At 38.7% G+C, this 64704-nt stretch overlaps 2 protein-coding genes across 3 annotated transcripts; both read left to right on the forward strand.

Annotated features, from left to right (window-relative positions):
* Positions 1-14275: 14275 nt before the first annotated feature.
* Positions 14276-50272, forward strand: LOC306867764 (kinesin light chain 1-like). The gene is made up of 16 exons (XM_079413624.1): positions 14276-14396; positions 26910-27161; positions 27300-27530; positions 29581-29650; positions 29959-30184; positions 31246-31333; positions 31692-31793; positions 31917-32090; positions 32677-32776; positions 34871-34920; positions 35579-35646; positions 36850-36958; positions 37053-37169; positions 47801-47919; positions 48054-48117; positions 48222-50272. The coding sequence occupies exons 2-16, from the start codon at positions 26913-26915 to the stop codon at positions 48303-48305; spliced, it is 1851 nt and encodes a 616-aa protein (XP_079269750.1). The 5' UTR covers positions 14276-14396; positions 26910-26912; the 3' UTR covers positions 48306-50272.
* Positions 50273-54719: 4447 nt separating this feature from the next.
* On the forward strand, positions 54720-60645 carry LOC306867765 (heme-binding protein 1-like). Of its 2 annotated transcripts, none has more exons than XM_079413625.1 (6): positions 54720-54976; positions 56156-56368; positions 56487-56578; positions 57741-57882; positions 58323-58506; positions 58606-60645. In XM_079413625.1, exons 2-6 carry the CDS (start codon positions 56209-56211, stop codon positions 58778-58780), a joined length of 753 nt encoding a protein of 250 aa, XP_079269751.1. In that variant the 5' UTR covers positions 54720-54976; positions 56156-56208; the 3' UTR covers positions 58781-60645. The 2 variants fall into 2 exon arrangements, with proteins under 2 accessions (XP_079269751.1, XP_079269752.1); XM_079413626.1 differs by having other exon boundaries at positions 54761-54984; positions 58606-60090.
* Positions 60646-64704: the final 4059 nt, after the last annotated feature.

Below are 64704 nucleotides of genomic sequence, written 5' to 3' on the forward strand. Positions count from 1 at the left end.
GGACTCCGCCACTTTGAAAAGGCCTGAAGCGAGCTCCGCTGCCACGGAGGGAACGTCAGCGAACGCCGCTGTCTCGGGAGGAACGTGAGTGGTCACCATCGCTTCGGGAGCTTCGTGAGCGAACAGCACTCCTTCGGGAGGAACGCGAGCGGTCACCATCGCCTCGCTAGGATCGTGAGCGGGCACCGCAGCCTCGGGAGCTTCGTGAGCGGGCACCGCCGTCTCGGGAGGATCGTGAGCGGGCACCGCAGCCTCGAGAGCCTTGTGAGCGGGCACCGCCGCCTCGGAAGCCTTGTGAGCGGGCACCGCCGTCTCGGAAGCCTTGTGAGTGGGCACCGCCGCCCGCACCGACATCAGTGGGGGATCCTGCACGCTCTGCATCAGCCCAGGATGCTCCGGAAGCGGGCGCGACGCACTGGGCGCAGCCGCCGACGCCTCCGCCGCCCCCCGGATCGCCGCCTCGGGAGAACTGTGAACGGGCTCCGCAGCTAACTCCACCCTGAAGGCTGAGCCGCTCACCTGCAGAGCCAGGTCGATGTAGTCCTCCAGCGACTCCTCGGGGTCCCAGTATGGCACCAAGGACTTGAAGGGCTCGGCCAGGCCTCCGTAAAAGAAGAGCATGAGGCAGGTCTTATCCATAGTCGACCGCCGAGCCACTCCAATGAAGTCCCTGGCATACTCCTCCATGCTCCGGTCTCCCTGGCGGATGTTGAGCAACCTCCCTGCTGGACCCATGCTGGCTGGTTGCATTCTGTCACGGAACGCTAAGAGGAGCGCCGTGGAAAAGACGAAGTCAGGGTCCAAGTGCAGAGAAGGTGCTTTTAATTGAAACAAAAAGGCCAACACGGCACAAAAAAACAAAACCGAAAAGGACTGGGATACAAACGGCAACAAAGTGCATGTATCCCAGAAAATCAATCACTGCAAGACATTTACAAATACCAAATAATGCAACCAGGCAGAGTGGTAGGAGAGGGGAGACTATATAGTCTGTGGCAATGGGCAACAGCTGCGGGTGTAATGAGTGTAATTGAATGATGCGGCAGGTGTGTGATGTGGCAGGTGTATGTAATTACAGGAGATGAGTCCGGGAGGATGGGAGATGGCGGCCTCCTGTGGCGACAGGAGAAGCGCAGGACCCGGACTCGTGACAAATATATTACATTCTTTGAGTAACTAGCCCAACACTGGTCCTAATTAAGTTAACTGGTAGAGGTGTGTTTGATTAGGGTTAAAGCTAACCTGCAGGACAGTCCCTCCAGTACCAAGTTTGCCCTTCCCTGCTTCAACTCACAGAGGCTTCATAAAAGATAAACCCGTTAATTACATAGATAATTATGAGAGTCATTTACAAGATGATTAAATATATGTTAATATATTTTTAAAATGATAAACAAATGTACAGTATAACAGTGTATGATTTCAGAAAAAGAAAGAAAATGTACCTTTATTGGTATTTGCTGCTATTATTGTCACGGTTCACTCATTCATTGTTTCCTCCTTGTCCCGAGTATTGTCATGTGTGTGCGTGTAGTACGTGTGTGGGCGTGGCCGAGCCATCACCCTTCACTACATTCAGCTGAGCCTCGTTAGCAGCACCAGCTGCAGCTCCTTAACTCACCCATAAATACTCACCAGTTTCTCCTCTCCTTTGTCAGATCGTTGTGGATGTCTTCATGCGTTGTTTCAGTTCCTGTTCCTGTTTCTACTCGTCCGGTTTGCTGTTGGTGTCTAAGTCCGTCCTGTGTCGGTGTGCTGTGTACGTTTGTTCCTGTCTGGATTCCACGCTTCACCACGGATACTCTTCACCACCCTCCTGCCGTGTAGTCCATCCAGTTCCTGCGTCACCTGCCATCATTCCACTCCTGCACCTGTATTATCTGTTTTGGACAATAAATCTGACTTTCACCTGCAACTTGCTTCCTCTTCTCTGTTCGCCATGACAATTATTTTACAACCCCATAAAGAGCACAATAACTCATTAGCATTTGTCTTTATAATATTCTTTTTAATTGTTGAACATTGAAAAATACAAATTACAAATCTTCATCTCTAGCAAGATGAAAAAGGGCATCACCACAGTCCCCTGGGGACTGTCTCTGCAGCATGGCAAAACAGACTTCACAGAAATAAAATACAGTAAACATTTGTTTGTGTTGTTGTGTTAAATTTCAGTAATTATGGCAAGGTTGACAAGCTCTCTGATGAGAAACACCACGAGGGGATTCAGGTTGATGCTTTGTCTTTGTGCACTCTTTCCAGAAATCCATCTGATCTGTGACTCTGAATGGCATTTGGTGCCACCAGCGTTGATTCTCAAAATGAACCTGCAAGTACAAAAAAAATAAAAAATCAAAAGAAGTGCTTACAGAATTTGCTCTAACTGCCAGATTTTGTGCTGTATGCACTTTGAGATTAATTAAAAATACGATAGACTCTCTGAACGCACCTACAAGGAAGGTGCATAATTAGTTGATAATCCATCACAAATCATTAAATTTATAATCCATTCCTTATAATTCATTCCTGTAGATCAAACAGTAGATCAAAGTCAAGTCAAGTCAACATTATTTTATATAGTGCTCTTTACAATGCAGATTGTGTCAAAGCAGCTTTACTGTATTAAACAGGCTGATAGTGTGTCGTTCTCCTCTGGCCAGATGAACCAGCAGGTTGTTCCATGCTGCAGCAGAGTCAGATTGTGCAAAGGATTCATCCGGTTCCTGTGGTCTTGTCCCAATGACCGTCTTGGAGACAGGGTCTTCACTGGGGATCAGTCTCTGGGGCTCATCTAGGTGTCCTGGCTGTAGAGGTCATCTCTAGGTGCTGATCCACCATCTGATCTGGATACAGTCTGGATCTGGGTGGATACGGTGACCTCGGAATAAGAGAGAAACAGACTAATATTAGCGTAGATGCCATTCTTCTAACAATGTAACGAGTACATCAGGTGTTATGGGGAGTGTTCCTGGTTCTGGTTGACCTAATTAATGCAGCCTATCAATCCTTTAACGGATTTGAATTATAGAAATGCGATAGTGTATTATGTGTAAACCAGGTTAAAGAGATGGGTCTTTAATCTAGATTTAAACTGACAGAGTGTGTCTGCTTCCCGAACAGTGTTAGGTAGATTGTTCCAGAGTTTGGGTTCTAAATAGAAAAACGATCTCCCGCCCGCAGTTGATTTTGATATTCTAGGTGTTATCAAATGGCCAGAGTTTTGAGATCGCAGCGGACGTGAAGGACTATAATGTGATAAGAGCTCACTCAAATACTGAGGTGCCAAACCATTCAGGGCTTTATAGGTAATAAGCAAGATCTTAAAATGTATACGATGTTTAATAGGGAGCCAGTGCAGTGTTGACAGAACCGGGCTAATGTGGTCATACTTCCTGGTTCTAGTAAGAACTCTAGCTGCTGCATTTTGAACCAGCTGGAGTTTGTTTATTAAACGTGCAGAGCAACCACCCAATAAAGCATTACAATAATCTAGCCTCGAGGCCATGAACGCAGGTATTAATGTTTCTGCATTTGACATTGAGAGCATAGTGTTATATTACTGAAATAATGGGGTTGATTCCCAGGGAATGGATAACGATTTAAAAACAAACAAAACACCTTTAACTAGTTTAATTCGGCTAATTTACCAGTTGATGTTATCCCTGTTATGATGGCAATCACAAAAAAAAACCTCCAACTGGAATCTATTGCAGATGATATGATCCAGACCACAAACTAGAAAATAATAATAATAAAAAAGCAGTAATTGAAAATACTGTTTGTGTAACTTAACTCAATAAAATGTCTACATAATGCAGCTCAAATTGCTTTGGATTAAAGCATCTGGCAAATGCAGGAATGTAAATATAATGTAAAATCAAATGTATCTTGGGTCACCTAATTTAAATGAAATGGACAGCTGGGCATATGATGATTCTGCCCCTCATAGTCAGCATCACTGTTTGTGCTCGGAGCAGTCTCCTGTAACAGAGTCACAATCCTGTTAGTGTTATTGTAGTTTATGGTCAGAGAAAAAACTACCATACAATAACAGAACTTACAGGTTATAATAAAATAAACAACATTCATAATATATGTTAGCCAAACTTCCTATACATTGCTTGTCCGTTCCTATACACCCGTTCTGTGGGTTATTGAGCAGCAGCCAGTCTAATTGATACTTGGTCTAATTCTGCTAATATATGGCAGCTTACTCACCTGTTGTTACCACCTCTATGATTCAATCACAAGAAAAGACTCCAATACACCTATAAAATACAAAATATGTACATAACAGCGGTGTGTCTTAACTCATTTTTGTTTACTATTTTCACGTTAGCTCGCTGTTATGTAACATCTGTCATAACCTAAAGGCAGTGTAGAATTATTCTGCTTCCCTGATTGATTCCCTGATTGATTCGGTAAACTGCTGTTATAACTTAACTTACCAGCTGATGTAATCACCGTAAAGATGGTTTCAAAACACCCCCCGACGTTGCAGACGATAAGATCCACAAACTTGAACATAAAAAAATGAACAACTATAAAAAATAACAAAAACCGGATACAGTGTAGCTCTTTGCTGATTGTCTGAAATCCACTGATCTCTGAAGAGTGCTCGCTGTTGTCTCTACAGATGCACAAATCCCTTTTGCTCCATGTGTCATACAGATATGTGGTGCAGAAGGGAGAAACTAGTCATTTGCAGGTGAAAAACAGCATTAAGACTCGTAGCAGCAGATTCAAGCCGTTGTCCTTATGTACTTGTGTTTGTGCTAGAAAAAGCATCTGAGGAAAAAACATATATATGTAAGAAAACATTCTACAAGTGTGCAAATCTCATTGCAAGAATTCACATACTGATCTGTGGATGTACAAAGTTCACATTGTTGATGCAGGTGTGTGAATGTGTTTAGCACCATATTCACTGCAGCAATAATAGCACAACATGTGAGAGTACGAGTCTCTCTGCAATGAAGGATCCAAGAAGGTGTAACTATTGTGTTGTGTTTGTGGGAGAGAGAAAAAAATCTACAAGTTTGCGACTTTTGTCTGTGGCTTCAAATTTACTGATACACATGTGTGGCTATTCTCTACATCTACAAATTCTGCTGTCACAGACGCTCAGTTGTTTTGCACCAAATTTACCTTCATAGCCTTAAGTCTCACTTTTTATTTTTGTGCTTATTTGCGAATCGCGTTTGCTCTTCCACAGAAGAAAGGGGCGGGGTGAATGGAGCTCATTAGCATGTAAAGAGATATGCACCGAAATGAGATGCTGTGAACAGAGCAGGTAAAAAGGGTATTGTTTTATATGACCACTGAGACCATTTCAAGAATACCCTAAAGAATCATACCAACTTGTGGAAAATGGGCATCCGATGTCCACTTTGAAGCACAGCCACCACAAAATCAGACTTACTTTAAAATCATACTGAGGTTAAATACAGATTTAAAATCATAACAAGAAACAGCTATGCAAAGATTTGATTTCAAAAACAGTATCATAGCTATTAGACTACGACAGGAAAACTGGAATCAAACAATGCCTTTGAAAAAAACAGCTACTCTTAAAACAATAAAGCATATACATTGTTACGGGTTGAACAAGACGTGAGACGTGCGGATCCATATGCAAACTTTTATTTATAAACGTAGTCAATTCATAGGCAGGGTCAAACGATGGCAGACAGGTATGGCATGGGCAAGACACAGAGTAATCCTAGGGCAAGCGTGGGTTGACGATCGGTGAACAATATCCAATAGGGCAAGGCAGAGAGATAATCCAGGTTCACAAGCAAAGATCCAGACGAGGAGCAAACAGAGTCCGAAGGGCAAGGCAAAGGGTTAATCCAGGAGACACGGGCAGATATCAAAACACAAGGAAACAGGCAAGGCAAGACTAGACTAGACAAGAATAACTGAGTAGGCTCCGTAGAGTAGCTATCACTAGGATATGTGCTATACAATACTCGGCAGTGACAGAGAGGAAGTCCAAGGCTTATAAAGTTTGTGTGATTGGGTGATAATTCTCAGCTGTGAGTGTGATTAGTGTAATCAGATGTGTGTGTGTCATCAGTGCAATGGATGATGGGAAATGGAGTCCAATGTGCTGTGTAGTGTGAAATTCCATGTGGTGAGCGGGTGACCTCTGGTGGTGAACAAATGGAAGTTCATGGCCAGGATTCGTGACATAGCCCCCCCCAAGGAGCGGCTTCCAGACACTCCTATACAATCAAGGAGGGCGGTGGAGCAGAGGCGAACAGGGGGAGGGATGGAGGGCCAGGTCCCTGCGGAAGTGGAGTGGCCGGGGATCGAGGCAGAGCCGGCAGGGCAGGAAACCAGGGCGGAGCCAGAGGCCAGGACAGGGCCGACAGAGCCGAGGCCCACCAGGGCGGAGCAGATGGCACAGGAGCCCACCTGGGCGGAGCAGATGGCACAGGAGCCCACCAGGGCAAAGTAGACGGAACAGGAGCCCACCAGGGCGGAGCAGACAGCACAGGAGCCCACCAGGGTGGAGCAGACGGGACTGGAGCCCACCAGTGCAGAGGAGACAGGGCAGAAGACCTCCACGGCGGAGCTGAAGACCACCAGACCCGAGCAGACGCAGCAGAAGACCACCAGACCTGAGCAGAAGACCACCACGGCAGAGCAGAAGACCACCAGACCTGAGCAGAAGACCACCACGGCAGAGCAGAAGACCACCAGAGCCAGACAGCCGTCCTCCACGGCGGAGCGGACAGAGCAGGAGCCCACCAACGCGGAGCAGACAGGGCAAGAGAGCACCACGATGGATCAAGGGAGCACCACGGCAGAGATTGTAGCCTAGGGAAAACTGAGACACAAGAGACAGACATAGCATCTACGGTCTCAAAGACCGAGGCAGGGAATACAAAAAGTTCATCAATATTTTGCCTAGTGATAACGGAGCGAGTAGACAGTCCATGAGCAAACTCCCTGATAAAAACTGGACAGGCAGACCATTCAAAATGTAATTCCCTGACAGTGACTGAACAGGTAGATTTTTCAGTGAGAAAAGCAGTGGCAAACAATTCACAGTCAGGCTCATTCATTGAAACAGAACAGACAGATAATTCAAAACCAGGAGCAGTAGTGATAACTGAACGGGCAAACTCAGAGGCAGGTAGTGCACAAACGGATTTGTGGGTTGATATGGGGTAGACTGGCAGTTCAAAATGAGGCTCATTGATTGAAACTGGACCAACAGACAGTTCATAGACAAATGCATGGGCTGGAACAGGACTGACAGATAGTCCAAAATCTGGGGCATAGACAGAGACTGAATCAGACAGTTCATTGACAGAAACTGGCAAGACAGACAGTTCAAAAACAGACTTATAATCAGCCACCATGGCTGGTTCACAACAGCACAAATGTTCAAAAACGGCCTCCGTGGCCATGGCATGAGCAAAGGACGGTTCATTATTGGCCTCCGTGGGCAGTTTAAAGCAAGGCAAAGGTTCACAGACGGCCTCCATAGCCGTGACAGGGCAGGACAAGGATTCATAAACGGCCTCCATAGCCGTGACAGGGCAGGACGAAGATTCATAGACGGCTTCCATAGCCGTGACAGGGCAGGACAAGGATTCATAGACGGCCTCCATAGCCATGACAGGGCAGGACAGGAGTGCAGGGACAGCCCTTTTGGCAGGACAAGTACAGTGCTCATTTATGGTTCTTTTGACCATGACATGACGGACTGGAAGAGTATTGTTGGGCGCCACCACCACACACGGAGCTGAAGCGAGCACCACTGCTTCAAAAGGTTCTGCAGCATGCGCCACCACCTCTGGAGAAACTGCAGCAGGCACCATCGCTTCGGGGAACACAGCAACGAGCGCCACTACCTCCGGAGGTTCTGCAGCAACATCCGCCACCTCTGGAGACATCATAGCGGTCGCCGCTATCTCTGGGAGTTCTGTGGTGGTGTACACGGCCCAAACACACCAAAGTGCAATCCCCATCATGCGAAGCACTTCGGACAAGATAGTTAGTTCAGGAACAGGCGGGATAGAATGAGTGGATTTGGGTATACCAGCTGTGCGTGCAGACACCAGCGGTGTATCCCTCACGCTGGATACCAGACAGGGAACTCGAAGGACTGACCTTAAATATCTGGGTGTGACAGACAGGACGAGACTAGACTCTGGCTGCTTAGCTGCGACGTGGTGAGAATCTGGCAGATCAGCGGAGACGCGGTGTGACTCTGGATGACCAGCTGAGACGTGGTGTGACTCTGGATGACCAGCTGAGACGAGGTGTGACTCTGGATGACCAGCTGAGATGCGGTGTGACTCTGGATGACCAGCTGAGACGCGGTGTGACTCTGGATGACCAGCTGAGACGCGGTGTGACTCTGGATGACCAGCTGAGACGAGAAGAGATTCTGGATGACCAGCTGAGACGCGGTGTGACTCTGGATGACCAGCTGAGACGAGAAGAGATTCTGGATGACCAGCTGAGACGAGAAGGGATTCTGGAAGATCAGCGGAGATGTGGCTTGACTTGTGATGATCAAAGGTGACTTGGCTTGACTCACGAAGATCAACCGTGGCTTGGCTTGACTCACGACAATTAAATGTGACTTGACTTGGCTCTTCAACATCAGCAATGACTTGACTTGGCTCTTTAACATCAGCGGTGACTTGACTTGGCTCTTTAACATCAGCGGTGACTTGACTTGGCTCTTTAACATCAGCGGTGACTTGACTTGGCTCTTTAACATGAGCGGTGACTTGACTTGGCTCTTTAACATCAGCGGTGACTTGACTTGGCTCTTTAACATCAGCGGTGACTTGACTTGGCTCTTTAACATCAGCGGTGACTTGACTTGGCTCTTTAATATCAGCGGTGACTTGACTTGGCTCTTTAACATCAGCTGTGACTTGACTTGGCACTTTAACATCAGCTGTGACTTGACTTGGCTCTTTAACATCAGCTGTGACTTGACTTGGCTCTTTAACATCAGCTGTGACTTGACTTGGCTCTTTAACATCAGATGTGACTTGACTTGGCTCTTTAACATCAGCTGTGACTTGACTTGGCACTTTAACATCAGCTGTGACTTGACTTGGCTCTTTAACATCAGCTGTGACTTGACTTGGCTCTTTAACATCAGCTGTGACTTGATTTGGCTCTTTAACATCAGATGTGACTTGACTTGGCTCTTTAACATCAGCTGTGACTTGACTTGGCACTTTAACATCAGCTGTGACTTGACTTGGCTCTTTAACATCAGCTGTGACTTGACTTGGCTCGCTAATTTATTTGGCTTTTATTTATAAACATAGTCAATTCACAGGCAGGGTCAAACGACGGCAGACAGCTATGGCATGGGCAAGACACAGAGTAATCCTAGGGCAAGCGTGGGTCGATGATCGGTGAACAATATCCAATAGGGCAAGGCAGAGAGATAATCCAGGTACACAAGCAAAGATCCAAACGAGGAGCAAACAGAGTCCGAAGGGCAAGGCAAAGGGTTAATCCAGGAGACACGGGCAGATATCAAAACACAAGGAAACAGGCAAGACTAGACTAGATTAGACTAGACTAGACTAAACTAGACTAGACTAGAACAACTGAGTAGGCTCCGTAGAGTAGCTATCACTAGGATATGCGCTATACAATACTCGGCAGTGACAGAGAGGAAGTCCAAGTCTTAGAAAGCGTGTGTGATTGGGTGATAGTTCTCAGCTGTGAGTGTGATTAGTGTAATCAGCTGTGTGTGTGTGTCATCAGTGCAATGGATGATGGGAAATGGAGTCCAATGTGCTGTGTAGTGTGAAAGTCCATGTGGTGAGCGGGTGACCTCTGGTGGTGAACAAATGGAAGTTCATGGCCAGGATTCGTGACATACATAAACCCAATAGGAAATATAAAAGTTATCGGATAAGCATGTTATAAACTTCTGAAACATTGGTGTTTCATATTTTATAAACTGCAATTTATGAAAGAAATCAATTAAATCTGTATGTGGGAGTGTGTGTGAAAAAAAAACCAGATGTAACCCCCTTTGTAATCTTTAACATTTTCATAAGTAACTGTAATTTAATTACACATTTTTTCGTAGTAACTGTAACTGATTACAATTACTTTTATTTTGTAATTAAATTACGTAATCCCGTTACATGTAACTAGTTACTCCCCAACACTGCACACAATATATAATTTAACAAAAGAAGCAACTTGGGCATCTTTATTCAGCATTTTCTACATTAAATCTTTCCTTGCTGTATGGATTACCAATGTTTACGCTCGTCTTTTTTCTTTGTAGTTCTTTCTGACTTCTATCTTCAGACCTTTTTCAGCTTCTTCAGCCTAAATCACAATAATAACTGTCTATATAGTCCATTGTCTTCACTTTTCGCTCTTCACATCACCAAACATTACTAAGATGATCTTTGTCCGTCTATATATTATTTAAGGAGCAATGTTGGGCTCGTTACTAAAAAAATAATATATTACTTTTTAGTTACTCCTTTCAAATGTAATATCATTACTTTACCTATTACTCCCAGCCAACAGTAATTAGTACACTGCTATATTACCAAAAAATTGAGAATTGCATAAGTTTTTGCAGCTTGTGATTTGCATAGACTCAAGCATGTGATGCATGAAAGTTACAGATAAATGAAGAGTACAACTATCTCAAACTGATGGCAAGCCACAATTTTTTTAAACAACTTCTGTTAATTAATAAAGCAGCAACATATTAAAATCACCAGTGAGTGTTTGAAATAACATATGACTGCAATCTGATTATTCTGATCACTTTTACTACTACATCATATAGATATTCATACTGAATGAGGCAGAAATATATTTATATGCACTGTAAAAAAAAAAATGATACACTATATTTACTCAATAAAACAACAGATTACATGCCAAGAGAAAAGGTGTAAATCTAACTTAGGCTCTAAATTAGTTCAGGTCAAATTATGATTATGTAAAAACATAACCAATGTTAAGGCCCCAATACATAGTCATGAATTTGTGAAAAAGGTGAGGTTGTGTATGCATATTACATTTTTGCGGGGTGCTTCTTCATCGCTAACTACTGGCTTGGCTTGCATAACATAGTATTCATTAGCATAGTGGGTTTTTTGTTGTTGTTTGTTGTTGTTTTGTTTCCCCCAATGAAACCACTATTTTTGTTTAAATTTTACTTAATGTTTTGTGCTATTTTACTCATTTTGAATGGTTAATTCTAATTTTTAATTTTTTTATTTTTTTTAATCTAAATTTTTTATTGAGTAAATATAGTGTATCAATTTTTACAGTGTGTAATGCTAAAGACAATGCTTGCTAACCATTGCAATCATAATTATAGAATTATTCTTATACCATATTTATAAATATGTATTTATTTGGTTTCATATGTCATCTGTCAATGTGCCTGTCTCTTCCCTGTGCCTTTGTTGACACTGGAATTCCTGACATTTATATTTGGCACTAAATCTGCATATGGCAAATTACTTAACAACTCTAGTTATGTGTTTGGGAGCACCTTAACGGAAAGGATAGCAGTATAATGAGTTTTCTATTTTCTATTTAATTTTTTGATTATGTGGAAAACATCTCAAAGCAGAATGCTGCTGTTAGTCTGTCTGATACATGAGAGGAAAAGTCACACAATTTTTGGCTCAGTGGGAAACTGTCTCCTCACACAATACCGTTTCTAGGCATAGGCAAGCTAGGTGGTCCCTTGGATGCCACCAGCTGGAGGGGGTGCCAATGAGCACAATACTGGCACTACATTTTAGCTGGGTTGTGATAAAGAGTGGCACAATATGATTGCCGCCCCCACTGGATCCCCCAACATCATTGGGCTAGAGTACTGTCAGTCTCACGATGCCTGTATGCCACTGGATCAGAGCGCTGGAAATTGCTGCCTGATTGTTGTATGCAAAGTTTGCATTTGGAGCACTCACCAACACCATCAGATCAAGTGCTTTGGCAAGTTAATGCCAAAAGTCTTGTTGTTGTTGGTTTTTTTTTTTTTTGCCATGCAATAAAGCTAAGTTCAAAGGCCAATTTAAAATATTGGGACCATAAAAAGTGCGCAAAATCAGTATTTTGTTTAGGCAGTATTTGTGGGAGTCGAGAAATCATGTTGCGAGATTTGTCCAAAAGGTGTGCGTTTTTGAGCCAATGCATTGTTTAGGGATCAGTGTGTTGTGTAATATTACCATATAAAACAGCCAATTAAAAAATACTGGTATAGTAAAATTAGCGAATTCACGAGATCAATACATCCTTTATTAAACCGCTTTGTCGAATTGAACGCATCTTTATGGGAGTGTCGAAATGCTGAATCAATTCATTTCTAACAGTGCTTAAAGGGGTTAGAGGGCAGAACGTCACGTTATTTAAAGTGGAAGTTCACATGTCAACGAGTAACAAAAGAATAAGTAGCTGCATTCTTATTGCTTTTATGCCACTGATCAGGTTTGGGGTAACAAAAGCTTTTATCAGTTTGAATGAAATAATAATGCAATAACTGACACTTTAAATCAATTTTTTAAACAACAACAAAACATGATCCATCAGAAATCATTCTAAAAAGCTGATGCGCTGCTCAAGAAACAACTTATTTGTATCAATACTGCAAACAGTTAAGCTACTTAATATATTGTGTGTGTGGGGGGGGGGGGGGGGGGGGGGGGGGGCAATAGGGATTTCACCTAGGGCGTCAAAATGGCTAGGAACGGCCCTGTACTCACAACAAGGTCCATGGATTGAATCTGAACCAAAAAGTCTTTCCATCACATCTGGTTTCTCTCATAATCCAAAGATGTGTGCATTACAAATGCAAAGTTTTCTAAAGGTGTGAGTGAAGATTTGTTTATTTTCACGATTTTTGGACAAACACACACTGTCTGTAAGTTGCTTTGCAATTACAAATAGAAACTACATTGAAATAAACGTGAGTTTTAATTTAATGCATCCTGAGAGTGTTTATTTGGTCCAGAAACAGTGTAATTGTCTAAATGAGACCTTAATGACATTGAACATGTGTTCACAATGAGCACATCTGAATGAGTTATAAACCTTCTACGGAGGTTCCATGAACGTCTACGGCCCTGTTTAAAAATAGCAACCCGCACCAACAGTTTTTTCCCTACTTTTTGTACTATTATGTCTGTATTTCATGTAAGTGTACATATTCAGATGACTCTTCCCGAAACACAATTTATTTTTAATGTGTGAAACTTGGCACCTAGTTAACATCTTTAAAGTTTTTGACAAAGCAAACCCAAAGGCAAAATGAAAAAAAATAATAATTATTAAAAATTGTAAAAGGAATGTTTATTAAAAAAAGAAAATGTTTTTTCTTAAAAGTTTTAATTATTTTTTTATTTCTATCCTTACACTCACAAATCTTTATCACTTCTACTGCATTGTAATTAAAGCAGAGCTCATCCTCACTATTAAAGCTAAAATGAGACCTTTACATAGAACATAGCCTTATGTGATGAATGACCGATTATATCTGTGTTAGGTCTGTGTTACAGTAATTCTAGCTGCATCTTATTAAACAATTTCGAATAATTAAATAACTGACTGAAGTTATGTAATTGATTATAAAAAGGCCAATAAATGGCTGAAATTCCATTTCAAAACTGATGCACGTCAGCTTTAATATTTGTAAAAGCAGCTTTTAGGTCACGTGCGCTTCTGTGTTCTGCCCGCAGATGGCAGTGACATCAAAGTAGACTGTTTTATTCCTTTCAGGAATATTTAATACCTTTCTGTTAATAAATTCGAACCCGGATATTGATAATAATAATTGTGAAGCAACAGTGGCAGGAGCAGAAGACGAAAGCGATGTGAGCGTTACATGTGTGAACCTCATTAATGTTTTTCTTCTAATAAAATATATACTAAACACAATGATTGAAGAGTAAGTGTCATTCCAGCATGATTTATGCGACATTTGCCTTAAATTAAATTATTTGAATTTTTCCTCTCAAGGCCTAGCTTATAAATATTTATTATGTGACGTTTGACGTTGCTTGGTAATTCTCCTGAAATGTCCAGTCACGCAATGTCATTAATATTCATAACCGAGTCAGTAGGTCACTTCTCCAGCTTCGTACAGCCTCTAATAGTCGAAGCGCCACCCTCTTACTGCCTTCCAGCCAATCAGTAAAGCCCGTCACGCTACCTCATTAATATTAAAGAGCCCAGCCTTCCCCGTAGTAGGATTGGCTGAGCGCAGCCGCAGAAAGTGCGCAGTGCCGGTCCATCTCTCGGTGCTGCTGACCTCTCCTAGCCCGCTTCTGGATACGGGATGTGTTTTCTCTCAGCTCGGCCTTGATTCAACACGGTGTCGGACATTAGTGCAGTGGACGCAGCGGTGATCGTAACAGGTATGTTATGATATGTTAATGAGAGTGTCTCAGTGTTAATACTCCGAGGTAATCATTGTATTCATACTGTAATGTTCAGTTTGCATTTAAAAGGGTGTGTTACGTAGGGGAAAAGGCTCTTAACCGCGGTTTTCTGTGGTAGTGTTAGCAATATGCTTGTGCTTTCTGTCATAAACTCAGATGATTGTACAGTGACCTATGGACTGTGTCTCACATGCATCAGCAGTTATGCATCAGGACAACACCCCATCCTCACACTCATCCCATGCACATAAACACCTGGAATACAGATCTAATGCCTGCTCTGTCTAACAACACCCTATACACACTCATCCCATGCACATAAACACCTGGAATACAACACCCTACACACACTCATCCCATACACATAAACACCTGGAATACAACACCCTACACACACTCATCCCATACACATAAACACCTGGAATACAACACCCTACACACACTCATCCCATGCACATAAACACCTGGAATACAACACCCTACACACACTCATCCCATGCACATTAAACACCTGGAATACAACACCCTACACACACTCATCCCATGCACATAAACAACTGGAATACAACACCCTACACACACTCATCCCATACACATAAACACCTGGAATACAACACCCTACACACACTCATCCCATGCACATAAACACCTGGAATACAACACCCTACACACACTCATCCCATACACATAAACACCTGGAATACAACACCCTACACACACTCATCCCATGCACATAAACACCTGGAATACAACACCCTACACACACTCATCCCATGCACATAAACACCTGGAATACAACACCCTACACACACTCATCCCATACACATAAACACCTGGAATACAACACCCTACACACACTCATCCCATACACATAAACACCTGGAATACAACACCCTACACACACTCATCCCATGCACATAAACACCTGGAATACAACACCCTACACACACTCATCCCATGCACATAAACACCTGGAATACAACACCCTACACACACTCATCCCATGCACATAAACACCTGGAATACAACACCCTACACACACTCATCCCATGCACATAAACACCTGGAATACAACACCCTACACACACTCATCCCATGCACATAAACACCTGGAATACAACACCCTACACACACTCATCCCATGCACATAAACACCTGGAATACAGATCTAATGCCTGCTCTGTCTAACAACACCCTACACACACTCATCCCATTCACATAAACACCTGGAATACAACACCCTACACACACTCATCCCATGCACATAAACACCTGGAATACAACACCCTACACACACTCATCCCATGCACATAAACACCTGGAATACAACACCCTACACACACTCATCCCATACACATAAACACCTGGAATACAACACCCTACACACACTCATCCCATACACATAAACACCTGGAATACAACACCCTACACACACTCATCCCATGCACATAAACACCTGGAATACAACACCCTACACACACTCATCCCATACACATAAACACCTGGAATACAACACCCTACACACACTCATCCCATACACATAAACACCTGGAATACAACACCCTACACACACTCATCCCATGCACATAAACACCTGGAATACAACACCCTACACACACTCATCCCATGCACATAAACACCTGGAATACAACACCCTACACACACTCATCCCATGCACATAAACACCTGGAATACAACACCCTACACACACTCATCCCATGCACATAAACACCTGGAATACAACACCCTACACACACTCATCCCATACACATAAACACCTGGAATACAACACCCTACACACACTCATCCCATACACATAAACACCTGGAATACAACACCCTACACACACTCATCCCATGCACATAAACACCTGGAATACAACACCCTACACACACTCATCCCATACACATAAACACCTGGAATACAACACCCTACACACACTCATCCCATACACATAAACACCTGGAATACAACACCCTACACACACTCATCCCATGCACATAAACACCTGGAATACAACACCCTACACACACTCATCCCATGCACATAAACACCTGGAATACAACACCCTACACACACTCATCCCATGCACATAAACACCTGGAATACAACACCCTACACACACTCATCCCATGCACATAAACACCTGGAATACAGATCTAATGCCTGCTCTGTCTAACAACACCCTACACACACTCATCCCATGCACATAAACACCTGGAATACAACACCCTACACACACTCATCCCATGCACATAAACACCTGGAATACAGATCTAATGCCTGCTCTGTCTAACAACACCCTACACACACTCATCCCATGCACATAAACAACTGGAATACAACACCCTACACACACTCATCCCATATAAACACCTGGAATACAGATCTAATGCCTGCTCTGTCTAACAACACCCTACACACACTCATCCCATGCACACTGTTAGATCATCACACAAACACTTCATTTCTGCTGCTTGTAATGTTTGGACATGTTCTTACACTCTGCTTCATGTGGGAACATATATATTTATTAGTTTTATTCAAAGATTTTCAAAAATATAAGGATTATGACCTGGCTCAGGAATGGTTACAACAGTAATACAGTTATTATTATTACAAGAAATATTTAAAAAATGCAGTTAATTAGAAAATGGCACATTGTAAATAAGATACACAGGATACATTATAATGTAAATACTCCTAAATATAAAAACAAATAATTACAAATTTAACAAATAAATACAAAAAACTTTGAGTACACTATACAATTTACACAATTCTTCATGCAATTCATGCAATAAAATTCTTATACAGTGATATGCTGTTGTGAACAGCACTGCAATACTTATTTCTGAATTAAAATTGTCTTTGATATTGTTTTAAATAAAAAAATGGATTGATATAATAATGAAGAAAAAGCCTTGTTGCAAAAATTCTATAAAAAAAGGAATTTATTTGAATATTTGAACAAAACCGCTTATTGATATTTGGAAAATGACACATAAACAAGCTATACCATATATATATATATATATATATTAAATTCAACAAAATTTGAAAGAGTAAACACTAAACAACAATTTATATAATCCTATTGTATTAGGGATATATTATAAACAAGATGCACAATAAATATATATATACACACACAGACACACAATATATAATTCTTTGAATTTAAGATTAGGATTAAACATAAACCTATATTTTGAGTTAATCTCAGACTGTCTTGTATCTCACATTCCCGCCGGCACGTTTATACATCAGGAGGAAGAGGTTTAGAGCGTTTGTCTGTAGACACAGGCACTCCTCGCTTCAGCAAACAGTTCATGTCAATAATGTAGTCTAGATAAGAGACACTTACAGGACACGCTCACTGCCATTCACAAAAGTCAGTGCTGAAGTGAAAGTATATGAAGGCATTAATGTGCTGTTTAGTGCCTGGTTGATCTGATGATACTCAGTTTGAATTATTCTGAAGTCATTATTAGTGGTGTTTTCAATACTGTAAGTAACCGCACCGCAGCAGTTTAATAATTCAAATCACAAAAGTTGAGTAACATTACAAACAATATTAGCCAACATCACTTATAATAAACAAGACTGAGCCATCAAACACTGAAATACAAATAAACAGTATTTATGTAGTAAAAACTACATTAAAAGTGCAGTTCATACATATTCTTACAAGCATTCATACATGCACTGAAATTAAGTTTCTTGCAAAACAAAGTCCAATTAAATTCTAATGTAATCTTACTTAAAATTCCACATTTAATTCAATGCGTTACTAAATGTTACGCCACTTACCATGTTGTGATGCCGTGTCCTGGCGCGATGACACAAAAACAATAAAATCCACTATAAAAGAGGCATTTGTTGCATCCAGTGGGGACATAATTACTGGTTATAATGACTCATACTGTCTTTTTACACGTCGCGTTGCATCGCGCCGCATCACGCCGCGTAAACATTGCCATGTCTGCATTTGTGATCGGAGAAACGACAAGCAACAAGCACTACTCTACACTGCTCAAAACTCGTTTGAATAGTCAGTAGCAGAAACATACTTACAGGCTGTGAGTCAGAAGCACCAGACTGTCCTTGCAAAGTTGGAATTGCCTCACTTTATAGAAACAGTCTTTGTGCAGCCAGCATTGTAGGCTACTCTTCAAGGTTCAGGAAATAGTCCTCCGTAAAATGCGCTGCACACACTCTAATATTTGGGTTGAACTGTTCTGGAACAGTGTTGTAAATTACTTAACTTAACCACTGATTTCTAGTTGTGTCCTCTTTTGGAAGCCCAAACTAAGTAGTTTCATTTTCACCACGAAACACAGCGTCTCCAGGAGATGGCGCCGGCGGCAGCAACAATACTACAGCAAGAATAATAGTTCTGCCGTCTTTCATTGTGTAAAAATTTGGGCGGTGTTTTGCAAATCTTTCCACACAGTGACGTAGACATGTGGGGTGTGTTTAAATTAGCCGTTTTAGGTAACTTCAGGGATCTTATCTATGCATGAACAGCTTGTAACACTCCAAAGAGAAAGGAAAACGTGAAATTGCATCATATGACCCCTTTAAATATGCCCTGATATCAATGAAAGAAAAGCTTATTACAAAAATTAAAAAAAAAAAAAATTAAAAAGCAGTTTGGTGTATTAATTATTTTCTTCCAAAATAAATACATATTCCAACAATTCTGCTTATTAACATTTGAAAATAGTTTGTCTGCCTTTTCACAATAATGTGGCGCAACCAGCATTCAGAAACATACAGAGAAAACATAAAACAGGAAATGATATCACAGAGATGGCCCTTATGACTGTGTCAAGGTCAACAGGTCTCAAAAATGTGACCTTTTTATGACAAGGCAAGGTTAGTTCACATTATAAAATGTCATGTGGTGCGACTCTCCAAAATGTAATGATATTTATGAATTAAGTATAAGATGTGCACTCTCACATATGTTCAAGTTGTAGGGAGTTTAAGTTTAAACTTTTGTTGAAAATAGTAAAGTATTTTCAAACTGTATAAGACCAATATGAATACCACTTTGTGTATTACATTCAATTTTTCCTTTATAATTTGATAAATTCTAATTTGTCATCGACCCGATACATTTGAAGCGTTCAGGTAAGGACTTGCCTGTAATATGCATTAGAGGCCATAAACCACATCTAGCTCTAGCCTGTTATTGAATTGAGAATACTGAGATATTTAGGAAGCAAGCCCTTCCCCGTTGACTCATGATTGGTGAATCACAAAGCTGACTGTAGGCTTTCAGGAAACATCATACTGAACATGTACTGTAGCTGCTTTTGTATCAGGTTTCAGCATCTAGAGAATTGCATTGATTGAAATCTTCAGTCAGTGTAGTAACAGTCACAAGGCATGCAGCAGTTTAAAGACTGAATCCACAGGGATTGACAATGGCAGTGCCAGAAGAATCTCCATGGGCTTTTGATGATGGGTTATTCTGGAAAGACACCTGGAAATAGCAGAAGACGAGTCAGTCGTCATTTTTCTGCATTATGATAATGAAGACTGTGAAATGGAAATATTGTCTCAATGCATCTTCATTTTCTTTAATGTAGCATGCAATGTTTACAGAAAACAAGGGCCATTTCTCTTTACTGTCAGCCATAATAACATAATACTGAACTAATAATGTAAGTTTTAATAGCACAGCCATTTTGCCATCACTGCACATCCACCTTGTGTTTTCCATCTCTCAGATTTTATCACTGACTCAATATTTATGTTCTATTTCTGTTTCATTGTTGCCATGGATATTGGAGAGGGATAACTGGTTAGTTATGAGGCTGGAATACATTCACTCGCTCTGAACAGATTTTAAAACACTTGCCAACTTTGTAAATGGTTACAGAGAAAAACTGGGCATCATAAACTAGTTGTTCCAAACACAACAAACTCATACAGAAACATGCGTTGTGTGTGCTAGGAGATGCGTGACAAATGAAAACAATAAGCAGTGAAAAAAATCAAACGTTTGATATTCTTAGAAAGGATGAATCATAGTCTGAAGCTAAAAGATCTGAGGCTGTGACCATCATAGACTACCAGATTTTTTTTTTTAAATCTGTCAACTTTAACTACCCAAAATCTACCGACTATGACTTTCAGCAACTATAACATAGACTAAACTGAGGCAAAAATCTGGGTCGTGTTGTGTTTTCCAGCCTTAATTTTCCAAACTGTTCACCGTAGTAGTTCACCCAAAAATGAAAATTTGCTGAAATGCCCCCCCCCCCCAGGCCATCCAATATAAATGAGTTTGTTTCTTCATCAGATTTGTAGAAATGTAGCATTACATCACTTGCTCAGCAATGGATGCTCTGCAGTGAATGGGTGCCGTCAGAATGAGAGTCCAAACAGCTGATAAAAACATCACAATAAACCACTTTTGAAGCAAAAACCTACTTGAGTGTAAGAAACAAATCCATCATTAAGCTGTTTTAACTTTAAACAGTTGCTTTTGGTTAAAATACAAGTGCATAATCCATAATAACCCTTCCTCCAGTGAAAAAGTGAGCCATCTCGCCTGAATCAGAAGAATATTTTTGTCCAGAAGTGATGGATTTTAATGCTGGATTTGTTTCTTACAAACTCGCAGCTTTTATCTTCTCAAGTCATTAACTGATGGACTGGAGTGGTGTGGATTATTGTGATGTTTTTATCAGCTGTTTGGACTCTCATTCTGACGGCACCCATTCACTGCAGAGCATCCATTGCTGAGACAGTGATGTAATGCTACATTTCTCCAAACCTGATGAAGAAACAAACTCATCTGCATCTTGGATGACCTGAGGGTGAGCACATTTTCAGCAAATTGACATTTTGTTCAGGTGAACTGTTTCTTTAATGTTGTAGTTTACACAAAAGGCCTCAACAGTGGGGATTTTTATTTCTAACAGCTGTGCCTTGTCTTAGTTGTTCCTTCCTGTTTAATCATTAATAGATGACTAGCAGCAAAGCGAGGTTTAACTTGTAAGTAAATGATTTTCATTGTGGGAATTAACAGATAAAGGCATAGTCACATTAATCAATGACATGCATGTAATTCTTTGTATATTGTGTGTGATTTCATCACACTGTTCTATTAAAGCCTGTTGATGCATTATAGAACATTTATTCAATGTTGTATTTTAATAAATGGTTATTATAAGACAGAAAGGACTATTATTCGTCATGTGATTGGTCAGTGTTTTGGATGCAAGGCTTTATTGATTGAGTGGGATCACATGACCTACTGGAGGCTAAATGGATGGGTATTACAGCATGAGGCTGATGTTGTCAGGGTGAATTGTAAATGCTTTACACCCAGCTGATTTTAAAACTCAAAGCTACTATTGTGACAAGTTTGGTCAATTAAGGGATCCAAATAGGGCTGCCACAATCATGAAATTTGGTTGAATTATAGCATGATTGATCATTTATAATTGTTTCCTTCCTACATTTATTTAACTAGCTGTTTAAGATTGAAACATGAAAAGATGCAAGATACTAAAATATTTGTACCATAAGTTACATTAGAAATTACAATTACAGTACCTTACATTAAAAATTTTGTAAATTTGTTGGTACCAGTCAGTAGCCTATAGATTGTTTTTGTCATCAACTAATGCTTTAACATGCTCCGTTTTCTGTTGCATTGTTTTGCTTCAGTCAGTTGGTCTGTGTTCATGAGTTCCCTTGCTTAGTCAATCATCCTGTTCACCTGTTGTCTGAATAATTATCTCATTAGTTCCCTTTTAAGCCCTCAGTTCTCCCTTAGTCTCTGTCTGTTCTTGTTTGTAGATTGTGGTTGTTCCTGTTTCCTGAGCACTTGTGATTAAAAGTATTTCCTTATAACTCCTTGTTGCGAGAATTTCTACTTTAACCACATTGCATAACAGAAGAACGGATCGAAACAGTTTCTAGCAGAATTTGTCTTTCTTTTGCTTTGGTCTCTTTTTTTGCTCCTCATCCTCGGACCATCCAGCTGCTCTGCCTAGAGTAGAAGGACTGTTCGCTGGGGTACCATACCAAGGACTTTTTAGATCTGGCATGCCTCATGCAGTATCCTGATTGGTCAAAGGCACACCTTCCAGGGAACGGTCCCAGAGAGGACTTTGCTGCTTTTGTGGAGTGGGTGCTGGTGAACAACAATTCAGTGTTCCCCATCTGCCTCGCGGAGGAGGATTTCACGAGCTCCACTCCAAGTCCAGAGCCCAGCTGGCCGCCTTCCCCATGCTGCACAGAGCTGATGCCAGAGCCCACTGCAGACACAGAGACTGATTCTGCTGTGATGATAGAGCCAGAAAGCGTAACAAATCTGTCCATCACCTCAGAGCCCGAGCCCGATCTTACGTCTGACCAGTTGCACGAGCTGGCAACATCGCCCATCCCTGAGGGAATACTTGTGGAGTATGAGGGCATGGAGGGAAGCCCCACCCACACTCCTGCCACTGAGGGTGAGCTGTAGCTGGCCTCTGGAATAGTAGATGTTTTTGAAGAGGATGTGTCCCTATTTCTCCCGTCTCCACTGGTTCCGTCTAGTCCTGAGTCTTCTATGTCTCCTGAGTCTCTGATGGTTCCACAGCCCTGAATCTCCTAAGTCTCTAATGGTTCCAGCCAGCCCTGAATATCCTGAGTCTCTCCTGGTTCCACCCAGCCCAGAATCTCCTGTGTCTCCACTAGTTCCACCCAGCTCAGAATCTCCTGAATTTCCGCTGGTTCAGCCCAGCCCAGAATCTCCTGTGTCTCCGCTGTTTCCGCTCAGCCCAGAATCTCCTGTGTCTCTGCTTGTTCAGCCCAGCCCTGAATCTCATGAATCTCTGCTTGTTCAGCCCAACCCTGAATCTCCTGAGTCTCTGCTGATTCCACCCAGCCCAAAATCTCCTGTGTCCCCCGCTGGTTTCGCCCGGCCCAGAATCTCCTGAATCTCCACTGGTTCAGCCCAGCCCAGAATCTCCTGTGTCCCCGCTGGTTATGCCCAGCCCAGAATCTCCTGAGTCTCTGCTTGTTCAGCCCAACCCTGAATCTTCTGAGTCTCTGCTGGTTCCACCCAGCCCAGAATCGCCTGAATCTCTGCTGGTTCCGCCCAGTTCCTGTTCTCCTGTGTTCCCTCCCGGCCTGCCTCTCCCACCTCCTCTCCTTAAACCAGCCAGTTCCTCTGCCCTGCCTCCACTGATTCCTGTCAGTCCCTCAGCTAACCCTCATTCAGCACCATCTGGGTCTCCACCTCCAGCCACTGAGCGCTGGACTCCACCTCATCCCTCTGACTCATTGACTTTGGCTCCATGTGCCCTCATCTTCTCTGTGGCCCATCATCCCAATGGCTCTGCCTGGGAACCTCATTCCTTCAGCTCCCATGGCTCCTCCCATCTTTGACTCCTCCATGGGCCTCGTCCATGCAGACCTCTGGTTCAACATCTGGCTGCTCCTGCTCCTGGCTTCTCCAGGGCTCCTCCCACCCTCCTCTCCCTCATGGACTTGTTTATTAGACTTTGTTTTGTTTTGTTTTGCTTTCCCACCCTCCCTCCTCAGTTGGACTATTTTATGGCGCAAAGATGTACCTTCTGGGAGGGGGGGGGGGGCTGCTGTAACATGTATGCTCAGTTTTATGTTGCATTGGGTTTTGTTTCAGTAAGTTGTCTGTGTTGATTGCCATTGGAGATTGCCGTTTTTAGATGTAATTTGTTTTCCTAGCAATTAATACTGTTTGTCAAATCTTCTATAAAGGTTTTTCTTATTTATGCTTTTTTAGGTTTTTATTTTATTTTATTTATTTATTTATTTTTTTAACATTTAGGCACATTTGTTGCATATTCTACTACAGGATTAACATAATTAGAAATACACTGCAATTTAAGTTCACAAACAAAGATGAACCATGAGATACAGTATCTCACAGAAGTGAGTACACTCCTCACATTTTTGTAAATATTTTATTATATCTTTTCATGCGACAACACTGAAGAAATTACACTTTGCTACAATGTAACGTAGTGAGTGTACAGCTTGTATAACAGTGTAAATTTGCTGTCCCCTCAAAATAACTCAACACACGGCCATTAATGTCTAAACCGCTGGCCACAAAAGTCAGTACACTCCTAAGTGAAAATGTCCAAATTGGGCCCAATTAGCCATTTTCTCTCCCCGGTGTCATGTGACTCGTTAGTGTTACAAGGTCTCAGGTGTGAATGGGGAGCAGGTGTGTTAAATTTGGTGTTATCGCTCTCACTCTCTTATACTGGTCACTGGAAGTTCAACATGGCACCTCATGGCAAAGAACTCTCTGAGGATCTGAAAAAAAGAATTGTTGCTCTACATAAAGATGGTGTAGGCTATAAGAAGATTGCCAAGACCCTGAAACTGAGCTGCAGCACGGTGGCCAAGACCATACAGCAGTTTAACAGGACAGGTTCCACTCAGAACAGGCCTCGCCATGGTCGACCAAAGAAGTTGAGTGTGTGTGCTCAGCGTCATATCCAGAGGCTGTGTTTGGGAAATAGACGTATGAGTGCTGCAAGCATTGCTGCAGAGGTTGAAGGGGTGGGGGGTCAGCCTGTCAGTGCTCGGACCATACGCTGCACACTGCATCAAATTGGTCTGCATGGCTTTCGTCCCAGAAGGAAGCCTCTTCTAAAGATAATGCACAAGAAAGCCCCCAAACAATTTGCTGAAGACAAGTAGACTAAGGACATGGATTACTGGAACCATGTCCTGTGGTCTGATGAGACCAAGATAAACTTATTTGGTTCAGATGGTGTCAAGCGTGTGTGGCGGCAACCAGGTGAGGAGTACAAAGACAAGTGTGTCTTGTCAAGCATGGTGGTGGGAGTGTCATGGTCTGGGGCTGCATGAGTGCTGCTGGCACTGGGGAGCTACAGTTCATTGAGGGAACCATGAATGCCAACATGTACTGTGACATACTGAAGCATGCAAACAATTTGCTGAAGACAAGTAAACTAAGGACATGGATTACTGGAACCATGTCCTGTGGTCTGATGAGACCAAGATAAACTTATTTGGTTCAGATGGTGTCAAGCGTGTGTGTCGGCAACCAGGTGAGGAGTACAAAGACAAGTGTGTCTTGTCAAGCATGGTGGTGGGAGTGTCATGGTCTGGGGCTGCATGAGTGCTGCTGGCACTGGGGAGCTACAGTTCATTGAGGGAACCATGAAGGCCAACATGTACTGTGACATACTGAAGCAGAGACTGGGCCGCAGGGCAGTATTCCAGCATGATAACGACCCCAAACACACCTCCAAGACAACCACTGCCTTGCTAAAGAAGCTGAGGGTAAAGGTGATGGACTGGCCAAGCATGTCTCCAGACCTAAAGCCTATTGAGCATCTGTGGGGCATCCTCAAACGGAAGGTGGATGAGTGCAAGGTCTCTAACATCCACCAGCTCCGTGATGTCATCATGGAGGAGTGTAAGAGGACTCCAGTGGCAACCTGTGAAGCTCTGGTGAACTCCATGCCCAAGAGGGTTAAGGCAGTGCTGGAAAATAAAGGTGGTCACACAAAATATTGACACTTTGGGCCCAATTTGGACATTTTCACTTAGGGGTGTACTCACTTTTGTGGCCAGCGGTTTAGACATTAATGCTGTGTGTTGAGTTATTTTGAGGGGACAGCAATTTACACTGTTATACAAGCTGTACACTCACTACTTTACATTGTAGCAAAGTGTCATTTCTTCAGTGTTGTCACATGAAAAGATATAATAAAATATTTACAAAAATGTAAGGGGTGTACTCACTTCTGTGAGATACTGTATAATTGAAATAATTCATACTTCATTCCAAACCCTCAATTCTGCGCAGTGTTGCTAATTTAGCAATTTTGTTGCTAAATGTAGCAACTTTTCAGACTACCCTAGCATGGTATTTTTCTTCCAAAAGCAACTAGCGACAAATTTAGATATTTTTTTAATTTATTTAGCAACTTTTTGATAAGTGACTCAAACGATAAAAAGGCACACATTTACCATTTGAATTAGACAAAAAGAGGACACCAAAGATGCCTAACTGTACACTTATCGCATGAAATAAGTTAGCTGCTATTTGCAATTGTTTAATTTAATAATAAAATGAATAATTTAATAATCGAATAATTGTTCATTTATGATGCACTTTGTTAGTAGCTTGTACCTGCGATTGTTGATCAGTTAGTACACTGTAAGAAAAATATCTAAAAATGGAAAAGGTACTAGTAATTTTCCAGGATATTATCCATTATCCTTTGTAATCCAAAAACACAAAATACAATGCGTAATTTAAAATCCAGGTAAAAAAGATTAAAATTTGATGTAGTGACAATTTTGCGTTGTGATTACGTAATGACGTCATCACGATTCACGCAATTACATCACAACATCATTTAGTAACTTTTAGCAACAAATCAATCTTCCTTTAGCAACTTCCCCTGAAAATTAGTTGGCAACACTGATTCTGTGCCTTTGCCTTCACAGAGCATGTCCACCATGGTTTACCCAAACGAGGAGAGACTAGAGAAGCTGACGCAGGAGGAGATCATCTCCAGCACTAAACTGGTGATTCAGGGTCTGGAAGCTCTCAAGAGCGAGCACAACTCCATCCTGCAGAGTCTGGTGGAGACCATCCAGTGCTTAAAGAAAGATGAGGAGGCCAGTTCGGTTCATGAGAAGTCCAACCTGCTGCGCAAATCTGTGGAGATGATTGAGCTGGGCCTGGGTGAAGCACAGGTGAGAGACGATGACAGTACAGGGTGGGGTGAATGAATATGGTGAATACCACTGAGGTGGTAGAAAGTCTATTGTTAGCATACATTGCTGAACTAGTTAATAATGTAAAAATATTGCATCACCTATATTACATATCAGGTGATGATGGCCCTGTCCAACCACCTGAACGCAGTGGAGTCAGAGAAGCAGAAGCTGCGTGCTCAGGTGCGACGGCTCTGTCAGGAGAACCAGTGGCTGAGGGATGAGCTAGCCAACACCCAGCAGAAGCTCCAGAAGAGCGAACAGAGCGTCGCACAGCTGGAGGAGGAGAAGAAACATCTGGAATTCATGAACCAGCTCAAGAAATATGATGATGGCATCTCACCAGAGGTGAGTGTCTATGGGATGGAGCGTCATACTGGCACAAGAAAAACACCCCAATTACATCATGTTGCAATTTTTTTTTCTCCTGATTTCTATTTTTTTTTTTTTTTTGAATATTGTAGGAAATAATATATGAAAAGTTTACACTGCAGAAAGAAACTTCATGGAGCTGGATTCTACCTCCAGTGTCATTCTGTATTGGGACTGTTTACTAAACCTAAAACTATATATAAAAATATATATATATATTTCTCACTTTTTGAAATAAAGCTGAAATAAAGTAAAAATATAAATATTAGATGAAAAGCCAAAATAAGAAATGTTCCCCTGGCAACTAAGTGATATTAACCAAGTTTAATTTGAAGTACTAAAATTATCTAAAATTGAAACAAAAAAATGAATTAAAGCCATATATATGTATATATATATATATATGACAAATGACAAGTATGTATAAATAACAAATCACAACAAAATTTCTAAAACTTAAACTCCAATAAAGCTAAATCAAATATTAATAAATACTATAGCAGTATATAAATAAAAAAATAACACTGTTGCCATTATTCATTATTCATATTGTGTCTGTCCTTTTAAACAAAGTTAACTGATGTTGTTTTTTCCCCAATATTATTGTTATTACTATTATACCAAGTATACAATATATTTTGCTTATATTCTAGAATATACAGTCATGGCCAAAAATATCGGCACCCTTGGTAAATATGATCAAAGAAGGCTGTGAAAATTAATCTGCATCGTTAATCCTTTTGAACTTTGATTTTAAAAAATCACAAAAATCTAACCTTTCATTTTTGGATGAAAATTGTGAATATGAATGGGAATATACTTCACAGATATTTTACTCATAAGAATTTCTAGGAGTGCCAATAATTGTGTCCAACGTGTATTTGAGAAAAATATTTATTTCATAATGATATTTCCCCCATTTAAAATTCTTATTATCCAATGAAAGGTTAGATTTTTGTGAATCTTTTTTAATAAAAGATCAAAAGGATTAACGATGCAGATTAATTTTCACAGCCTTCTTTGATCATATTTACCAAGGGTGCCAATATTTTTGGCCATGATTGTACTTGGAAAATATGCTGAGATATGTATCCCAATTAATTTTTGATTGACTATCTATCTATCTATCTATCTATCTATCTATCTATCTATCTATCTATCTATCTATCTATCTATCATTTTCTGTTTTTTTATTCAGTTTATTTTGTTTTAGTATTTTTGTTTTCTTTTACAATATATCTATATAGTTTTTAATAATTATCATTTCAGTTTAGTTATTCTTTTATAATACCTTATTTAATTTAATTTAAAGTTGATGGTTTTAGATAACTAAAATAAATCTGGTGTATTCCTTGAATTGTTTTGATCTTGAGTTCATTTTAATACATTTATAAGTCATTTAATAAAATTAGAAAACTAAATTACAATGTTTTTGTTGCAAGAACCCATGACTAACATTCTAAGTAGACTTATTAATGAATAAAGGGGGAACCTTTCTGGCTTAAATCTCCTCTGCAGCAATAGCCTGGCTTTTCTTGGGAAATGAGCCGTGTCCTTCTTCCTGTAAGTGTAGCCAGCATTGATTTATTGTCAGTTTGAACAAATGACACATGTTTTGCTGGATGGAGATGTTACAAAGAAGATAATCATTGTTACTGGGTGATGAATTAGTAAATTGTATTCCCTGGCAAACAGAAGGTCCTCTCCTTTACTTCAGTCCAATGTTTTTCATTTTTCTCTTTCTGCATTGGAAGCATTTGAAGGCACTCTATCTGTTAAAATGACAGTTGCCTCCAGCTTGTCATTTATATTTCATGAAAGGCTGTTTCATGCAGTTACTTCCTGAATTAATGGTGCCATTAAAATCTCTAAAGACAGTCATGCATGGACGAGATGCAGCTGACTCTAGAAATGATCTAATATATAAGACTAATAGTAACGGAGCAGCACAGACTGTATATAAACAAGAATCATACTAAATTGAATATTTAAATCTTTTTTTTTTTTTTCTTTGATTTTGTTTTAGGAAGAGAAAAATGGTGAGACTCCCAGAGATGCCCTGGACGATTTGTTTCCCAATGATGAAGATGACCAGGGTAAGGAAGTACAAAAATGACACAATAATCCCCCTAACTCTATAAGAATAGCAAAATCCACAATGTATACAAATTGGATGCTGCATTACCATATTTGTCTAATATTAACAAAACATGGAAAGGCCTGAGACTCAAGGTTCCATATTTGACTACTGTTTTTGTAATAAAAGTGAAATGTGACAGATATGTCAATGCGGCGTTACCAAAGTGTGGATTTGAGGCAAGAATGGCATTTGGAACGGAGCTAGGGAAACCATACAAGTCATATATTTGATAGTAACAGTGTTACTCTCTGCCGCCCCCTTCAGTCCCACACCGGCACAACAGCGCGCTTGCTGCCGCTCAGCAGGGTGGGTATGAGATCCCAGCCCGCCTCAGGACCCTCCATAACCTGGTGATCCAGTACGCCGCTCAGGGCCGCTACGAGGTGGCCGTGCCTCTCTGCAAACAGGCTCTGGAGGACCTGGAGAAAACCTCTGGACACGACCATCCCGATGTAGCCACCATGCTCAACATCCTGGCTCTGGTCTACAGGTGTGTGTTTGCTTATGTGTAAATGCATTTGGAGTCAATTATTTACTCACTTCCATGTAATTACAAACCTGTATGTTTTTATGAAACACGCACAAAAAAGACATTTTAAAAAATGACAGTAAATCGGCCTTGTAGCTTTCAAGCATTATAAAAGACACAAAAGCATAATTAAAATGGTTAATATGGCTATGTTTAAATATAGGACAGATGTCAGTATTTTCAATGAACAAATAATGACTTATTACTTCAGAAAGCATGTAATTTAGTGCACAAGTCATTTGGACTACTATTGTGTCACTTTTATAGTGCATTAGCTTCATCTTCAATGCTCCAGTTTCCATTATTTATAAATGCATTGACAAAACAACCGGTACATTTTTCAGAATTTCTTCTTTTGTGTTCCACTGAAGAAATAAAGTAATTTGTTGGGTTTAGAGTGATGTGATTGTGAGTAAATTAGGACAGAACTTACTTTCTTTAACCAGCAAGACTTCCCTCAACCAGCTTTACCAGAAAAGATTGAATAAAGTACAAAGTAAGTCCGCAGATTCTGTCTGGGCCTATTTATGTGTTGGGATGTACTTAATCATTCTTTACATTTCATCAAATTATGTCATATTTTATATATATATATTTATAAATTCCTCATTGTTTTCAGCATCCTCTGTCAGAACTGGCAATTCTGTTAGTTTGCAAATTTGCCTAATTTGTGATGTTGTCATGGAAAACTAATTCTCCTTTATTGAATTTAGAATGATATTTAAGTGAAATATATGGAAGCCCGTTTCCGCCACTTAATAAAAAATTAAATAAGGCATTTGCGTCTTTTTATCACATGTGTGATACATGATACAATCTCGCGATTGCGTGATAAAAAAAAGACTATCATGCAATTTTAAGAAAAAAGTCATAATTGTGAATTTATATCTCTTAATTCATAACACTTACCTTTTTAATGTTTTATTTAGTGGTGGAGATTGGCTTCCATAGAAAGATTGCCCACTAAATCTACTGAAATAAGCATCTCGAAATAAGACTTTATTGTGTTTCTTTTCACTCAGGGACCAGAATAAATACAAGGAAGCTGCTCATCTCCTTAATGATGCCCTGTCAATCAGAGAAAAGACCCTGGGCAAGGACCACCCAGCTGTAAGTACAACAAAACACATATTGCCCTAAAAAAAAATGAGAATATAAGGTTGTGCATGGGATGTCTTTTATTATATTTGCTTCTGAATGTCTTAAACGTCTTCCAAGATTCAGTGCCTCAAAGGCCTTGCAAACTTCAAATCAAGTAAATAGGTCTATAAACCCATAGGAAAGATGGTGACTGTTAAAAGCTATGGACTTTTCACATAATTGTGTAAAGTAAGAAAATTGGAGTCTGTGATTCCTAAAAACGATTTTGCTATATTTATAACAAATGGTCCATGAACAGTTCAGAGGTGTTCTGTCTGGATCCACACTCTACCCTGTAATCAGTGTCCATATTTCATGACTAATCCAGGTGGCGGCCACCCTCAACAACCTGGCGGTCCTGTACGGAAAGAGAGGAAAATACAAGGAAGCAGAACCTCTGTGCAAGAGAGCCTTGGAGATCAGAGAGAAGGTACTCTCACATAAACCTGGCCTGTTTGTGTTGTGTCAGCTGATTAAAATGATATTTGAATAATCATGTCTTCTGTGACTAGTCGGCCATATTGTAATTATCTCTCTCTCTTTCATTGCTCAGGTGTTGGGGCGGGATCACCCAGACGTGGCCAAGCAGCTGAATAATCTGGCTCTGCTCTGTCAGAATCAGGGGAAGTATGAGGAGGTGGAGTATTATTACTGCAGGGCTCTGGATATCTACGAGAAAAAACTGGGACCTGACGACCCCAATGTTGCCAAGACCAAAAACAACCTGGTGAATATAATCAGCACTCATGTTTGCACAACGAATCAGACTCTTTCATTGTTAAGAGATCGATTTTAAAACATGAGACCCTGGAGCACAAAACCAGTCTTAAGTCGTTGGGGGATATTTGTAGAAATAACAAAAAATACATTGTATGGGTCAAAATGATCAATTTTTCTTTTATGCCAGAAATCATTAGGATATTAAGTAAAGATCATGTTCCATGAAAATATTTTGTAAATTTCCTACCGTAAATATATCTAAACTTCATCTTTGATTAGTAATATGTATTGCTAAGAACTACATTTGAACAACTTTAAAGGAGATTTTCTCAATATTTCACTCAAATATTATGATATTTGTTATGATAGGACAAATATTGTCCTATCATAACAAACCATACATCAAAGCTTATTTATTCATCTTTCAGATGGTGTATGAATCTCAATTTAAAAAAATGGACCCTTATGGTTTTGTGGTCCAGGGTCACATACTGTACTTCATCTATAACCTGTAATAGAAATAACTGTACACATTTCTGTTTTTAAGGGTATGCCGTAATTGTAAAATAGCTTCTTTATTATTTTTCCTGCAGGCCTCATGCTATCTGAAACAGGGCAAGTATAAGGAAGCTGAGATCCTCTACAAAGAGATCCTGACGCGCGCCCACGAGAAAGAGTTTGGATCTGTAGATGGTACGATCATTGCTTGATTATGGCTCTTCATTATTCATTAGCTGACAGCCTGCATGCTTTCTCACAAAAGGGATTTTTCTTTCTTTTTTTGGCAATGCTATAAAACTGAACTGTTGTCATTGCTGAATGATATGTATTGACGACTTCACCAGCCAACCCTCGACTCTTGATATCGTGACCTTTCCGCACACCTGACCTCTGGTTTACTACCATTCACTGAGCCGTGGATTTCACAGAAATCCAGGAGCAAACACAACTGATAAAACATCTTTTTAATACCAAAACATATAGGATTAGTTCACATTCAGAAGGGTTTGGGACTAAATGTTGCATGTTCTTGCCATATATGTATATATGTTTTGCCGTGAAGATGAATTGACTTTCAAATATGGACGCTTGCTTGCCTGTGCCAGGCAAAATATTCAATGTGAATGTCTCAAAAATAAATGTGAAAGCAGAAGTGCAAAGCACATTAGTGTACGAACAACTGAACAGATGGTTTGTATCTGTGATTTCCCTCTCTTTTACTTCTTGGAAGTTGTACAACTTTCAAGTGAAGTTCTGTGTTAAGTCATTTGTGACTTTCTTTTATTTTCAAAATCTCATCCTTTTTTTGTCATTTTATTTGGTGTTCTTGAATATCAGAAAATTGGTTATCCGTTCAGAATAGGCCAATTTGTGTGTTGTTTATATGATTTTGTTAATCATTTTAATGTTGATTTTCACACTTGATTTCAATAAATCAACTTGATTGATTTCATAATTTTTCTATATTTTCTGTTTCATATGTTCAAATTTATTTTGTGCTCTTGACAGTTTTAATACGTTCACCTGGTAGACTGTTGGTAAATGACAAAACTTCAAGAATGAAGTTACTGCAGTTATTCTTAGATCCCAGACGTATGGAAGCCTGTTTCCGCCACTGAAAATAAGGGTCATTGCGACTTTTTGTCTCACAATTATTATTTTTTTTTCCCCAGAATTGCATGATATAAACTAACAATTACAAGTTATAATGTCAGAATTGTGATATATACTTATAGTTATCTCAAAACTTGCAATTCTAACTTTTTTTCTTACAATTGTGAATTTATATCTCACGATTCTGACATTTTTCTCACAATTATGACTCATTTTCTCAGACTTGTGAGATAAAAAGTCGCAATTGCGAGCTATAAAATCCAATATTGAAGAAAAAAGTACTGGCTATTTTCGTATTTTCGAGTTTATATCTTGCTATTCTGACTTTATAACTTGCAATTACGAATTTATGTCTCACTATTTTTAGAAAAATGTCAGAATTGCGAGTTTGTCTCACACTTTATATTAGGTGGCCTTAACTACTATGTACTTACATTTGAATTAATCATTTGGTACAATGCACTTATTGTGTACATGCATGTTTTTACATTTGTACTTATATTTTTAAAAATACCTATATGTAGTTACATCTGTAATTAATTTCTGTAATTACAGTCATAATTACACTGTTAACCCATCCCTTACGCCTTAACCCACCCTTAAACCTACCCAGACCACCAAACCTGTCCCTGACCTTACCCATAGCCCACCTCAATAGCAGCAAAAGTGTTTTACAATATGAACACAAGAAGTACATTGTACTTATTTTTTGATGGAAGTGGATAGTAGTTAAGGTCACCTAATATAACGTGTGACCAATTTATGTCTTGCAATTTTCAGAAAAAAGTCAGAATTTTAAGTTTATATCACACAAATATGGAAAAAAGGGCAGAATTTTAAGATAAAAAGTAGCAATTACCTTTTTATTTTTATTCAGTGGTGGAAACAAGCTTCCATACATAGTAATTTTAACAAGTATTAAACTTAACTATGAAACTCCTATAACCTTTGTAACCTAAATCTAAAATTGAAGGAGGAACCCAGCCATACCTAGAAACTAGAATATCACAGAACATTCAGAATGCCTTAGAAACAGCTTAGCAATTCAATGGCAAGATTTATCATAAATAAATATGATTTTACAGTAATAACTACGGTATTTGGCAGTTTTTACCATGTTGCATTTTTGTAATGGCTGACTACAGTAGCAGAACTGTTTCTCTGTGTCTGCAGCTGAAAATAAACCCATCTGGATGCATGCTGAGGAAAGACAAGAGAGCAAAGTAGGTTTCTGCCAGCACATTGTGTGTGTGTGTGTGTGTGTGTTTGTGTGAGAAATGCTGAGATGCTCATGTGGGAAGCTGATATAGTGGGTACAGAAAGTCACCACCCGTTTTCAATATATTTACCTTTTGTTGCACAGAGCCTGAACTGAAAACACTATTGTAGCTTTTTCTGGCTTTACAAACACAGTAACAATACTCTGAATAAGGATTGCGCTGCAGTCACTCCACAGACTCTCAGTGGGATTTAGGTTGAGCTCTGAGTAGGCCACTAGACAACGTTCTTGTTCTTTATAGCTGTTTAGCTGCTCTGATTAGGGTTACTGTCATACTGAAACATAAGTAACATATTTCTGCCTCTGAATCTTGTTCTTACGGAAGCGTATTGCATTCCCTTGAGGAAAAATAATCTACTCTGTTTTTCTGAATTAATGACTTAATTATCTCGTAATTCTGAGACAAATGAATTCCCCGTGCCTTGCCACAACCTGCACTGTAAATGTTTTGAAGGGAGTTTGTGGCTGTCTGTACCCAGTCTATATGTATTTACAGCAAACACAGTTTCTCTGACTGCAAACCTGTCTGGATGATTGACAGCTGAGAAGATTTTGAAACTTCACTGTCTGTCTCTGTGTGTTTTCCTCCTCCTTTCTCTCAGGGAAAGTTGGCAGATGGGAATCATTATGGGGAATACGGCGGCTGGTACAAAGCCTGCAAGGTGAACAGGTGAGGAAAAAGCAGCTACAATTACCCAAACTTACCTACCCCACAGCTAAAACTGCTGTCTGCAGTTAGTTCAGCTGAAACGTCGGCTTAAAGGAATGTTCTGGAAAGTTGAATATGAGATAAGGGTGCTAAAAATAAGTGTTAAAATGCACTGTTTTAAATGTAAGGCCACAAGATATGTAAACATGGGACTAAAGATTAATTTACTAACCTCGTCTGTGCAGAAATGTTTCCACTCCTGTCATAACCATGGTCATACGTTACGTAAAAGGATATAAGGTGTTTTACATATGAAAAGAGTCTTATCTTAATCATGATTAATGGCTATAATTCTGTGGTTTACACCTACAGTTCCATTTTAAAGCCGGAAAAATGTATACTTTATGTGTACATAGGCCTTAAGATAGGGACAAAACAAAAAAAGTGTTCTCAACTATTTGTTTAGACTATAATGTACTAAAGTAAAACAAACATACAGTTCATATACGTACAGTCACCTTCAACATTTCTCATATTATCACAGTTTATTTGCTATAGTTTAGAAAATGGAAATAAAATATGACAAGAACTCATCAAATATGACATATCATAAACTCATAAATTATGACAAGAAAAAAATCATCTCGATAATGTCAGATAACTTTGATAGAAATGTATGTAACAAAACATGGTCAGGTCAAAGTGTCTGAGTAATTTTTGGTCCCAAATTTTTATCAGTTTTACTGGTAGTCCAATGTATGAAGAAGTTTTGGGTATAATATGTCACAGTTCACTTTATTTTGCTACCCTCACTTAAAAAAATTAACTATAGTTTCCTGCACCCACTAGTAAAAAAATATCAAAAATGATATCTGGTGTCTGAATAATTTTTGGTTAGACTGTATAAGACACTGGACACTGTTTACTCATCTCACTCAGGCAAAAACTACTGAAAATAATGATGGAAAAATATGATGCTTGTTATGAAATGGGTGAAAAATTTTTATTATAATTCTTTTGCTCTAAAACTTGTGAGCTCTCTCTCACAAAAGTATTCCGTTCCCCAAGAAACACTGTGTTCGCTTGAAAAAAAAAAAGATGAAAGTTTCTTTTTTGCAAGTGCTGCTATTTTCTTCAGAAAATGCAAACCTAGTCTGAATATTAAACGTGTTGGGAATTATATGAGACGCATTTGAGAGTGAATCTGTGTGTTTTTATACACAGCCCCACGGTAAACACCACGCTGAGGAACCTGGGTGCTCTTTACCGTAAGCAGGGGAAAATAGAGGCGGCTGAGACCCTAGAGGAGTGTGCCATGAGGTCCCGCAGACAGGTGCAACATTGGGAGAATCATAGCGATGAATGCTGGGAAACATGATGTCTTTGTAATGTGTGTATGTGTGTGTGTGTGTGTGTGTGTGTGTCAGGGAGCGGCAGTGGATCCTCAGAGAGATGGAGAGAGGCGAAGGAGCACGGCATCCATCTCCAGCGTGAAGTACGACTGCAGTGACACCGGGGAAGAGGGCAGTGTGGAGTGGAATGGGGTGAGTTAGTAATATCTTTGTCATGTTAAGCTGCGTTAAGTGTATGGAGCCCCAAAGTGGAGGTGGTGAGGAAAAAAATATGAGATGGGACAAAAAAAATTATATTTCAGTGCTTTTGCATGCTCTTGCAGATGTATTGCGTTCCCCCAAGAAAACATTTGCATTCTCTTATAAAAGTATTTTGTTGTGTCGCAAAAAGTATTGCGTTCCCCCAAGAAACTTTGTAATCTCTCAAAAAACATTCTCTCTCGCAAAACAAAAATATTGCATTCTTTTGCAAAAGTATTGCATTCCTGTGAGAAACTTTCTGTTCTCTCACGAAACATTTATGCGTTCTCTCACAAAAGTATTGAATTCCTGCAAGAAACATTGCATTCTTTCATAAAGCATTTGCATTCTTTTGCATAGGTGTTGCATCCCCTCTAAAAACTTTGCAAACATTTGCATTTATTTGCATTCTTTTACAAAAGTATTGCATTTCCACAAAAAAAAACTTTGCATTCTCTCAAAACACATTTGCTTTCTTTTTCATAAGTGTTGCGTTCCCTCTAAAAACTTTGCAATCATTTGCATTTATTTGCGTTCTTTTGCAAAGTATTGCGTTCCCGCGAGAAACATTGCATTCTCTTGCAAAACATTTAAGTTCCCTAACAAAAGAATTGCATTACTGAGAGAAACTTTGCTTTCTCTGCAAAACATTTGCGTTCTCTTGCAAATGTATTGCGTTCCCCTAAGAAACTTTGTAATCTCTCGAAAAACATTCTCTCTCGCAAAACAAAAATATTGCATGCATTCTTTTTCAAAAGTATTGCATTCCTGTGAGAAACTTTCCTTTCTCTTGCAAAAGTATTGCTTTCCCGCAAGAAACATTGCAGTCATTCATAAAACATTTGCATTCTTTTGCATAAGTGTTGCGTTCCCTCTAAAAACTTTGCAATCATTTGCATTTATTTGCGTTGTTTTACAAAAGTATTGCGTTTCCACAAAAAACTTTGCATTCTCTTGCAAAACGTTTGCGTTCTTTTGGAAAGTATTGCGTTCCCGCGAGACACATTGCATTCCCTCACAAAAGTATTGCATTTCTGAGAGAAACTTTGCATTCTCTCGCAAAACATTTGCGTTCTCTTATAAAAGTATTGTGTTCTCTCGTGAAAAGTATTGTGCTCCCACAAGAAACTTTGCTTTCTCTCACAAAACATTTGCGTTATTTTCCAAATTATTGCATTTCCACAAGAAACTTTGCGTTCTTTTGTAAAAGTATTGTGTTCTCTCGTGAAAAGTATTGTGCTCCCACAAGAAACTTTGCATTCTCTCACAAAACGTTTGCATTCTTTTCCAAATTATTGCATTTCCACAAGAAACTTTGCGTTCTTTTGTAAAAGTATTGTGTTCTCTCGTGAAAAGTATTGTGCTCCCACAAGAAACTTTGCATTCTCTCACAAAACATTTGCGTTCTTTTCCAAATTATTGCATTTCCACAAGAAACTTTGCATTCTCTCGCAAAACATTTGCGTTCTTTTCCAAATTATTGCATTTCCACAAGAAACTTTGCATTCTCTCGCAAAACATTTGCGTTCTTTTCCAAATTATTGCATTTCCACAAGAAACTTTGCATTCTCTCGCAAAACATTTGCGTTCTTTTCCAAATTATTGCATTTCCACAAGAAACTTTGCGTTCTTTTGTAAAAGTATTGTGTTCTCTCGTGAAAAGTATTGTGCTCCCACAAGAAACTTTGCATTCTCTCACAAAACATTTGCGTTCTTTTCCAAATTATTGCATTTCCACAAGAAACTTTGCGTTCTTTTGTAAAAGTATTGTGTTCTCTCGTGAAAAGTATTGTGCTCCCACAAGAAACTTTGCATTCTCTCACAAAACGTTTGCATTCTTTTCCAAATTATTGCATTTCCACAAGAAACTTTGCGTTCTTTTGTAAAAGTATTGTGTTCTCTCGTGAAAAGTATTGTGCTCCCACAAGAAACTTTGCATTCTCTCACAAAACATTTGCATTCTTTTCCAAATTATTGCATTTCCACAAGAAACTTTGCATTCTCTCGCAAAACATTTGCGTTCTTTTCCAAATTATTGCATTTCCACAAGAAACTTTGCATTCTCTCACAAAACGTTTGCATTCTTTTCCAAATTATTGCATTTCCACAAGAAACTTTGCGTTCTTTTGTAAAAGTATTGTGTTCTCTCGTGAAAAGTATTGTGCTCCCACAAGAAACTTTGCATTCTCTCACAAAACGTTTGCATTCTTTTCCAAATTATTGCATTTCCACAAGAAACTTTGCGTTCTTTTGTAAAAGTATTGTGTTCTCTCGTGAAAAGTATTGTGCTCCCACAAGAAACTTTGCATTCTCTCACAAAACGTTTGCATTCTTTTCCAAATTATTGCATTTCCACAAGAAACTTTGCGTTCTTTTGTAAAAGTATTGTGTTCTCTCGTGAAAAGTATTGTGCTCCCACAAGAAACTTTGCATTCTCTCGCAAAACATTTGCGTTCTTTTCCAAATTATTGCATTTCCACAAGAAACTTTGCATTCTCTCGCAAAACATTTGCGTTCTTTTCCAAATTATTGCATTTCCACAAGAAACTTTGCATTCTCTCACAAAACGTTTGCGTTCTTTTCCAAATTATTGCATTTCCACAAGAAACTTTGCTTTCTCTCGCAAAACATTTGCGTTCTTTTCCAAATTATTGCATTTCCACAAGAAACTTTGCGTTCTTTTGTAAAAGTATTGTGTTCTCTCGTGAAAAGTATTGTGCTCCCACAAGAAACTTTGCATTCTCTCACAAAACATTTGCATTCTTTTCCAAATTATTGCATTTCCACAAGAAACTTTGCTTTCTCTCGCAAAACATTTGCGTTCTTTTCCAAATTATTGCATTTCCACAAGAAACTTTGCTTTCTCTCGCAAAACATTTGCGTTCTTTTCCAAATTATTGCATTTCCACAAGAAACTTTGCGTTCTTTTGTAAAAGTATTGTGTTCTCTCGTGAAAAGTATTGTGCTCCCACAAGAAACTTTGCATTCTCTCACAAAACATTTGCATTCTTTTCCAAATTATTGCATTTCCACAAGAAACTTTGCTTTCTCTCGCAAAACATTTGCGTTCTTTTCCAAATTATTGCATTTCCACAAGAAACTTTGCTTTCTCTCGCAAAACATTTGCGTTCTTTTCCAAATTATTGCATTTCCACAAGAAACTTTGCGTTCTTTTGTAAAAGTATTGTGTTCTCTCGTGAAAAGTATTGTGCTCCCACAAGAAACTTTGCATTCTCTCACAAAACATTTGCGTTCTTTTCCAAATTATTGCATTTCCACAAGAAACTTTGCATTCTCTCACAAAACATTTGCATTCTTTTCCAAATTATTGCATTTCCACAAGAAACTTTGCTTTCTCTCGCAAAACATTTGCGTTCTTTTCCAAATTATTGCATTTCCACAAGAAACTTTGCTTTCTCTCGCAAAACATTTGCGTTCTTTTCCAAATTATTGCATTTCCACAAGAAACTTTGCGTTCTTTTGTAAAAGTATTGTGTTCTCTCGTGAAAAGTATTGTGCTCCCACAAGAAACTTTGCTTTCTCTCGCAAAACATTTGCGTTCTTTTCCAAATTATTGCATTTCCACAAGAAACTTTGCTTTCTCTCGCAAAACATTTGCGTTCTTTTCCAAATTATTGCATTTCCACAAGAAACTTTGCTTTCTCTCGCAAAACATTTGCGTTCTTTTCCAAATTATTGCATTTCCACAAGAAACTTTGCGTTCTTTTGTAAAAGTATTGTGTTCTCTCGTGAAAAGTATTGTGCTCCCACAAGAAACTTTGCATTCTCTCACAAAACATTTGCATTCTTTTCCAAATTATTGCATTTCCACAAGAAACTTTGCTTTCTCTCGCAAAACATTTGCGTTCTTTTCCAAATTATTGCATTTCCACAAGAAACTTTGCTTTCTCTCGCAAAACATTTGCGTTCTTTTCCAAATTATTGCATTTCCACAAGAAACTTTGCGTTCTTTTGTAAAAGTATTGTGTTCTCTCGTGAAAAGTATTGTGCTCCCACAAGAAACTTTGCTTTCTCTCGCAAAACATTTGCGTTCTTTTCCAAATTATTGCATTTCCACAAGAAACTTTGCTTTCTCTCGCAAAACATTTGCGTTCTTTTCCAAATTATTGCATTTCCACAAGAAACTTTGCTTTCTCTCGCAAAACATTTGCGTTCTTTTCCAAATTATTGCATTTCCACAAGAAACTTTGCGTTCTTTTGTAAAAGTATTGTGTTCTCTCGTGAAAAGTATTGTGCTCCCACAAGAAACTTTGCATTCTCTCACAAAACATTTGCATTCTTTTCCAAATTATTGCATTTCCACAAGAAACTTTGCTTTCTCTCGCAAAACATTTGCGTTCTTTTCCAAATTATTGCATTTCCACAAGAAACTTTGCTTTCTCTCGCAAAACATTTGCGTTCTTTTCCAAATTATTGCATTTCCACAAGAAACTTTGCGTTCTTTTGTAAAAGTATTGTGTTCTCTCGTGAAAAGTATTGTGCTCCCACAAGAAACTTTGCATTCTCTCACAAAACATTTGCATTCTTTTCCAAATTATTGCATTTCCACAAGAAACTTTGCTTTCTCTCGCAAAACATTTGCGTTCTTTTCCAAATTATTGCATTTCCACAAGAAACTTTGCTTTCTCTCGCAAAACATTTGCGTTCTTTTCCAAATTATTGCATTTCCACAAGAAACTTTGCGTTCTTTTGTAAAAGTATTGTGTTCTCTCGTGAAAAGTATTGTGCTCCCACAAGAAACTTTGCTTTCTCTCGCAAAACATTTGCGTTCTTTTCCAAATTATTGCATTTCCACAAGAAACTTTGCATTCTCTCGCAAAACATTTGCGTTCTTTTCCAAATTATTGCATTTCCACAAGAAACTTTGCATTCTCTCACAAAACATTTGCATTCTTTTCCAAATTATTGCATTTCCACAAGAAACTTTGCATTCTCTCACAAAACATTTGCATTCTTTTCCAAATTATTGCATTTCCACAAGAAACTTTGCATTCTCTCACAAAACATTTGCATTCTTTTCCAAATTATTGCATTTCCACAAAAAAATGTGTTTTCTCACTAAATGATTAAATGATTATATGATTAAATATTCATCATTTTAAATGATCTTAAACACTCACCCTGAAGCTTGAATTGCAAAACAAAACGATTAACACTTAGACTGCAGGTATACAATAATGATGCTGTGTTATCTGGCTGTGGGATTGATATCACTTTAAAAAATGAGATCGGGACAGCCTGTGGCGGTCAGTGCTGCATTGCAGCCTCTTCAGTGTGCCAAAGTGCCCGTAGTCCCCTGCTGATGTCATATCCTGTGTGACATCAGTGAACTGTGACTCATTCTCTCCTTACCCACAAACCCTCATCACTGACACTATCATTACATTACTATTGTCATGATGCATAGCTATGATTAACAATGGCTGCACAGCTATTTCCTGGACCATATAATTAAACAGCTGTGATTATAAAACAGACGCTCCAAAACAAGAGTGCAATAGAGTCGTATTCCAGAAGTAAAAAGTCTATTCATTTTCTCCATTTTTAACCTATAATGTAAATTTTTTTAAGACAATGAACTATGATGATAAACATTTATTTCAATGAGAAACCAGTTTTTGCAGAAACCAGTGGGAGTTGAATGTCATATCTAATGCGTGTTTAATTGGGTAATTCTATTGGTCATCACTAGATCAACCTAAATACATTCATTTATACTAACAAAACAAATCTTTACAGGTGAAATCAGGTTAAATCTTGAGATACTATGAACAAACTCACTGTACTTATTTTTCATTGATCTGCTCTTGATGTGTTCGTCTCATGTGTGCTTTTGTCTCTCTCTGTGTCTCTCTCTCAATATCTGCATTAGGCCTAAGCTCTCCTCATCTTCCTCTGTCTGCTCTAACAACAAATCAGATCTGATCTGCCTGATGTAAATGGATTGCTGTGCGGTTTGCTCTCTGCCGGGTGGAGTGTGTGTGGAGAGAAGCCCAGCACAGCTTTAACTCTTGCTAAGGCTGATGGGATATCATCTTACAGTTCCTGTGTGTTCTTGCTCTCTCTCTTTCTCTGATTCTTCCAAACACTGACTGATTTCACTGGTTTGCTCATTCCTACTTGTTCTCTGCGATGTCTGTTTTTGTGTCTGCATTGTTAACTGTGTTACACTGATTTATAATCTGTAATATACAACCTCAGTGAGACACACGTGTCGGACTAGCAGAGTGAATCTTATGAACAGACCAAATCAAAAGAAATAAGAAATTCGATTTCCGTGATAGTTAGGCACATTTCTCCACGTAATGTCAAGAAAATTCCCAATATCGTTACAGTAATATAATAAAAATGACATGTTATTTAAATGGTAAATTCTGTTCAGATGTTTGGGTCAGTACGATTTCTTAATATTTTTGAAAGAAGTCTCTTATTCTCACCAAGGCTGCATGTATTTGATCATAAATACAGTAAAAACAGTGAAATAGTATTACAATTTAAATGAACTGTTTTCTATGTGAATATGTGTTAAACTGTAGTTTATTTCTGTGATCTGCAGCTGTATTTTCAGCATCATTACTGCAGTCTTCAGTGTCACATGATCTTCAGAAATCATAATAATATACTGATTTACTGATCAATATTTTTGTGGGAATCATGATATATTTTTCAGGATCCCTTAAAGAATATAAAGTTCAACAGCATTTATTTGAAACATAATGTTTTACTTTAAGTCTTTACTGTTGCTTTGATTAATGTATCCTTGCTCAATACAAATACTAATTATGTTAAATAAATAAATAAAAGAATTGTACTGACCCTAACCTTTTGACCGGTAGTATAAATACAGAACAAATAATATAAATACTTCAATATACTGTTATATTAACTTATGTTATATTTAATTCCTGGTATTTAGCAGATATTTTTGTTAATAAATACACAGGTGCCTATTGTTCTGGCCAACTCTCAGATATATTAATGTTTAATCTAGCAAAAGGGAAGGTGTATATGGAAATACAATGGAGTCTGCTGACAATTTTGCATTCTTTACCAAATTAATACGTTTCTTTTATTTCCCAATTATATAATCGTCATAACAATTAAAAGGTTAAATTGGAAAATTAATAAATTTCCAAAACAAAGAAAGTTGTACAGTTTTGAAACAACACGTGGGTGAGTAAATGATGACTGAATTTTAATTTTAGAATGAATTATCTTTTTTTAACTCACAAATTCATGCTAGTGACTTAAAAGTAGTGCAGAATTTTAAAGATTTCTTCTTTATTTTATTTACTATATTTACTACATTTATATCTTCATTTTCAGTTTTTATGGTCTGAATCTTTCGGACCTTGTTACATAACTCATGTTATAGCACAGCTACCTTTTAGTTTATTTATGTTTATACCTATGTTTATGTTTATTTATCTTTATTTTATACTAATTAAAAAATACTTGAAATAAGTGTATTATTTGCTACTCGCATTTTTTTTCTACACATAATCATGTTTAGTTTGGTAAAATAAGTGTTTTGTTGGGTATGTGTCAAGTAGGCTAAACTCATTCTTCATTGGCTTTTGTTGCCAAATACATAAGAAAGGCCAAAGGTTCAGACAAAATCTGCTCAATATGCCAATAATAGAGACGGTGAGTTTCTTCAGAAACTGAAGCTATTTTTGCAATTCCGTGTGGTTTTGCTAATGGCATAGAAATGGCACACTTTATCTTTCAATGTATTACTGTATGTGTTCTCTATTCAGGATTCATGATTGGTGAATTAGTGCGGCTGTAGCTAATTCTTCACTGTAGTTTGACTGAGGGCCTCGCTGCAGATTCATGGGATGTTTGGACTGCGTGTGTAAATATATATATATATGTGGCTCTTTCTGCACGCTGATGTATGTCTTCATTAAGCTCATATGACATCTAACCCAATAAAGGCTTGGAATTAGTGGCCTGGCCTCTGTCTGTGTGCTTGAATGTGAATTATGAGTGAATGTTTTATTGGAGGCACTCTCTCTGCCACACGGTGACCTAGTTTCTGTCACTGGCAGTGGTCACACAGCTTGTATTTGCTTCAGTTTTCTTCACCATGACAGCACGGAGCATGGATTAAAGTAAAATCGAGGGGTTATTTCAGGTCTCAAGAGCATATGTTGTTGGATTTAGCATTTTAGTTTGGCAACTCTAAAACCGCAGTGTGTAGCTCAGATTGGATTTAATGCCAACTCAGTCGTATGGATTGGATTCAGTGTATTGGATTTCCACATCGGCAATAAAGCAGTAATGCTATAGTTACCCTAGTAAACCTGAGTTGCATAACCTGAGAGCATGACATGGTGTTTCTGCAAATACAAACACGTCCTGCCATCTGCTGGGCTCAACACTGCAATACTCCAGATATTTTCCAGTATGAGGTATTTTAACACATTTACATTGGAAACCATTGCTAATATGAGAGCTAATATATTGACTAGGCTGATAACTCAGCCGGGATTTGGAGATTATTAGCTGCTCAGTACCCCTGCTGGCTAATAATCATGCCAAATTCACAGAAGTATGAATTCTCCTTTGTGTCAGTTCCCAGATCTACCAACAGCAGTGCTGCAGTGATCTTATACTTTAGTAGGCTGACCCATAAATTAGCTGTGGTTCCCTCAATAAAAACGCAATTGTATGTTTTCACTGACTTTTGTATTCAGTGCACTTTTAAATGTAACTAAAATAAATTGTATTTATATACACATAACAAATATACACAGTACTCACATATACATTATTTAAACAAAAACCTTTATTTTGGATGCGATTAATCGTTTGACAGCACTACTCTTCATGTAAGCAATTTATTACGTTACTTTTTGCATAATTTTTTGTCACTTGAGCTGGGCTTGCTTATTTATTTTTAATAACAAAAAACTGAAAAGTTATATTTTTGGCGACTGTAAAGACCCTTTAACACCAAAAGTGAAATTAACAAGCCCCCGTCTGAAGGAAGTGCCTCTGTCTCTGCACTTTCTCTCAATTTCTTTCAACACGGATATCTCGGAGATCTGTCAGCGAATAAATGGGAAAACAAAGTAACTTTGAAACAATAATTGAGATATTTTCTTGTAAATTTAAAAGTAATTAATTACTTTACTAGTTACTTGAAGTAAAAGGTAACTCGCGTTACCCACAACACTCTTTGTATTTTTGCAGATACTCCGTGACCAGCAAAAGTTAATGATTCATATACTTTTTGTTCATTAAAATAACCTCAAATGAACACAACTTTAGACTAAATTCAGTAAAAAGCAATAATGATAAGCAAACTATAAGTCACATTACTTCAACGTCACCATCACTACGCTTTTGACAAGCCTTTTAATTTCTTTATTTAAAAATCTACAATTCTACAATCTACAAAAGGTTTGAGTTGAAACAGTGTGCGAGAGTGTAAGTAAGGTGAATGTAAAATAAAACATTTTAAAAACCCATTGACTTCAGGATAATGGAACCGGAAATGCTAAAATGCTAACTTGTGCTAACTCATTCCTTCAGCACTCTAAACTGCATATGTATTCAAAGTTTATTGTTTCGCATTTCATTAATATGTGTATATCCAAAGTAATATGTGACCCTGGACCACAAAACCAGTCTTAAGTCGCTGGGGTATATTTGTAGCAATAGCCAAAAATACACTGTATGGGTCAAAATGATGATAATGTAAAAAATCATTAGGATATTAAGTAAAGATCATATTCCATGAAGATATTTTGTAAATTTCCTACTGTAAATATATAAAAACTTAATTTTAAGAACTTAATTTGAACAACTTTAAAAGGAGATTTTCTCAATATTTAGATTTTTTAGATTCCAGATTTTCTAATAGTTGTATCTCGGCCTCCATAGACAGCAATGTAATTAACACGATCAAGGTCCAGAAACGTAGGACATCGTTAAAATAATCCATGGCACATCAGTGGTTCAACAGTAATTTTACGAAGTTACGAGAATACTTTTTGTGTGCAAAGAAAACAAAAATAACAACTTTTCTTTTCAACAATTCGTCTCCTCCGCATCGCCCTATAGCGCCGTTTTGCAGAGTCACTGTTTACGTTGTTTACACTTTAATCTGAACGTAAACAGTGTATCTGCGTACATGCGTTGTTTATGTATTTGATACTCTCCAAATTGGAGCTATAGGGTGACGTGGAGGAGACGAATTGTTGAATAAAGTCGTTATTTTAGTTTTCTTTGCGCACAAAAAGTATTCTCGTAACTTCGTAAAATTACGGTTGAACCACTGATGTCTCATGGATTATTTTAACGATGTGCTTACTACGTTTCTGGACCTTGATCGTGTTAGGACCCTTGCTGTCTATGGAGGCTCAGAGAGCTCTCCGATTTCATCAAAAATATCTTAATTTGGGTTACAAAGATGAACGAAGGTCTTATGGGTTTTGAGGGTGAGTAATTAATTACAAAATTTCCATTATTAGGTGAATTATCCCTTCAACCAATGGCATGAGTTGAAAAACACAGCAACAGTTTTAACTCAGGACTGTGTTTGTGTTCAGGACGGTTCTCTCAGGAGAAGTGGCTCTTTCGGGAAGCTCAGAGATGTCCTGCGAAGAAGCAGCGAGATGCTGGTGAAGAAAATTCAAGGAACCATGCCACCAGAACCTCGCAACACAAAGTGAGACACACAAACACAGCGATTCATGAATGTTATACTGTACTGAACTTTGAACCTAGCTTTAGCAGCTTTACCGCCTGGTACAGTAGAGTGTTGTTCTTTCTTGTAAATGAGTTGTTTTTCATCCCACACAGCATGAAGAGAGCCGCGTCCCTCGGTTACCTGAACAGTAATGGAGATGACAACAACTCTTTTCAGGTGAGATGATTTAGGGCCGCTGTTGTGTGAGCGCAGGGTTTAATTTGATTTGTTTTAAAGGAGATTAATGGAGTAATGCTGATTTGTCGGTCGTCTCGTCACAGGGTTCGGGAGCAGCGAGGACGCTGAGAAACAGCAGGCCTCTGAGCTCAAGCACAGTGGAGCTGTACAAAAGCACAGACCAATGAAAATGCATACATGTTCTGACTCATTTCTCACTAGATTTGTAGGAGGCTGTGGTTAATGTGCTTTTAATCATGAACGCCTTTGGCTTTCCGTCTGAGTTTACACATATAAATCATGCATGTTTCTTTTTCTTCAAGGAATAGTTCATCCAGAAATGAAAACTCGTCTTTTACTCATTCTCATGTGGACCACAAAAAACTAATTTAACTAACAGCTCTTTTTTCCGTGAATGGAAATGGGTGCCGTCAAATGCCAAAAACAACAAAAATCTCCATAAAACTAACCTACTTGTGCACTAAATTCTTCCTAAGTCAAACTGTACAGGCCAAAATATGGAAGCTTGTTTCCACCAGGGGATGAAAAAAAAGGGCTACTTGCAACTATTTTCTTGCAAATCGGAGTTTATATCTCACAATTCTGAGAATAAAAAGTCTGAAATGTCAGATAAAAAATTCATAATTACCCGTGGCGAAAAAACAACAACTCTGAACTGCAAGATGTAAATCTGCAGCTTTTACAACTTTTTTCTCACATTTCTTAGGTTACATCTCACAATTATGAGAAAAAAGTCAGATTTGCAAGATGTAAATTAAGAATTGTAAGAAATGTCAGAATTGCAGGATAAAAAGTCGCAATTAATCTTGGTGGAAAAAACATCAACAGTATTGCAAGATGTAAATTCAGAATTCCAAGGAAAAAAAGTCAGAATTGTGAGAAAAAAAGTCAGAATTACACGTCGGGAAAAACCCCCCTGAAATTTAAGATGTAGCTTAAACACAGGTTTTGCAACTTTTTTTTTTTTTTTTTTCTCGCAAATCTTATTTTATATCTGACAATTATGAGAAAAAAGTCAGATTTGCAAGATGTAAATTCAGGATTGTGAGAAAGAAACACAGAATTGCATGAAATAAACTAAATTACAAGACAAAAAGTTGTTGTGAATTGTTTAAATGAGGTTATAACTTGCAATTCTGAGAAAAAATAATTATGAGATATAAAACTCAAATATTAATATAAACTTTTAAGATTAAATGTTGCAGTTACTTTTTTTCGTGACAGACACAAGCTTACATACCAATATGTATGTTTTTACTGAGAGTGAAGAAATTAATTGCTAATCTTTCCCTCTGCCACAGATCCAAATGTCCAAATCCAATGTAAATGATGACAGAATTTGAATTTTTGGGTGAACTAACCATTTAAAACTATTTTAACCTTTCTTAAAACCCATAGCAACTGCCTCAACGTTATTTTTTTGAAACCTAATATGGCTCAGCTACAATATTTTATACGCTGAAAACACTGGAATGTGATGGCTGCTGTGGGAGGCTTTGTGTGTAGTACAGATCTGAATTATGTAATGAGTGATTTTAACCCCAGTGGGAAAGACCAGAAATCCACCTGGCTCATTCTCTCAGGTATTAAATATCCTTTTGACACATATTTAGCAGTGAAATTTGACCTCCGGTGACAGAAACCCACAAGTAACCCGGTGCACGAGCATTGTTCACTCAGAGCTCAAGAGAGGTGTTGTGTTCCTCCTGACCTGATTCATCAGCAATGCACGCCAGTCGTTTTATTCCAGTCGCTCATTCATTATGTGATGAATATGTCCTAATTCATAGGTACTGCCCCCATGTGTTTCTGTAACTTTGTGTGATGTTTTTTTTTTACTCTATTCAAGTTTTAAAGTAACCATATCTTGTCATTTTTTTTCATTGCTAATTCAAATTTGGAATATATATGGAATCTGTATATATGGAATTTGATGTAATTTACGTTTATCGGTTTAATATTTGTACTACATGAACGATGTGCAAGCTTTACAGTCCAGACTTGTTTGTCTAAGCATCCAAGTATGTTTTGAAAGCACTTTTTTGAGAGTCATTTTCTGGGTAAAAACTAGATGCTTGAATGAACTTCCACTGTCTGATTTGGCTTGATTGAAATAAAAGCTTTTTGTGAAATCATGCAATGTCCATGCAATTCTAGGCTGCAGTAAAGTCAGATTGTGCAGAGGACTCATCTGGTTCCCATGGTCTTGTCCCGATGGCAGTCTAGATGACGTGGTCTTCGGAGGGGATCTGTCTCTTGTTCTCATCTAGTTGTCCTGATCTCCGCTGACATGTGACCGGCGTCAGTTGTGGCTTTATGAGATTGTAAAGTGTCCATTAGCTCTGCACTTCAGAATCTCGCCGGAAGTAATAAGTGATCGGGGAACTTTTCGCCTGCTGTTTTATGAATACTGTGAATTCGGTCGTACTACTCACATTCTACTTACACTACTGCTTACATACTGTTTTTCGGCCTACTATGGAAGTGGGCATATTCGGGCATGCAGTGCATGAGATCGGGTCCAATTAAACAGAAAAACAACATACTGACTAGAGACGAATGAACATTAAAATGTGAGCTGGACGAAGAGTACGTTTACACGACCACAATGTAGTAAATACAGAAAGGTTTTTCCTTTGGATTTTTGAACATTTTTGTGTACAAACGACAACGCTGTCAAAACAATCACCTGAATCCCTGAAAACGATTACACAGAGAAGATTTGAGTCGACTGATTCCATAGAAAATCACGTAGTGTATGATGATCACAGATTCTGATTTTTTAGCTTCAGACTTTGAGTCCATCGAGTCGGAGGAGATCAAACATGTTTGATATTTACAGCCAGCTTTAGAACACATATTGCTTTCATTTGTCACATGTCTCCTAGCAATAAGGTGCACATTCTGTGTGAGTTTGTTGTGATCGGAAGGAATTTAAAGTCTGCTCGTGTGAGATCCTCATTTGTATATAATGTATGATGCCCAGTTTTCCTTTGTGACTATTTGAGTCATTCCACTAAACCGGTACGATTTGAGTCCCTCTGACCTTTTTAAGTGTATTTTATCTATTGGGTCACCAAAATCTTTTTATATATATATTTTTGTATCAATTGAAATGTCTCCTTTAATAAGGTTTAAAAACATGACATACATTTTATCTATATATTAGAAATTATCTTGTTTTTTTTTCAGTTGACACCACCTATTTTGTCATGGCCTTCTATGAAAGTGTACTTGGGATATGAATTATACAATTCTCATAAATATCTATCTGTGCTTTTTTGCTGGTAATGTTTTTTTGCTAAGTAAATTCATGATTATTCAACAAAATCATATTATTTAGTTGCGTACCTCAGTAACCCCTCAACCCCGTTACACAAATCATTCTCCCCCCATAAAGAATAATGAACTGATCCTTATGTGATATCATGAACAGAACGTGACATCATATAACTCTTCTGAACAACATTGTGAGCAGATATAGGTAAGTTACCACCTTCGTTTATAACTATAACGTTTAATATTGTTTAATACAGGACTCAACCCTGTTACATCAAATAAAGACAGAAAACGATTACTTGTGAACATGATCTTTGTCATTTTAACAATATACATGATTTGTTAATATCATGCGTACCATGTGCGCTCCTGTTATTCACTACGTTTAGGGCAGGGGCCGTTTTGAGCAGAAAATCACAACCCCGTCACACTCAACCCCATTACTTATTTGATCATAACGGGGTTGTGAGATTGTGATGGGGTGGTGTTTTTAACACTTTGGTTCTGAATTTATCCAGTAATTTAAATGAATAATTATATTTGATCAAGAGTCTTATACCACATGCATATGTTAATGTCCATGTCAAAGCTATGTGTGTGTGTGTGTGCACACACGTGTTCTGCCTAGATTTTCACATCTCAGTGTTAAGTAAATCCTACAAACAATACCCCATAATGACAACGTGAACGAAGTTTGTTTGAAATCTTTGCAAATTTATTTAAAAAAAAAAAAAAAAAAAAAAAAATCACATGTACATAAGTATTCACAGCCTTTGCTCAATATTTTTTTGAAGCATCTGAAGTGAAGTGACATACGGCCAAGTATGGTGACCCATACTCGGAATTCGTGCTCTGCATTTAACCCATCCAACGTGCACACACACAGCAGTGAACACACACACACACCATGAACACACACACACACACACACAGCAGTGAACACACACACACACACCGTGAACACACACCCGGAGCAGTGGGCAGCCATTTATGCTGCGGCGCCCGGGGAGCAGTTGGGGGTTCAGTGTCTTGCTCAAGGGCACCTCAGTCGTGGTATTGAGGGTGGAGAGAGCGCTGGACATTCACTCCCCCCACCTACAATCCCTGCCGGCCCGAGACTCGAACCCGCAACCTTTGGATTACAAGTCCGACTCTCTAACCATTAGGCCACGACTTCCCATTTGCCCATCTCTGGCAACAATTACAGCCTCAAGTCTTTTTGAGTATGATGCTGCAAGCTTGGCACATCTATTTTTGGATGGTTTCTCCCATTCTCCTTTGAAAGATCTCTCAAGCTCCATCAGGTTGGATGGGGAGCGTCGGTTTTCAGATCTCTCCAGAGTTGTTCAGTCGGGTTCAAGTCTGGGCTCTGGCTGGGCCACTCAAGGACATTCACAGAGTTGTCCTGTAGCCTTAGGGTTTTTGTCCTGTTGGAAGCTGAACCTTCTGCCCAGTCAGAGATTCTGAATCATTATCATTAAGGCTATCTCAATATTTTGGTGCACTGAGCTGTTTCCAGCACACTTTACTTTTGGGATGGTACTTTGCAGGTGATGAGCAGAGTTGGTTTCCTTCAAACATGATGCTTGAAACTGAAGTTTATCAGACCAGAAAATCTTGCCTGAGGTAGTCTGAGGGTTCTTTAGGTGCTTTTTTGCAAATGCCAAGTATGTTTTCATGTGCCTTCACTGAGGAGAGGATTGAGTCTTGCCACATTGTTGTAAAGCCCAGATAGGTGGAGTGTTGCAGTGATGATTGTCCTTCTGTAGGTTTCTCCCATCTCCTCATATGATCATGGAGGTGGAGGATGATCAGGTTCTTGGTCACCAGTCTAACCAAAGCCCTTCTCCATCAGTTGCTCAGTCTGGACAGGAGGCCAGCTCTAGGAAGAGTCCTGGTTGTTTCAAACTTCTTCCATTAAGGGTAACAGAGACTACATGCTTCTGTGAAGCTTCAATGCTGCAGAAATTTTTCTGTACCCTTCCCCAGATCTGTGCCTCAATACAATCCTGTCTCAGAGGTCTACAGACAATTACTTGGTTTGTGCTCTGACATGCACTGTTACCTGTGGGACCTTATATAGACTATATAAGATTATATAGATGTGCCTTTCCAAATCATACCCAATCAACTCAGTTTACCACAGTTGGACTCCAATCAAGTTGTAGAAACATCTCAAGGATGATCAGTGGAAACAGGATGCACCTGAGCTCAATTTCGAGTGTCATGGCAAAGGCTGTGGATACTTATGTACATGTGATTTTTCATTTAAAAAAAAATTATACATTTGCAAAGATTTCAAACAAACTTCTTTCACATTTGTCATTATGGGCTATTGTTTTTAGAATTTTGTGGAAAATAAATTAATCCATTTTGGAACAAGGTTGTAACATAACAAAATGTGGAAAAAGAGAAGCGCTGTAAATACTTTCTGGATGCACTGTAGTCAGGTCAAGTCAATATTATTTGTATAGCGCTTTTAACAATGCAAATTGTGTCAAAGCAGCTCTACATCGGCTTGATATAAAGCTGGGTGGTACAAATAAATACACAGTATTTAGACGGGGAAATAGTTTGTCGAAAGAGTGTCATTCTCCTCTGGCCGGACAAAATCAGCAGTTTAAATCTAGGCTAAAGCAGAATCAGATTGTGCAAAGGACTCATCTGGTTCCTGTGGTCTTGTCCCGATGGCCGTCTTGGAGACAGGGTCTTCACTGGGGGTCAGTCTCTGGGGTCATCTAGGTGTCCTGGCTGTAGAGGTCATCTCTAGGTGCTGATCCACCATCTGATCTGGATACAGTCTGGATCTGGGTGACTACGGTGACCTCAGAATAAGAGAGAAACAGACTGATATTAGCGTAGATGCCATTCTTCTAACGATGTAACAAGTACATCAGGTGTTTTATGCTGGCAGAAAAGGTGTACAGGTGTTGTATGTTGGTGTGTGCTTCAGCACCATCTCCGTGTGGAGATCTTGAAAGAGGTGTGGGCCAGATATTGAATGCCACACAAATTATATGTTTATTTTGAGGACCTATTCAGTCAGTTTATAATCTTCTAATCTATACTATGTTATTGTTGTTTACTGTCAATTTATATATATATATAAATCTATTTTGAGGAAGAAACTAAGCGCAGAAAATACTAACATCAGCATTTAAGTTGCTTTAAATTATTTCTACCGTATTGTTAACTAATTTTTTTCTCTAAAATCCCGCCTACATGTCAGCCAATCCGCTGTCAGTATTCACGGACGCGCGCGTTTGACAAGCAGAGCATGCTTCCGATTGGCTAACAGGAGTGGGCGTACATTTGTGTTGATCGATACAGATATATTTGATTTATCTCGACAGCTATTTAATAGTGTTTTCAAGTGAGTTGGAACAGTGCATGCGTGTTTCCCCAAAAACAGAAGATATCGCTTGTGCACGCGGTAAAACATACTAAAAAGGTGTTTGTAAACATGTGGAGCAGCGCATGCTAGAGCGCTCCTCCTCCGCGCATGCGCAGTGCGATCCCCAGCGCTTTAAGCTGAGTGGTGCGTCTGGTGTGTCTTCTGGTAAGAAGGTCATTATTAATTATCATAATAACACGTTGTTTTAAATTTTAAGTCACGGCCCAAACCATCGATATTATATAACGGAAGTGTTTGGCGTGTGTAACATTTGCTCTGGGCGTCATTAAAGTCATGCTTTCCACATTTCCGTTTACTGAGGGCTAATGTTTATAATAATAAAGTGCATTGAAAAATGATATAAGTTAGAGGTTCGTGTGCAAATCCACTGCTGCATTTCTCCCCGGTTTTCCGTGCATCTGCAGTCAAGCACTGTTGCATTAGCATCCGTTCACATCTGTCATGTTTTATGTTATGAACATGCACCAATCACACTGCAGCTTGGAAGATGAGATGGATTTGTGCAATAACACAATCACATCGAGAAGCTTTCTGTCTATTTCTGATTTATGCTTCCTGTTTCTATGATTGCTCATCGTTTCAGCTTATGAGATTGCTCGTGTTTGTTATTAAAACGTGCTGTGCTTATGCACTAATACACATGTAGGGTCCAGAGAGATGCATTTTCAGTTTTAGGGAGCTGTATGCATGCATGTGTTTTCGGGTCAAAACAATAGAAACCTTGTTGGCACTTCCTAGTAGTGCTATCAGTAATTAAGACTGACCATGCACAAGCTTCATGCCATGCTAGTGCTTTTACAATGCCAGATTAACAGCTGTGCTAGTTTCCCCAGTAATAATGGAAAGGGGATAAATATTAATATGTTGTTATTAATAAGCAGATTATTTCGTTAGACTGTTTAATTCATATAAATAATATTTACTTAATGTTTTTTTTAAACAAAGTTTATTTTTGTATTTTGAAATCACACCAACAGCATGGAAATGCTTTTTAGATGATAAAAAGTCCTCAAAACAGAAACTTGTATTATTTAGTAGCCTATTATTTATGCCTGTGCAAATGACACATTTTCATGTAATTCTGAAATTGTGAAAGACCTTGCAATTCAAATTTATTTATTTATTTATTTTTCAGAATTGCAAGGTATACACTTTTTTATATATATATATATATATATATATATATATATATATATATATATATATATATATATTAAGAGCTGCATAATTTCATGGATGGATCTGTCTGGATCACTATATATATATAACCATTGCACTGAGCTAATTATTGAGCTAATTTTCTCCTTCGTGTTCTGTTTTCAGAGCTTCGTGATTGACTTGCAGCTCCACAGTCCCTCGCTGTGACATTTGTCAGAATGGCTCTGATCTCCATCGAGGACCTTGACAGACTGGATGATGAGCAGGTGGACGATGACGTTACCGACAGCTCCGAGCCAATGGATGAGGAGGAGCAGGACCAAATGTATGCCCACTGGCAGGCGGTGGGAAGGACACACCAGGTGTCTGTTCCCAGAGGTAAGACAGAAACGCACTGAGAGACATCTCCATATGAGTGGGAGTGGGAGAAGAAATGACCCTGGCTGATCTAGATCAATGTAAACAGTAAAGTGAAGTGACTCTGGTTTTTGTGTAGAGATGAGAGGACCCATTGAGGAGATGACGAGGAGGAACCAGACCTCAGAACAAGAGCAAGTGCCTTTTACCACCATCTCCAGACACGAGAAGGTAAAATCAGCCCATTTGTGCTACTTTGTTAGTTTGTGATCACTGGATCTTGAAACATGGGGAAAAACATGTCTACAATTTAGAAAATGGCAACACTTCCACTTTGAAATTAATCAGAGATGATCACTAGATTGTTTCACTAGAACAACTTTTCAGTTTTCATTTAGCTATTTGCGCTAAGTGTAAATAGCAAGTAGATACTATGTAGGCTACACTAAGTGAAAATAGTAGTGTTTTCTTAGCAATAGATGCTATTAAGTGAAAATAACGATAGATGCTATTTACACTGTTAAAATTGCTATATGTATACTATTTATTGTAAATATTGGCAATTATCGTCACCTCATTATCATAGTACATTATAAAACAGCATGCAATAATATCGTATTGAGTGTAAATTATCATTTTAATTCAGATTATTAAATGGATGCCAACATATTGGGACACCTAAAGCCCTACCTACACCTACCCGATACTTTATTTTAAACTTTTTGATTATTTCCTTTATTTTATGGAAAATAAATGCTTTTTTGATGTGATATGAGATTTGAAAAGGCAGGGAAAAAGTTGGGCAAAAGGCAGATTCGAACTTGGGTCGATTGTCAAAAAAACTGCTGCACCTGCTTTAACCGCTACGCCACTGGAGCTGATTCAAGCATATTTTAAGCATAGCTAGCATATTTTGTAGTGTTGACTATCCCAGTCACCTATATGCACTTGCTGCTATTTACACTCTGTTTTCATTTGATTTTTTCTGTATTTTATCATAATTATGACATTATCAGCTACTGCTGTACCTCTTAAACCATCAGGCCACAACTTGAAAGCAGAAATATCATTAAAAAGGAAAGATTATCTGTTCTGCAAAAAGGAAGAGTTGTTTTACATGTCGACACCATCACTTGTCATCCCTGACAGATTTTTAATTGGTTGAGCTGAAATCATTTTCAAACCATCCTAGTTTCTTAATTATTTTTTAATAAATTAATTTGATGAATTTAATAAGTATAATCAGAATTTGACCTAACAGTGCACATTATTTTTGTACTTTTAGCATTTTGACTAGTACTCAAGAAGCATGGACATTTAGTTATTGAATGATTTTTACTGAAAGATTTGTTTAAATGTAATTGTTGATGAGCGTCTGTTTGTGTTTGTGCAGCTTGGCGAGGTCTTGTACGAGGAGAGAGTGTATCCTCCAGGAAAATGGGCATGTGTCAATAAAGCAGACATGTTGTATGAGCAAAGCATCTCCAATGCGTTTATGAAACTCATGCGCTTCATCTGCAAGGACAATTCAACAGGTAAACTTTAACCACCAAACTATTTCAAGTCGGTGCTTTGAGACCCTTGCCTTTTATTGTTTGTTACAATTTAGTTTTCAGTTTTTTTGTTTAAATCTGGTCATAACTTTTAAAGTGTAGCTTACCCAGTCATGGAACAGATGTTTCTTATGCTGTACAGTTAGTTGAATCGAAAACAGGTAAAATGAACACCAAAAAATTAAAAATTTAAATGAATGGGCTTAAAAAAACTGTCTAAAGTGGACCAAAATATATATTTGAATCTACTTTAAATCCAGATTCAGTGTGAATGCAAACTTTCGGGTTTTATTAACGCGCGTGTAACCCCTCTTATAGAATGCGTAGTTTCTATTACAATATTTGTCATAATAATCACAATGATTGTTTTGTACGAAACATGCAGTTTCCCAGTGTGCTCAGTTTAGGCTCTGTGTCCCCAGGACGGTACCTTGGCATGTCAGTACCTGTTGTGAATGAGATTAGGATGGCAGACAACGGCACTAACTTCATGAAGGACGTGATGACTGCATATTATCTGCCCGCTGAGTTCCAGGCCAGACCACCTGAACCATCTGACCCTGATATCAGAATTGTTCACAGGGACGCGATCCCGGTCATAACCAGGTACACGACCACCCTTCCAAACCAGACCCTTGGAGCTCAACCTTTAGACCTGTGTGCATGTTCTAGAATGATTAAAGTTGAACTTTTCTTCCGTTCTAGGGTGTTTTATGGCACCACAACAGAGGAGACCATCTCTCGTCAGATCAGCATCCTTTGGGAGCTTCTGGGCAACTCCGAGGATGTTCTCCAAGACCGCTACATGGTAGCCGTGTATGAGAATCCCGGCGTGCCCCAGCGCAGAAATGAGATCTGGTTCATTCGCCGTGGCACGTGAACGTTTCACAGCTCGCCTGTTAAGCCAGTAGAGATGTTTGAGTAGCTCAGTGTCTCGAAGTGAAGGGGCGAAGCTTGTCACAATCAAAACCCATTTATCCTTTTGTATTGTTGTGAGTGCAATGCATTTGTTTTTAATCAGCGAGTAAAGAAACTACAGTTTATTGCACAATAGATATAGATAACACACTTCCATTAGCACGGTATATAGCCTGCTGTTGATTTCAGGGTCAACACATGGGAGAGATATCAATGGGTGGCATTACATTGGCATTATTTTTTAACTCTGATAGTATGAAGATGATTCATTATTCTTCCTGTGTTTTCTGCTTGATTTAAATATTATACACTACTTGAATTCACTTTCATTGTTCAATTTGTTTTAGTGCAGAAAATGGTTTTTCTAGGTTTTCCATAGTGCCCTAACATGGTGTCGGCAATGACTCCGATATTATGATATTCTCAACTGTAAACCGTAAATCTTTCAATAATGGCATTTGTAGCTTGTTATTTGCTTTGTATGTTGATGGATAAACGGGTTCAGTTTTGAGATTAGCAGCTGGTATTAAGATTCAATACTTATATATTTACAGTTATTGAAATTTTAAGCAGTCATTGAAATTGTGTTGGAAAACTTTTGTAAATTTAAAATATTTTTTGTATCAAACCATTTATCAGACAATCATCAGCAAGAGCTTTTCTATTTCTAAAACTCAGAATCTTCTACATTTTTATCTTATGGGCCGATTCAATTAGTACCTGTTAGATATTAGTAGTGTATTCAGGTTTAAATCAGTCATTTGCCACAAGTGTGGCAGTAGTATGTTTTTTTTTCAACCGGTATGCTTGTTGATCTCTCTTCTTTAGATGGAGTCTGCAAGTCTGGTATATCTAAACAGCTTTTTCTTCAAATGAATGGGACCACCTGGCAAAATATCCCTTTGCAGCAGTATTGTATCTGAGCGCTATTTGGTCTCAAGGATGTAACTGCATTTACTTCTCAGTGTATTTTACTGCTGTGATTCATGTAATATTTTACAAACGTGTGTAAAACATCAGCGCAACTCTTTAAAGCACTGTTTTGATTAATAGCGTTTGTAACATTGATGGCTTAGGTTGTATGTTTAATTGATGTTTGCCTTGCCGAAGTGTTTTAAAACTTGCACAGTCCCCCTCAAGTCTGTAATAATACAAATAAACTTTAAAGAATACATTTCATAAATGTAAACAAATAAGAAAACAAATGGTGTTTAAATAAATGATGGATAACTAAATAAATGAGGATCACTAAAGCCCGAACTTGTAATGAGCACGAGCAAAATAATTTATACTTCATCTAATTTGCTACACTACGTTACTCAATTCTTAATTATGGAGCGCTGCAATTCTGTTCTTCACCACAGATTTACACTGGACAAATGCGGGGTGCAACATAATACATTCGTACTATATAAAACATCGTTTTTTTTATGGTCGCTAAAATAGTTACTTATTTAAAAGAAGTACCTACTCAGAAAATAGGTGATTTCAGATGCATGTAATCACATCACATCATTTAATCAATCACAATTCTCATATTTCAAAACTGTTTTATGAGTTTTTGTCTCCATTTTATTAAACAACTGAAAAATGCATTGAACACAATTGTGATGCCACCCTGCCAAAGGTTAATTACAAGACTAGAGGGCATCTGGGTGTGATGGGACAGTAACCAGTTATATAGGTAGTTGCAAATGAAATCACTCCAGATCGTGTGTGGCATGGGGTGTAAAAGGGTTTTAGGGAATCTGTGGTATTTTTGAGGTATTTTTTTAACATTATTTTTAGAGCTGTCAGAGTTAACAGCATATTTTTGGTGAAAAGCACAAAAAAAAAAAAATCTGTTAAAATTATATTTAATTCAAGTAACAAAATGTTTTTAATGGTTTTAACTAACGAACTAATAATTTAGTTATCTAATAAATACACACTTCTTTGGCTTCTGTAAGAATATAAACGCCAGTTATTTAATTTTGCAAACATGCTGTCTTATATAACGTATAAAAGAAGCCAACCTAAAGCTTTCAGTAAATTACACACACACACACACACATATATATATATATTAGTGCTGTCAAACGATTAATCGCATCCAAATATAAAAGTTTTTGTTTACATAATATGTGTGTGTGCTGTGTATATTTATTATGTATATATAAATACACACACATGCATGTATATATTTCAGAAAAATATATGTTTATATATTAAATAGATTTATATATAATATAAATTATATAAATGTATATGCATGTAAATACATGTAAATATTTAAATAAAAATATATACTGTATGTGTGTGTATTTATATATACACAAATATACACAGCACACACACATATTATGTAAACAAAATGGGATGTGATTAATTGCGATTAATCGTTTGAGAGCACTAGTGTATATACACTCACCTAAAGGATTATTAGGAACACCATACTAATACTGTGTTTGACCCCCTTTCGCCTTCAGAACTGCCTTAATTCTACGTGGCATTGATTCAACAAGGTGCTGAAAGCATTCTTTAGAAATGTTGGCCCATATTGATAGGATAGCATCTTGCAGTTGATGGAGATTTGTGGGATGCACATCCAGGGCACGAAGCTCCCGTTCCACCACATCCCAAAGATGCTCTATTGGGTTGAGATCTGGTGACTGTGGGGGCCATTTTAGTACAGCGAACTCATTGTCATGTTCAAGAAACCAATTTGAAATGATTTGAGCTTTGTGACATGGTGCATTATCCTGCTGGAAGTAGCCATCAGAGGATGGGTACATGGTGGTCATAAAGGGATGGACATGGTCAGAAACAATGCTCAGGTAGGCCGTGGCATTTAAACGATGCCCAGTTGGCACTAAGGGGCCTAAAGTGTGCCAAGAAAACATCCCCCACACCATTACACCACCACCACCAGCCTGCACAGTGGTAACAAGGCATGATGGATCCATGTTCTCATTCTGTTTACGCCAAATTCTGACTCTACCATCTGAATGTCTCAACAGAAATCGAGACTCATCAGACCAGGCAACATTTTTCCAGTCTTCAACCGTCCAATTTTGGTGAGCTCGTGCAAATTGTAGCCTCTTTTTCCTATTTGTAGTGGAGATGAGTGGTACCCGGTGGGGTCTTCTGCTGTTGTAGCCCATCCGCCTCAAGGTTGTGCGTGTTGTGGCTTCACAAATGCTTTGCTGCATACCTCGGTTGTAACGAGTGGTTATTTCAGTCAAAGCTACTCTTCTATCAGCTTGAATCAGTCGGCCCATTCTCCTCTGACCTCTAGCATCAACAAGGCATTTTCGCCCACAGGACTGCCGCATACTGGATGTTTTTCCCTTTTCACACCATTCTTTGTAAACCCTAGAAATGGTTGTGCGTGAAAATCCCAGTAACTGAGCAGATTGTGAAATACTCAGACCGGCCCGTCTGGCACCAACAACCATGCCACGCTCAAAATTGCTTAAATCACCTTTCTTTCCCATTCTGACATTCAGTTTGGAGTTCAGGAGATTGTCTTGACCAGGACCACACCCCTAAATGCATTGAAGCAACTGCCATGTTGATTAGATAATTGCATTAATGAGAAATTGAACAGGTGTTCCTAATAATCCATTAGGTGAGTGTATATATATATATATATATATATATATATATATATATATATATATATATATATATATATCTCATACCTGCAGTTAAATGACGGGGATTGTACATTGTGAGTGATGTCTGGATAGCTGGAGTTTACAGTAAGCTTTCTCTTGACAAGGATGAGGAAGTGGATGATCGTAGTTGACTGTCAGCTTCACTGGTACGATAGTGTGCAGGTGAGCTGTTAGAAGATTAATTGGGCTCCATTAATTCAAGGTACCCTAGGTAGTGTAGACTAGAATCTATGATTTATAAGGTAAACTGTCTAAATTAGCAGGATCAGCCTTGGCAACCACATTTGACAAACACTCCCATGAGTGAAGCTGCAGAACCGGGAGCGCCTGTTTTCAATCTCCACACAGTCCCAGAGGTGACACCAAAGGTGCGAATTTAGCTTATTCTCTCACCTAATGATCTAGCAAACTAATTCCCACAGTGCTCTGCCTAAAAAAACCTGCTCAAAAAACTGTTGAATATCTGTTTAGGTACCATCACACTGGGACCAGCATAGCCATGATGGAAAAAAATGCTGGTTATCAACTAGTTCCATCATTCTGATGGAATTATAGATCAATGGAGTCTTGTTGGTTAAGTTATGAAGCCAGGTAGGGACACTAGCATACCAGCTTCCAAATCACAACATATGCTGGATGGACCGGCAAACTGAAACCGACAGACTTCTCTCTGGAGACACACAGTATGCAGGTCTTCTCCATTCATTGGCTCTGTCCCAAGTGGCACACTCCGCCTACGTCCGAAAACTGAAAAGTGCTGCCTCTGGCACGTCCGAATCCAGTGATTATGTTGCATCCTGTCTACTGAGGATGCATGATAAATACAGATAAATTCATCTCATGATAAATACACCAATGATATTCCAATGATGAAAGCTGAAAAAATAAAGACAAAGGTTGAAAGTTAAGCTAAAAAAAATAAAGATGTTGTCTGAAAGTTGCGTTTGATGGTCAGTTTGTGTGTAAATGTACATTTGTGGCCACTGTTTTCCACTTACGATGTAATCTCGCAGGAAGTCAGTATTGTAGTATTAAACATTCACTTTGTTGTAGATCATTAAACTATTATGCTGCCTCAGAAGCCCAGCCAAAATCTGTTTCGGGAGGTATCTTCATGCACAATGATTGCTTGCAAATCACTGTCTGATAGAGCAGCGAGGAAACAAGTCAGCTGCCTAAGCTTTTGGACACAGCCTTCATGTAAACATGCAGTTTTTGGACTTACAATGGCCACCGCAAACTCCACCAGGAGTCAAAGTGGCATTACGTCACAAAAGTGTGCACTCAGAGGAAGACCACAAGGGCTTAGGGTGTCATTTGGGACAAGGCCATTTAGTCCACTTAAATTTTGAAGCTTGTGTTTACATGTATCCACTTTTGTCTGCAACGGCCACGTTTAAAAATCCAGTCAACAACCAATGCAGAGCCCACCCACTTGTTCCACTTGGATGTACGTCACAATAAGGAAGAGAAGATCTGCTGCTACTTCAGTGTCATCGCAACTTTAAACAAGTGCACTTGTTTGTGTACAAACATTTCCAGAAAGACAGAAATGGGGCTCAATGAAGGAAGGCTTTTTATAGCATTCCCATAACTTGGAAATCGCAATTTTAAAATCACCAGGTTTATTGCAAATGCTTGAAAGTAAAGAAACACTTGAAAGGATAGTTCACCCAAAAATAAAAACCTAACTGTTGACCGTGGCCATTGACATTGACCGTAGTATGGAAGAATAGTTATGTTTTCATCCACCTATTTTTATGTGCATTTTGAAATGTCTGGATGGAAACACCAAGATGCGCATAAATTCTAAAAATGTGAATATGAAAAACTTATGCGCACAACTGAGTTGGATAAAGTTTTTATCTGATAAGAAAAGTGTGCAGAATTAACTACAATGGAAACACATTTACAGAATAAATTCCTCCATGTGCATCAAAAAAGTCATGTGACTTTGCACTATGGGATAACTTGACTATTTAGCGGACCGATCTCGTTGCACAGCATCTGAAATGTTGTTCTGAAATGCCTGAGCAAAGTCTGTCGTCAAAGTATGTCTGTCTTACACGACTGCGTCCCAAACTCAGGCATTCACCTCCGAAAGCAATGATAGCATCTATTGTGTTTCGTCTGCTCGCTCTGAGGTGCGAGTCAATTATCATATATGAACATTCTTATATTCAGTGGCTTCTCCAGCTTTTCTTAGTGATATTTAGTGTCAGTTCAT

The sequence above is a fragment of the Barbus barbus genome (assembly GCF_936440315.1).
Source record: "Barbus barbus genome assembly, chromosome: 49".
Taxonomy (NCBI): domain Eukaryota; kingdom Metazoa; phylum Chordata; class Actinopteri; order Cypriniformes; family Cyprinidae; genus Barbus; species Barbus barbus.

What these genes read in the sequence shown, in the direction of transcription:
- LOC306867764 (XM_079413624.1), top strand. Translation starts at nt 26,913, where the DNA reads ATGTCCACCATGGTTTACCCAAACGAGGAGAGACTAGAGAAGCTGACG. An exon ending in AGAGTTTGGATCTGTAGATG is followed by an intron (nt 32,777 to 34,870) that starts GTACGATCATTG and finishes CTGTGTCTGCAG; the next exon opens with CTGAAAATAAACCCATCTGG. An exon ending in AAAGCCTGCAAGGTGAACAG is followed by an intron (nt 35,647 to 36,849) that starts GTGAGGAAAAAG and finishes TTTTATACACAG; the next exon opens with CCCCACGGTAAACACCACGC.
- LOC306867765 (XM_079413625.1), top strand. Translation starts at nt 56,209, where the DNA reads ATGGCTCTGATCTCCATCGAGGACCTTGACAGACTGGATGATGAGCAG. An exon ending in CCATCTCCAGACACGAGAAG is followed by an intron (nt 56,579 to 57,740) that starts GTAAAATCAGCC and finishes GTGTTTGTGCAG; the next exon opens with CTTGGCGAGGTCTTGTACGA. An exon ending in GCGATCCCGGTCATAACCAG is followed by an intron (nt 58,507 to 58,605) that starts GTACACGACCAC and finishes CTTCCGTTCTAG; the next exon opens with GGTGTTTTATGGCACCACAA.